The 60948-nt window shown below is 43.9% G+C and overlaps 1 protein-coding gene across 1 annotated transcript; it reads right to left on the bottom strand.

Annotated features, from left to right (window-relative positions):
- Positions 1-7080: 7080 nt before the first annotated feature.
- On the bottom strand, positions 7081-55680 carry SMS (spermine synthase). The gene is made up of 11 exons (XM_061178343.1): positions 55353-55680; positions 39222-39342; positions 35384-35474; positions 34740-34804; positions 29658-29833; positions 28512-28666; positions 27974-28063; positions 16285-16399; positions 15347-15426; positions 9004-9119; positions 7081-7591 (listed from the first exon to the last, which is right to left on the bottom strand). Exons 1-11 carry the CDS (start codon positions 55399-55401, stop codon positions 7552-7554), a joined length of 1098 nt encoding a protein of 365 aa, XP_061034326.1. The 5' UTR covers positions 55402-55680; the 3' UTR covers positions 7081-7551.
- Between the last annotated feature and the right edge of the window lie 5268 nt (positions 55681-60948).

The following is a 60948-nucleotide window of genomic DNA, read 5'->3' as shown; positions in this document are numbered from 1 at the left end:
TGTTTCCTAGAGGTTAGATTCAGGTACCTGTTGCCAGACCGGAGACCGCTGCTTGTGCTGAGAAGCCTCCTTGTGGACTCTCCTTGGGTTGGTTCGTTACCCTCTTTTCCCTACTTTGACTAACCTGTGTTGTGTGCTAATTGTGTACAATAAACCAAGTGATTCGTGAATTGAAAAAAAAAAAAAAAGATCAGCTTCAGGTAATGCATTCTTAGCCTAATGCTGCATAGGTAATGACGGACCCTTCTCACAACACTGGAAGCATAGGATGTCCACCTGCCCCTTGTTGATTTTGATCACCCAGCCAAAGCGTTGTTCAGTTTCTCCACTAAAAAGTTATTTTCTCTAGCAACGTGTGGTAAGCTGAATAATCACCCCCTATGGATGTCAACATCCTAATCCAAGAAACTTATGTTACCTTATATCGCAAAAGGGACTTTGCAGCTGTGGTTGAGCTTCAACTGGGGAAGAGTATCGTGGATCATCCAGATGGGCCCAATGTAATCCCAGTAGGGCCTTACGACAGGGATGAAGCAGGAGTCAGAAAGAGAAGGTAATGTGACAACGGAAGCAGAGAGATTTGAAGGTGCTGTGCTGCTGACTTTGAGACTGAAGGGCCCAGAAGCCAGAGAACGCAGGTGGCCTCCAGAAACTAGAAAAGGCAGGAAACGGATTCTCCCCTAGAGCCTCCAGAGGGAACCAGCCCTGCCAGTGCCCAGATCCGAGCCCTGTAAGACTCATTTCAGACTTCTGACCTGAAACATTTGTGTTATTTCAAGGAACTAAGTTCTCAGTAGTTTGTTCAAGTGGTAATAGGAAACTGATACACAACTCATAAGCAATCTGTGGGAGACACTTTAAAGCCACATAAATATGCTCCTTGTCAAAATTTTCCCGCAGATTTGACATCAGGGGATGATTCTTGCCTAATTCAGTCTTCATGATGATGATTACACAATGCTGTTTTTCAACTCCAGCACTCCCTCCCCCTTAACTAGCTGACACCCAGCTTTCTATAGTAAGTGTCTCATCTATATTTGTGTCCTCCACTTACTTGTATATTTTCCATATACCCTGACTTCCAATTTTTTCTGATGGTTTATAATTTATCATTCTGCTTAATTATTTTAAGGCATAAACACTTCTGGATTTATCCAGTGGGAGCCAAGGGTCAGGCTCAAACTAAGCGCAAGTGGCCAGGATCAGGGTCTCGTGGCCTTGCTGCCTGGTCTCCACCGAAACTCGAGCGACAGTCCCCTGTAGGCTGACCCAGACCGAAGTGGAGGCCTGGAGTAAGAATTTCATCCAATGGGTAGGGAGTCACCAAGGGCAGAGACGTTCAAGGGTGATAAACGGTGGAGTGCAAACAAACAGGAAAGGAAGACTCACAGCAATGGCTGACACCCAAACGGCCGCAGATCCTACACGTCGTTCCGGTTTTCTGGTCTGAGTGCTTGCTCTACACCTTTCTGAGTTTCTGCTCCTCTTCAGTCTTTGGGGGCACCAAGAAGGAAACCAAAAGACGCAAGCCCTGGTGAAAGGACCCTTCACCAACACAGCGCTTTCACCCGCACTGAGACTGCACCCTGCTAGGGCAGGCTGGACGTTCTTCCTCCTTCAGCACGTGAAGGTGGGCGGACTTCTCCCTTTACCATCACGGGCTGCTTTTCTTCTTGAACATGCCCAACCCTCTGTCAACTTCTTCACACCAGCCTTTTCTTGTACGTTCCACTTGGAAAATGCAATTCTAAGAGTTCCCTTTTACTCTGCACTTTAACTTCATGCACAAAACATTAGACAAGCTGAGCAAGAGGTACCCGGTGACGGCCTTGGAGCTTATATTCTAGCCGTCTGTCAACTGCCCCCACCATGCTTCAGTTAAATGCCTCCAACCCTTACCTGGCAGGGTCAGAAACCACACTCAGGCGTGTTCTTTCCACCAGGACTCACCGTCTCCTCAGACATTAAACATTTAAATGTATGCGGACAATAGATAAGGGCTGACGACTGTTGAATAAGACTGAGGAGAAAAAACGGAATCACTGAGTGTGAAGGGACCACGCAATGAACGCACAGGATATGTTGACAGAAGCTCCCCCTTAGCCCTGGGAGGAAGGACAGAGGGGTAATTTCATGTATCAAATTTAACTCAGACAACTGAAAGCAGGCAAAGGCAGAGTTGTCTAGAAAGTAGAGGACACGGAATGTCGTCCAAGGAGCATTTCCATCTCTCTGAAACGAACTTAGAGCTGTCAGAATCACTTACTGAGAACCTAAGTCACCAACATAATCATCAACCGATATGTAAGACTATTTTAGCCCTAAAACAAGAAAAAAGGATTGCCTAATAGGCAGAACCAGGAATGATCTCTAACAAGTCAACTCCAGTGTCAAAGCCCATATCTACAGAGAACTGCCCCTTGCCCATCTTTACAATCTTGGGCCTTCATCTCTAGGCCCCACGGGGTAGGGCAACCCCCCCCCAGTCCTCTCTCTGGATATTGGAGGGCTATCAAAACAGATCTGGCTTGTTAAGCTTACTTTACCCGGGAGAACCCCTGACTCATTTATTCTGTTACGTTCCCTGCAAAGTTGCCCAAAGAGGGACCCATTCATCTGAATCACTCATTGAAATGACCCCCACGTGACTGGTCATTGCCCCGGGACGTGGTCTGCATTAATGAACCGTGGCTGGGACCCCTAGATACAGGAGATAAGCATACCTGTCTAGTCACATTTATCATCTGATTTCCCAGGGAAATCACATCCAAGAGTATTCAAATAGCCTTCCAAAAGCACTGGGCTGTTTCTTCCCGTGTTCTACTTCTCATTTTTGAAATAATGAGTAAAGCAGAAATCAGTGGAATGACTGCACTAGGTAATTGAGATTTTAAATGGTTCTGGCCGAGGAGAACTGATCTGCCAGTACTGATTTGACGTTGTGACAGCAGGGTGAAGGGACCCAGCTACCCTTCCCCACCACCTAAATACAATGAAACAATGGAAGCAAAAACTGTGGGTCAGGGGTTCTTAACCTGGCATCTATGGACAGAATTCTTTGTGGCTCTGAACTTGGATGGGAAAACCTTTCTATCTTTATTTTCACTAACCTCTAACTGAAATCTAGCATGTCCTTTAAGCATGAGCATAGGTCACAATCCATGTTAGCACAGACAGTACCTATGACTTTGTCAACAAGAGAAGTCAGATGCGTTCTTAGCACATTTCAGTTGCTGCAGATCTTCTATTTATGCTCATTATGCTTCAAAATTACAATATTTGACCCACAACTAGATCCAGCTATGTAACAAGTTATTAAAGCACAAATATTAAATCAGACGTGTTTGAAAAACATTGTAACCTGTCTCCTTGTAATCATATCTACTTTATGTATTAGAAAACATGCTTCTGAGGAGGGGCTCACAGGTTTCACCAAGTTGCCAGAGTTCACGGTACCAAAAAGGTTGAGAAAGAACCCCTAATGTGAGCTTTCTGACAGCAAATTCAGAAGGCTGGAACCTAAATTCAGACTGCTACTAGCCACAGGACCCTTGGGCATATTTCAAATTTTGACTGTTGGCCTACTCAGTGATAATCATAATTCACAAAGCTATTTTAAAAGCAAGAGAATGTAAAGGAAAGTTGTGTATTAACCCAAAGCACAGCACCGTAAAAGATTATGTGGTACAAAGACACTCAGCAACAGGGTGATACAGAAGGTTAAGTGTTATTTCAAGGCCACGTAGCAGCTCCAATCAAATAATGCTGCCAAGCTGGCCTCGAGAACAGTGCTACTCACAGTGCTGTTCCAAGACTGGGTAAGGAGCGTGCCCTGCGGTGGAGACCAACGTAATGCTTCGTTCACTGACGAAGACTTGCTGCGAACAAAACACTTCAGCTGAAGCAAACGAAACAATGTGCTTAGAACACAAAGAGCTGGTTGAAGCACCACACTTTGAATAATACTGCTCTAGAGTCTTGGGTACAGGCCAACAATACATCACACACACACACAACCTTCACTCTCACCCTCGCCCTCACACACACACACACACACACACACACCCCCTTCACCCTCCACCCTATCCCAGAAGTCATGGGAACAGAATAAAACTGATCAATCTACTGAGACACATGTAAACTCTTATGTCAGCAGTAGTTAAGCAAGAAGGTGTCTAGTCAACGGCACAGGAAGGCGCAGCACAGTTTTCTGTCGCTTTAGTAGCAACACTGTCAGCCCAGCCTTCCTCCAGCCCAGGTGGATCAATCACCATTAATCACATTTTTAAAATATCCAATCACATTTTCAGGAGAGGGCAGCAATACTTTTTTTAATAAACGAGTTCTTGACATCTGCTGATGTGTTGACTAGAATTTAAACTACAGCCACATTTGTCTTGTCTTTAATTAAAAAGCAGCTATATATTACAGTATATTCTATTTTAGAATATAAAGGAGACTACAACAGTAAATAACACTACACCCATTAAAGTAACGTAACAGTGCTTGGATCTTATAACATTTCCTTAAAATGCAGCAAAAGTAGAGGTTGTTTTTAGTTATCGAGTTCAGTTTGCATGCTTTTCTTTTAACAGTTACAAAGATGTTCAAACAAACCAGGCATTCTTTCTCTACTAGAAAGTAATGATTGTGCTCAGAATTCACCATTATCACCCAGAATAAAAAATTTCTTTCCATTCCCTTCTTCCTCCCATACCACATCTCTTAGTCTCTCCTGAATGTGTCTTCCACAGCCTGGCCCAACCTGATCCATCTCATTCCTAACTCTCAGCTCTTGGCAGGACCTACCTGTGTGTCATGAAATTCATCAGCAGATTTAGCCTCAGCCTCAAGCTAGTCTTCAAGTATAAAGTTATGCCACATATTAACAATACCATAGCTAGACAGCAGATACACTTGCTTTCTTTTCTAAAATGGAAAACAAAAGAAAACCCTGGGACTTCCCTGGTGGCGCAGTGGTAAAGAATCCGCCTGCCAGTGCAGGCAACACGGGTTCGGTCCCTGGTCCGGGAAGATCCCACATGCCTCGGAGCAACTAAGCCCGTGTGCTACAACTACTAAGCCTGTGCTCTAGAGACCGTGAGCCACAACTACTGAAGCCCACGGCGCCTAGAGCCCGTGCTCTACAACAAGAGAAGCCACCGCAATGAGAAGCCCGCGCACCGCAACGAAGAGTAGCCCCTGCTCGCCGCAACTAGAGAAAGCCCATGCGCAGCAACAAAGACCCAACGCAGCCGTAAACAAAAAGTAATTAAAAAAAAGAAAACCCTCTAATTCTATTTACCCCAAACTGTGTTCTAACAGTAGTAGTATCATCATTTTTAATCTTACACAGTATACAGAGACTTTGAAAGCATTGTATAAGAGTCGGAGGGCGGGGGTTGAGTAGGATTCTTAGTGTCTATCTACCAATGCTGTTTTTAACCTCTATCACAAGAAAAATATTTGCTGAAAGCCAATCTAGTTCCCACGTGAGTCTAACTCCTTTATTATTTTTCCCCCATGCCAATCCAACAAAAAAGAAAAAGTGGACATATATTCATTTTTAAAGAATATCTGTTTCATACCATGAACCTATCTCAGGAGGAAGAATGCTCTCGGTTGACACTTATTGTCTCAAAACAGACACTGGATATTTCATTTTTAATGCTTTGCCTACTACAAATTCATCGTAAATGAACTCATTCCATTGATAAAGCATAAAACCTTTTAAAAAACAACAGGGGGACTTCCCTGGTGGCGCAGTGGTTAAGAATCCGCCTGCCAGTGCAGGGGACACGGGTTCAATCCCTGGTCCGGGGAGATCCCACATGCCGCGGAGCAACTAAGCCCATGCGCCATAACTACTGAGCCTGTGCTCTAGAGCCCGCGAGCCACAACTACTGAAGCCCACGTGCCCTAGAGCCCACGCACCGCAACTACTGAGCCCACACGCCACACTACTGAAGCCCACGCGCTCTAGGGCCCGTGTGCCACAACTACTGAGCCCGTGTGCCGCAACTACTGAAGCCCGCACGCCTAGAGCCTGTGCTCCGCAACGAGAAGCCACTGCAATGAGAAGCCCACGTGCCGCAACGAAAAGTAGCCCCCGCTCGCCGCAACTAGAGAAAGCCCGCAGGCAGCAACAGAGAGCCAGCACAGCAAAAAATAAATTTTAAAAATAAAAAAAATTTAAAAGTTTGAAAAAAAAAAGCAAAACAGGATAACCCAGGGCCTCCCTGGTGGCACAGTGGTTGAGAGTCTGCCTGCTAATGCAGGGGACACGGGTTCGAGCCCTGGTCTGGGAGGATCCCACATGCCGCGGAGCAACTGGGCCCGTGAGCCACAACTACTGAGCCTGCGCATCTGGAGCCTGTGCTCCGCAACAGGAGAGGCCACGATAGTGAGAGGCCCGTGCACCGCGGTGAAGAGTGGCCCCCACTTGCCACAACTAGAGAAAGCCCTAGCACAGAAACGAAGACCCAACATAGCAATCAATCAATCAATAAATCTTTAAAAAAAACAAAAAAAACAGGATAACCCAGTGATGTCCAACAATCCAGGTCAATATAACCTCACCTTTGATGTGGATTGTGACCCACAAGTACACTACCAAGCTGTTACACGTACTTCCTTAGGTGAGTTTAAGCTGCTCTTGTGGCTGTGGGCCTCTCCACAACTGTCATCTATCTATGCATCAAAAAACTCAGAAAACTTCACAGCAGCATTCCAAAGTGGTCTTTATTTTCACATCTAATATACCAATAAGAGTTGGAATAGAAAGAAGCTTCTGACTTTCAACTTTACAGTAAGGCCAAATCTTTTCCTATCCTTAGGTCAATTTTATAATGAAGAACTGGTGAATGTAATAGGTTGTGTGTCATTTACCACGGTGGTAAATGAAGTCATTACTGCTGTTCAAAAAAGGCCCTAAGGCCATCCTATTAGAAAGAGATAAATGGCACCGAGTGATATAACAGAACTAAAAAAAGACCAAGGAGACATCTTTGTTCTGTGAGATCAGAAGTGAGAAAGAGAAGACCTGGCTGAAATAAAACAACAGACACATGAAATTTCTCATTTGTAATTTTAATCGAAGCATTGCTATTCATTTTTTAAAGTCTTTCCTTATAAGCACCAAATTTTAATACCTGTGTCAATTTGGGGGGGAAAGAAACTCCCGTCAAGAGCTTCCCTCCAGAAGAAAACAATGATGTGCATTCCTCCAAACAACCAAATTCGAAGTCTACCAAAACAGAAACAAAAAAAGCCCACACAGAAAAACAAAAACAAAAATCACATTCTAGGGGTTCAGTGCATTTAGCAGCCTTCACTGTGCTGTCTAATCATCCTTCAGCTGACTTTCAAAAAAATAACACCCTAGCTCATCAAAATATACATTTTCCATTTGATTTTTAAATTAAAAAATAATTAAAAAAAGGAAACTTGAAGGAATTCACAATCAATTGCCTGACTCCTTTCGATGTCATGTACAGCATACGAAGGTCAGGAAGGCTATTTGCAGCACACATGATTAGGGGAAATTGATTTTCAAGGTTTAGCTTTCTTCCAAACAGTGTAAAATACCCACCTGGACAAGGAGTCAAGGAATAAGCACAGGTAATTCAAGGAAGAACAGGCATCACTTAAAATCTGTTTACTGGCCTACAAAGTGGAGGATGGATGAAAGCTTCAGAGCTTACAGCACTGTGGTAATGAGAATGAAGGCCTCTTTGAGAATGAAGGCCTCTTAAACAAGGGCACTTTGCAGCCAGGATGCCCACCACCTGTGACGTCGTGGTGGGGGGAGCAGCGGCGGGTGAGCAAAGAAAAGATTCAAGGGACACAAATATTCTCTCAGGTAACACTTCCGCTTCCAAGGACTCTAAAATGTTTTAGGGAATTAATACGAGAATGAGGAGGAGAGGAGAGACAAAGACAAGAGGGAGGTGAGAAGTGGGGTGGGGGGATGGGAGGATGAGAGAAAGGAGGGAGGTGGGAGAAGGAGAGGGAGCTAGGAAGAGAAGGGGGAAAAAGGTGGAAGGATGGAGAGGAAGAAGAACCAGAGGGGAACCAGAGGGGAGCCAGAGGGCAAAAGCCTTTTCTCCAGGTGTCATCAACTGCCTTCTAAAGTCTTTCAACGTATAAAGAAGAGCTGGCTATAACAAATGCTCGCCTGTTCGCCAGGGAGAGGTGTCAAAGCTCTCCACAGGCCAGGAGGAACCTGGCCGCCCCTCCTCCCTGGGGGGCTGTCATGGTCACAGAGCTCAGGCTAGCAGGCAGCCATGAAACCTGCTCTCACAGGAAGCTAGACCCCGCCACCTCCGGTAAGGTAGCTTTGTTCTGCAGACCACAGTCCGGTTTTTAGGAGGAAGAAATGCACTATAAATTTCCAATGACAATGCTTTCATTTGGCTTTTCTCTGGGTTCTTTTCTTATTTCCCTGGACTAACTTTACTAAGTGGAACTAATGGAGAACATCAACATTAACTTTGTGATGCCCACCATTATTTTTAGCTCTATCTCTACTGCAAATCAGAATCAAGTGAAGTGTAGAAACTAATATTAAAGTAGGGTAATTTTAACATAAAAGGACAGTGAGCTTCTTCAGTCAGCCTGCTCCAGCTGGGACCGTGTCTAGACTGGGGCTTCTGAAGCTTTAAAGTGCACATCAATCTCCTGGCAGGCTGGTCAAGACTGGTCACCGGGCCCCACCCTCCAATGTTTCTGATTGGGCAGCAGGCTGGGGCAGGGCTCGAGAAACTAGTTCCCAGGGGATGCCACAGGTCTGGGGACTGCCTGTGAGAACCAGTGGTGCCAGACCATTAAAACCACCTGAGAAGCTGTGTCAGGCCACACCCCAGCATCTGAGGGGGGCGGGGGGGGAACACCAGGGCCTTACATGTACTATACAACTAATTCTGTTTCTTTAAAATGTTAAACGGGCATGGTATTTACATGGAGGTTCTGATTTGGCAACACAATGATGTGGTCAAAGGATACAATTCCAAGTATGAAGGGACACAGACGATCTCCTTCGAGAATTCCACAGGACAATACAGGCGCCCCAGTTGTTCTTCATAGAGTGACAGGGCTTCCGTCAAATTGACACAGTTCCCCTAAATCAAAGAGAGAAAAGCAAACAATAGGATTCTTAAGTCCTACTGAGGGTCCCACTCATTTGAAGGTCTCTAATAAATGAGCAATTCTAGCTTTAGATACAAGTTCATCTCTGAAAATGAGATAAGGCTTCTGTACTTTCACAAATTGCACTGAGTTCTATTTATAGATCCATTAGCTCATTATCCTTCTACCTCATTTACCAAGCCATTTCAAATTATTCGAGTATGAAGCAACAGAAAGCAGGAGACCAATTTCTCATTAGTGACACAGTCATTGTATCAACACCATGCAATTAGCAAAGATTCATACACATAACCCATTCAAAATAAGTTTTCCCAATAGTCACCACTGTGTTGAGAATGAAGTATCAAAAAGATAATGTTCTTGATTTCCAGAATGGCTTAAACTACAACCCTCTTAAGAGTCTAAGATGTTGACACAAAACTATATTCACACCTCTGTGCTTTCCCCCAAAATCTGTGATTTAAGGCATAAGAGAACAAAAGTCTATTCAGGATGTATACACTAAGGATATTCCCCAGTTCTACTCTTTATCAAACATTTTCTCTTGACTTCATTGTTCTAATTTTTCTCCCTTTTTTGCCACCCCTTTTCTGTCTCCCCAGCAGGTAGGAGTGCTCAATGAAATATAGTGGAAGTCTGCTGGGAAAGATTTATTTTTTGAAATGTGTTCTTTTTTTTAATTGTTGAAGTATAGTTGATTTACAATATTGTGTTAGTTTCAGCTGTACAGCAAAGTGATTCAGTTATATGTACTATATATATTATATATATCTTTTCAGGTTATTTTCCATTATAGGTTATTACAAGATAATGAGTATAGCTCCCTCTGCTATACAGTAGGTCCTTGTTGTTTACCTATTTTATATATAGTAGTTTGTATCTATTAATCCCAAACTCCTAATTTATCCCTCCTCCTCCCCTTTCCCCTTTGGTAACTATAAGTTTGTTTTCTATGTCTGTGAGTCTGTTTCTGTTTTGTATATAGATTCATTTGTATTATTTTTTAGATTCCACATATAAGTGATATTTGATTCTGGACAATCAAGGATAAATACAGTGATCCGGCTCCTTCAACTTTCTTCCAGCCTCCAACTTAGATGGGATATGTGGAGCTGCAGCAGCCACTCTATGACCATTAAAAAAAAAAAAAAGGTGAAGAGAATCAGAGATGCTGGCCAAGACATAGGAGAGCTGCTGAATGGATACAGTACCTGCCTAATTCTAGAGCAGTGATTCTCAATCTTTAATGTATGTATGAATCATAGGGGGCCTTATTAAAATGCAGATTTTCATTCAGTAGATCTGGGGTAGGGTTTATCATTTGAGCACGATTTTCCCCCAAGGGCTTTTCATAATGGATTTAGAAAACAAGATGGGTATTTAATACCAACTATTTCCTCTTAACCTCTAAAATTCTTATATTTATTTATTTATTTATTTTATTTATTTGGTTGCGCAGGTCTTGGTTGCGGCAGGCGTGCTCCTTAGTTGCGGCACATGTACTCCTTAGTTGTGGCCAGCAGGCTCCTTAGTTGTGGCTCACCAGCGCCTTAGTTGCAGCACATGTACTCCTTAGTTGTGGCTGGCGGGCTCCTTAGTTGTGGCTCGAGGGCTCCTTAGTTGCGGTTTGCTGGCTCCTTAGTTGCAGCTCACAGGCTCCTTAGTTGCAGCATGCGAACTCTTAGTTGCGGCATGCATGTGGGATCTAGTTCCCTGACCAAGGATCAAACCCGGGCCCAATGCACTGGGAGCGTGTAGTTTTAACCACTGTGCCGCCAGGGAAGTCCCAACCTCTGAAGTTCTTAACATTTGGAAGACAACTGAATATATGTGCTGATCACATTCCTTCATAAGAACTCTGCTATCAATTTGCCTCAAAATAGCCAAGTATAATGTAAGACGAAAATTATTCACAAATAAAGCAGCCTGTGATATAAGCGTTCCTGAGGATGGCTTTCAAAACCAAAGAACCAGTCAGTCACGGGCAAGTGGGTAGACAGAACTATTCCAAGGGCTGGCCTGGGCGGTTTTAACCTAGCACATTCGCTCAGCACATCGTCATCCTTCAGTGCCAGCCTGTTTAGTAACCCATCACCTAGGGTCCTGCAGTGGGAACTGGCCAAAGTGCCCTTGGCCAGCATATAATTTGGTTTCAACATCAAGTTCACCATGAGAGTATATAAACACCACAAGTGTAATTTAAGATTCACAAATAGAAAACACTGCCCGGTTGTTTTTAGAACACCTCACTACCGGGGAAGCTATAGAATGGAAATGCCACCAAGGTTCACAGTTCAAGGTTTTCCTTGCCACCTTAAAAATGACACCACGTTCTCTCTTTATAGAGGGTATATGGGAAGTCCTCCTTACAAAGAATGTGGCAAAGAAATAGGATAGTTTCAATTTATGCTTCCCCAAAATTGTCAAAAAGCAGTTTAAAAAAGAAAAAAAAACCCACAGATACCTACCCAAAAAAAGTAATGTGATACATTTCACTTTTCTATATATTTAAATGGAACTACACTGTTCTTTTCTTAAGACACATGGGGGATGCATAATAACAATCTAATAGCAAAGAATTAAGAAGTTTCTCCTTGCCTCATGTTAGCTGTGGGTGACACTTGCTTTATTACTTTATAGATTTTAGTTCTGTTTGTACCTTTTAAACAGCTTGTGTGATTTCTGTAATATAAAAAGGTCTGGACTTCCCTGGTGGTCCAGTGGCTAAGACTCCGCGCTCCCAAAGCAGGGTGCCCAGGTTCGATCCCTGGTCAGAGAACTTGATCCCACATGCATGCCGCAACTAAGAGTTCGCATGCCGCAACTGAAAAGATCCCACATGCCGCAACTAAAAAAAAAGTCTGGAAGAATATCCTCCTTAATGACACCATTTTTATCTAGTTCAAAAGCAAGCAAAAACAATATGATGATTTAGGAGATCACACGTGTGTAAAACATCTATAAAGAAAGCACAAGAGTAACTGAAACAAAAAAATCACACTAAAAATGGGTTACTTCCAGAAGGCGGGAGGGGATTAGGGAGGAATGCAGATGAGTCAAGCGTACTGGTAACATCCACGACTAGGGGGGGACGGGGGAGTTAATATCTTTGTATCGTAACTAACATGAATGTCACACACATATTTTTGTACTTTGAAATAACCTACAGTTTTTTCTTTAATGGGGGGGGGGGGACCTGCCTCCTAGTCCCACAGAAGTAATTCTCCCCTGGATTCAAATTCCCCTGGCCTGCCAGAGGTGGATCGATGAATCCCCACACATTCCAGGACGCCTTCCCCAGCTCTGTGGCCCACAGACAAGGCTGTCTTCAACCAGCCACAGTGACACTAGTGACATCATGAACTTGCCATTGTGATGCAAGCAGTTTTAGGCAGGAACATTTAGCTTTTATCAGTCACCAAGTTAACAAGCCAAACAACATTGTTGTCCCATCTTTAACCTTACTCCATTTCTAAGCTACAGGCTCAGGGAAGGCGGGTGGGTGTGAATTAAAGGTATCTCCTGAGCATACCACGTGGTAGTTGAAGAAAGTATTACACTGTGGGAATGACATCAGTACATACTGAGTCAAACCACACTGCAGCTCTTGACTACTGCTTCTTCAAAGGCCTACGCCCCCCTGGTCCATATGACACATTCAACCACCCAACATACTGTGGGATTCCCGGGTATCATAAAGAGAGATCGCCTTGAGTTTCCAACTATAATGAATGCGGGGGTGGGAAGCATGTCCTAATACATCTTTTGGACAATTCTTAGAAACCAGCACAGCCTTGAGTATTTAAGGTGATTTTTAGTAAAAGTTGGTTGGCAAAGGCCAGGTTATCAAAGCCTGAATCATTAGTATTTAGGAATGGGCGGGGATGATCTGTCAAGTAAGCCTTTCTATTAGTTGTCCACAATGAGAAAGCAGTTCCCCAAGAAAGCAGTCTACCAGGTAAATGCAACAAAAGAAAACAGTCACGCTTTCTTCCTAACTGTACCTATTCTCTACTACAAACTGACTGGTTTGCAGTAGATCCAAATTGTTTTCAGTCACTTTTGATTAAAGATGCCAGAGCCTCACATTCTCCCCAACTTAAGCTCCATGAGACTTCTATTTGCAGAAACATAAAAAGAACCAAATTCTATCAATATATGCTCTGCTTGAGAAATATCCAACTCACTGAATTTGGGTTGCTTTTATAAGAATAAGACCACTTGGTTTGAGCAGGTTTCATTGTAGAGTTCCTGTAAAGCAGGGGTCAGAACCCTTTACAGGGTTCCTGTAAAGGGCCAGACAGAAAATATTTTAGGCTTTGCAGATCATATAGTTTTCACCAAAAGTGCTCCAAAGCTGCCGCTGTAGCAAAAGCAGCCATGGACGCTCTATAATGAATGGGCATGACTGTGTGCCAAGAAAACTGCAAAAACTAGCAGTAGATGAGATCTGGCCCGTGGTTTACGGACCCCTGGACCCCTGGCTTTTAAAAAGTCAATTCTAGAATGTGTTTTAAAAATCATTCTTAAGGATCAGGGTAAAAAAAAAGTCCATTCGTCGACAGCTGTCTGTTCCCTTGAAGCTTGCCAACACTTTCACCAAGTGCAAGGTCCAGGATTAATTACCCGTGCAGGGGGAGGAGGAAGAAAACAGGATGGAACGGAAACTAATTCAAGGTGTCTCTTAAGTTGCCAAGCTGTTTTCGGCACTATGAATCTCAGATCCCGTAAACTGTCTGGGGTCTGCTTAAAAATGCCTCCTCGGGAGAATAAAATTAGGACCTTTCTAGTAGCTCTTGACATTTAACTATAATAATGCTTTAAAAAAGTTGGGGGGAGGTGGAATTCTCCTGAAAATGCTGAAGAATTAATTACAGGGACCAGAGTACAATACTGTTTATCTTCTGCTTACGAATCAAGGGATTTTTGTACCAAGTAAAAAGACGGATCATCAATTAGCTGCTTTTGCTGTCATTTTCGAAATGTTAAGGACTTTAGTAGGTTATATATATATGTATTTTTTACACATCAAGAAATACTAACTTCAAACCTTTTAAAATTAAGAATCCTCTAGAAAATGAGGAAAATACAATTTGCTTCCACCTGGTGGCAGCAGCTCATACTACAGCCAGAGCAGTTTATGAAATTAGGTTGATGGCTTTTCCACTAAGAATCTCCTAGAGGATGAGGGGAAAAACCACGGTCTGTGTCTCCATCTAGTGGCAGCAACTCATACTACAGCCAAGCCAAAGCAGCTTATGAAATGCTCTCATGGCTTTTCCACTAAGAATTTCCTAGAGCAGCGGTCCCCAACCTTTTTGGCACCAGGGACCGGTTTTGTGGAAGACAATTTTTCCACGGAAGGGTGGGGGGGATGGTTCAGGCGGTAATGCGAGCAACTGGGAGCGGCAGATGAAGATTCGCTGGCTCACTCGCCACTCCCCTCCTGCTGTGCGGCCCGGTTCCTAACAGGCCACGGGCCGATACCGGCCCGTGGCCCAGGAGTTGGGGACCCCTGTCCTAGAGTTTGGGGGTGGGAGGAGAATCACAGTCTGTGTCTCCATCTGGTCGCAGCGGCTCATACTACAGCCAAAGTCCAAGTTTAATAAATCGGAAGGTTGTGGTAACAGGACACAACAGAACTCATTAATTCCCTAAAAATGACAGGCCAGCTATTTACAAACTTACTGCTTGAGAACATAATCCAATTATACTGGTCTGTCCTTGAAATTTTCTTCAGTACAATACGGCTTTATTTATCCACTTCTCTATTACATCTTCAACTACTTCCTTCCATATTGACAATGTTGGGGATGATAGAATTAAAATATTGCATAATTGCTCAATTGCTTTATGCCACATTACAAATATAACAACCTCAGAATAACAGTACTAATACCATCACCACCAACATGATTACTGAAAATACACAAAAGATTTTTGCATATACTTGTCCCAGTCTCCCCCACTCACCACTATTTTTAGTAGTTGTACTATCCCTACATCGTCAGAGCATACAGCCATTACATACTATATGCACTCCCTTTTAACCTTCATTTAGTCTTAATTTTACAAGTAACTAAATAGTTAGTACTACCATTAGTCTTTATGTCAATGTCTCCTTAAGTATTCTGGCTGTGTGAAGCACAAAACATAAAATTTGAGAGTTCTGGGAAAAAAACACTTAAGAAGTCTATACCTGTGTAAAATATTTCCCATCCTGTTTCAATACTTTCATTGAGAGGTCAAGAATCAGTCTGAGAAACTCCCATGTGGAATCTGGATGTAAAAAAAAAAATTAAGTTTTATAAATATGAGTTTACATACATCAGAAACAACATCTAAAGTCAAACATTCACATTAATATCAACAATACAAAAAATAAAAAAAAGAAATAGCCATGAGCTTCTTAAGACCCAATATTTGAGGGCTTATTCATGAATGACAGCATACTGTCACATATTTTGTGTCTTGGACACATGTGCACATACACGCATACACAAGCAAGATCAAAAGCAAATGTGCATGTACGTAGCAGTGTTCTCACCATACCCATAAAGATTTGACACAAAGGCAGTGGTTGAAATCTGAAAGACAACAGCTTTAAGTAAGGGGGAAAGCAGCAACATCTCAAGAGAGAAACTGCAAGGGTGAGGGTCAGCGAGGGTCATCAGGTGGTGATCCGAGTCTGGAAACTCAGCAGGAAGACAAGGTAATAGAAGAAACATGAACACTGAAATCCTAAGCTAGCAGTGATTTCGAGTTGTGGTCTGAGAAGGGGAACTGTCTCTGGTGTTGCTTAGAAAGGTCACCATATTGTCTCAGTACAGGTTAAAAAGATCACAGTATGTAAAAATAAGTTATCCAACAAGCTAATGTCTCAATGGTATGATTATGAGTCATTTTATTTCATGCTTATTTCAAACAACTGAATTAATTTTGCTCATTTAATGGCAAAACAGGATTTGACCAAAGCCAAATCTAGCCATCTTTCCACCTCTGGCCTCCGTTTAACTACCTTTAATAAATGAAGGAACTTCACTAGACAATCTCTTAAGATCCTTTCATTCTCACATGGTGCCAAGAAAAACGTTTCCATGAACATTATCTTGGTTAAAAAGAAAAAACAGAATCTACCTTCTTCCGGAGATGTGGAGATTGGAACAGCTGTCAAATCATTAATCACATAATCAAACTCTCTCCCTTCTTTGGCGTACCTCTTCAGTACTGGAATACAGTCTTCTATTAGAACCTTCCAGAGAGAACAGGAATAGATGCGGGTGAGCCAACACATATGGAAGTAGTTAAACGCTTGTAGAAGGAAAGGGGAGACGCATGCGGGGGCTGAGGGCCACAGCACCCTGCCGCACAAGCAAAAATGACTTCCACCCATACCTGCTAAGAGCTAAAATTCAGGACCTACTGCATGCTTTACAACTCCTCGCAGGTACTATTACCATCCCCATTTTACAAATAGAGACACAAATGAGAGAGGTCACAAAGCCTGCTCAAAGGCACCCAATAAGAAACAGACCCAAGAAGCACACCTAGATCTGAAAACCAAGTTCACACTTTTAACTCTAATCTATACTGCCTCTCCTACTACATGTATTTTCTTCTACTTTTAGCTTTTCTTTTGTACTAAGCACTGAATGACTTTGTTGTCTATTGATTTATTTTTTGCATCTTCCCTCTAATACCTCAAGTACTGATGGTAATAAAGCCATGTGATAAATGCCAGCTCTCACAATCACAGAGTTATTAACAAGCAGAGTATAGCAGGTAGGAGCTGGAATTCTCATACAGACCCTTTACAGTAAATACAGGAAATAAGTTTGGGGTTTGCCGTATCTTTGGAGTATTGAAACTATGTGCTTAGGGACCCACCTAGCTGTAGGCAAATTCCTGAACAAGAAAGGGGTTATTCTCCTTGTCTTTTCATTTTTCTACTTAGAAAAAACATGTTCGTGTTAAAAAAAAAAAAAAAAAAAATGACATGTAACAAGTCAGAAATCGAGCTTGCCGCAACTCCCTAAGATAAACTATTCCAGATCTTTTCCTATAAATGTTCTTACACATATCCTCAAAACCACAATTCTTGAAGAAACTGGATCTTCCTGTCCAGTTGTTACATAACTCGTTTCATTTAATGCATCAAGTGCAACCACGCAAAGATCTAGAAGGCACTAACACCTCAGCTGCCTCCAGCTACGTATCAGTCTTGTTTGATATGCTCAGTTTTCCCTTGTGCTCAGATGAAGTCTTGTGCACATTCACCCGCACATAAACACAAATGCTTGTTCTCGTTTGTATAACTAGGATTACACACATCGTTCTGAACTTGGCAACTTTCACCTAACACCATTCCAGGTAATGTTTTTTTAAAAATGTAACATACCACTAAAAATGCTATATATTCTTACCATCTTCAAGTCTTGGTCTCTACAAACACGGCCATAACAAACCTCCTGTATAGATGACTGTTGCCTGGATGCCCAAACATTGGGTTGCCAGAACAAAAGGCATGTATACTTTTATTTTTAATTCTGAAGGTAATTCTTGCTCCAAAAAGCACCTGTGTCCTTGCAGCCTTCCCAGTACTGGATGTTGTCCCTGTTGTTTCATTTTGTCGAGTCCCTTGCTAACTTTTCACAAGAACTTCACGCCACCAATAGGGGTAAGCAGCCTGTCATAAGTTTGCAGGCTATTTGACTTTCGTCTTCTGAAAAGTACCAATGAAAGCGAGTCTCCCTAAAGCCAAATTCCTCTGCCAACTTTATAATTAACCTCTCTATCCAAAACTTTATTCCCTTTCTTGTCCCACACCTGTTCCCAAGTCTGAGGAGTATCAAAAAAGGTGGGGGTGGGGGGGTGGGGGGGTGTTGAAACTGAGCAGGGCCCTGCGGGCCCTCCCGGGTACAAAACCTTTCTGTATCCCTACACCTAACAATCTGATACATAACTCTGGGATCTTCTGCAGGAACTAAGACCCCCACCCACGTGGAGGCTGGTAACTTCCGGCTGAGCACAAGCACTTGCAACCAGAAGACTGATGACTGAGAATCCAGTACCACCACCCACCGGGTTACCTCACCACCAACCAATCAGAAGAAAACTACACACCCCGCAGCCCTCCCCTCAAATTTGCCTTAAAAAACTCTTCCTTGAAAACCCATTAGAGCTTGAGCTGCCTGTTCTTGCTTGGCCCTTGCAATAAACCTTTCTTTGCTCCAAACGCTGAAGTTTCAGTTTGTTCGGCGTCACTGTGTATCAGGCACACGAATTTGGTTTCACCAGTTTTGATGAGCCAGCCAAGAGCCTGTGTCCCTGAACCCCAACAGCCACCAGAGCTCATTTCACTCAGAGGAACTTGGAGGGACTCTCCCTGGCGATGCCAGATGCCAGCCCTTTCGGCACAGGACTGTTTAGAACCAAGAAACATTCTGACCTACGGCCCACCTTAGGTATCGGTTTGGGGTGAGTCTCTCCAGCATGCGTGAGCTAGGAATTCTACTGGCTCCGTCTAGGTTCATTCCCTTTCAGGAAGTGAGCCACTCTGGGCTCATTGTGAGTCAATCTGATTCTCTTTTGGGAGTCAGACGAATCTGTTTGGAGGCCTCCATCAGGGAATGGGAAAGCAATTTTGAACTATACCTCATCTGATCTCTTGTCTATGCGACCGTATTTGTTTTTTATATCTGTGTATCAGTCAGTACTTGCATTGGCTGGTTGAGATATCTCTGGTAATGGAGCTCACACTGACACCAGGGTTATTCTTCCCTATTGCACTGGCTTTGCCTACAGCAAAGAAATCTTCCCTTCTAGTTACAAAAAACATGTTCATGTAAAAAAAAAAAAAAAAAAAAAAATCACATGTAACAAGTCAGAAATCGAGCTTGACACAATTCCCTAAGATAAAGGGACTAGGCTTGGTCATTTGGCTTCACCTCTGATAGGGCGCTGGTTGGCTATCTCCCTTGCTGGGGCTAGGGAACTGTGACCCTGAGAGATTGCTCTGCATTGCACTGGTGTGCTCTTTGCTTGGTATTTGACACCACCAGCCATGAATAACTGTGGATGACCACAGCTCTGCACCATCTTGTAGTCCCCTAGAGTACATTTTGCAGAACTGGGAGATCAGCTTTGCTCCCATGAATGAAAGAAAATGATATTTCATCCTAACACTGCCTGGCCTCAGTACGCCTTGGGATCTGGACAACAATGGCCCTCTAAATTATAACAGCATCTTTCAACTAGAACTGTTTTATAAAAGGGAAGTGAAATGGGGTGAAATTCCTTATGTATAGGCTTTTATGCTATGTTGTATCTAAGTGAGCCTTTTGGAACTGGTTTGGCTTTTATTTTGGGTGTGGGCATGAGTGTCTCGGTATACGAGTCCCAATCCTGTTCTCTCTTCCTGGTTTTAACCCTCATTAAGGGAGTCATGGTAACCTGAACGCTGATTCAAGTTCATCTGGAAGGGAAGCATGTGAATGTGCGTGAGTGATATGTATTACTGTCTATTACTGTTATTGATTTAAACCGAATTGGCTACTTTAAAACTGAAGGAAATCTCACCCTGAAAATGGCTAAGATGGGGCTCTTTTGACATTCCAAAACTGGTTTCTGTGTGTGCAGTTAGTAGAGGTTAGCTACTACCTTCGAGATGAAAATGATCTACCTGGGCTCTCAGAAACTTTAATCGTCTGTGACCCCTGAGACCGGGGTGGGGCGGGGAGGACGACGGGGACAGGGAAGGGGGCTTTTTAACGCAAACAGGAAAACTTTTACATCTGTGTCTATATAGGCATATGTATGTCTATGTGTACGTTATAAATATGTGTCTGTCTCCAAATGGCATTGCCAAGATTGGTTTGTGGATGAGTTCCATTTAACTGACCTAAAAGAAATTATGTGCTTATTTAAATTCTCAGAAATATAAAAAACTAGTTAGAGTAAATTTCAGGTTCATGTGATCTGGGAAATATTATTAAATTGATATTTGGTATTAAATCTAGCTTAAGCATGTTGGTTTAATATACACGTCTTTAGAGTCATCAGTATTAAGTATAATACTTTTATGGCATCTAGGGTTACTGCAAGTCAGTAAGTTCATATTGTTATAAAATTTGTCAACAAGAAAAACAACTTGATGAGACATTTGAGTAAATTAAATGTAAATTAGGTAAGTTTTCTAGGTGAAACTTTCTTTTCAAATGTTTAAAAAATAAGGGAAATATTTCAACATACAAGGAAAGTAGGATGTGTTTACAGTAAAAGAAGGTATGAAGAATGGAAGTGTGTTTTGTTAAAGGGAAAAAGGTAATTTTGTCCGAGAGCTGGTTGTTTCTGAATAGAAAAGAAAATAAAGGACAAAATAACATGGGTACAGAAAGTTTTAGAACGTTTGTGAAAAAGAAACACTTAGAAAAGTTTTGTACATGATCAGGATTGGCTAAGATTGGATTAAATTTAAGTAAATAAATTTTGTTATCAAGAATAGGCTGATGCAAGACTGGAGTTTGGTTTTTTGGTTTTCTCTCTCTGCTGGCAAAACAAAGTTTTCTTAGAATGCTAAGCTGCTTTCAATAACAGATTGTGAGTTTTTTTGCCTTTCTGAGGGATCTGACTGTAACTTTCTATATTTGCCTTTGAGATCTTTTATTGTCATTTTGGTTAGGTGAATGGGTATTGTTTCACAATGACCTATGATCTTATTTGACCAGGTGTTTTGAAACTTTTTAATATTTTTGACAAACGTCCCAAATACCAAACTCTAACTGAAGTTAGAGTTTCAAAGTTTTGACCTCCAGCTAACTTTAGGATGCTTCAGAAGAACCCTAAGGAATCTCAGAGATTAAATGAACTAGGATACTTCAGTATGTTAAATTACATGGGAAGCATTGTCAAATGAATGTTAAGCCTTATCAGGTTATACGGTATGGGCAAATGCTTTTATATTCTTAAAATTATATGAAACACAACATTATAAATCAACTATACTCCAATAAATTTTTTTTTAATTATATGGAATTTCTCAAAGTCTGGTGTGTCCTGATAAAATGTTACTCATAATTCTAGTTATTATAACCAAGTTTTTTGTCAATTACATTGGGATCAGGTGTTTAACTGTACCTTTTAAGTCTTGTCACTCAGACAGTTACTGTTTTACTGTTTTTGCAAAAGTGCTTCATCTTCACGAAGATTCATAGAAAGACTTTTTGACATGTCCAAGTCTCATAAATTTCAGATCATATCAATGAACTGGATAAGCAATTACAGAATCCTAACAGAAAAACCTGGTGGCTTCATAAACACTGTTAACAAAAAGGATTACTGAGTGAACTGGTGAATATGGTTATAATTTTTATGGTTTTTGTCTAAAATACTACTGGTTTTGATCTATGTTTTCCAGATATAAGGAAACACTTCCCCTCAAGCTAATTATGACTTACAGCAATGAAACAATGATTTTTTTTTCCTACCTGAGCCCTCCAAAAATTGGCAACTCAGATTTCCCAGCAACCTTATCAAGGTGAACAAGAAAGGTCACTACCTGAACAAGCGCAGGAGTCTCAAGATGTTTTGGAGACCTCTAGAAGAGAGGAATTCACCCAGATCTACAGACATGGCAGGCAGAATCTGTGGCAAGCCCTTGGCATAGCTTTCCTGGCCCTGAGGGGCCTTTTAAACATTCAGTCTGGGATTCCTTATGAAAAGTTCCAGCACAGCCAATTTAAAGGATCAATTACATGTATGTAAATAATCAGACCAAGTTTGTGAAAGTCTGACTTTAATAATTTGGCTAAAATATTTGGTAAAAAATGAGGGTAATTTTGGAGAAAGATTGTTTCAACAGATATTAAATTCTAGTTCTCTTGGGGTCTGTATTTATTGCCTAAGACTTACTTCCCAGATAGCTCCTTGTTATATAGTTGTAAAGTTTAATCAAATTATTAAAGACACTGAGTTTGTTTCTGAAGCTTATAACAGCAATCTATCTTGAGATGAAGATCAGATGTCCCATGACCTGTGTGTGACAAGGCCCTATCAAAATTGAAAGCTACTGTGTTAACCATATTGTTGCCCCCAATGTTCAGGATAGAAAGAAAACTTTCTAGTGAAGTTGTCAGGGTATAACTACTCATACATGACATATATCATTGCTAGCTTTAAGTCTACTGCTAAAAGCACATACACACTGCTTGTGTCACAATTCGGTATAATTAACAAAATGTGTAGCCTATGAAATGTTTCCCCATTAGCATACCTCTGAGCCTGTTGACAGTATCTGATTAGTTTTCCCCCAAAGTAGATACCTAGGCAAATTTATATAAACAAAAAGGAGGCCTAGCACAGAGGAACATGAGGGACCCAGGGGGAGGCAGCAACCACCCTGACATCGAGGGACAAGTACTTTGGTCTACTGAAAGATTTGCAATCAAAAGGGGAAATGATAGAAAAATCTTCACATATGGAAGTATGGGGGAGTCATTCTGGCTTCTACACGGTTTAACTTAAACTTTACTGACCAGAGTGGCCTGGTCACATGGTACATATGCTTTGGCCATTGAGGAGGGGAATGAATTTGTCAAGTCAAAATGGAAGAGCTGTGGTTCAGACATCCAAGGTAGAACTAGGTGGCCTTTGAGGACATGATTTTAGACACATCTGTCTTGTTGAGACCTTGAATTTTCTGAACTGTATCAGACTCTGGGATACCACCAGCCATTATCAAAGTAGTGCCCGCTGGCAGCTGCAACCTTATCTCAAGGTCTCCTCTTGTAACTATTAAATTTTTTAGACAACAAAATTGCTTTAGATCATACATTAGCAGAAAAAGGAGACATGTAATGGCCAATAGCTCCTTTCATGTATGTTAATATCACATCAAAAGTTATAACCTACTTAGGGGGAGACTTGTAACCAGTTAATCTAATTTTATCTAAGTGCCAGGTCCAGATTGGTTTTCAGGCTCATTCTCCTGAATTTCTCAGGGAATGATATCTATTTTCCAAAGTCTGTTTGGGTTGTCACTACTACTCCTAACTAGATCTGGCACACCGAAACAGTGGACTAAAGAACTGAGATCTTTTTTTTTTTCAAAGATTTTTTTTGATGTGGACCATTTTTAAAGTCTTTATTGAATTTGTTACAATATTGCTTCTGTTTTGTTTTGTTTTTTTGGCCATGAGGCATGTGGGATCCTAGCTCCCAGACCAGGGATCGAACCTCTACCCCCCTGCATTGGAAGGCGAAGTCTTAACCACTGGACCACCAGGGAAGTCCCAGGAACTGAGATCTTAATCATACAAGACTCTGATTCAAGACTTGGAACTTGGGAGTATTTCCAACTCAGTGTCCATTCCCCACAGTGAGGCAGGACTATGCCCCATTTTAGCAGGAAGTAGCCAGACAGGGCATCACCCCATTCCCTCAAAGATTTGGAGAAGGTTGAAACAGGGGTGGGGGATTAAAACTGAGTCATCTCCCCAGCCCCCAAAAGTGGACTCCCTAGGCGGAGTTTATGATTAACCTCTTTATCCAAAAGTTTATTCCCTTTCTTATCCCACACCTGTTCCCATCAAGACTGAGGAGTATCAAAGAAAAGGGGGAATTTAAAGTGAGTGGGGCACCGCAGGCCCCTCCCAGGTACAAGTCTTTCTGTGTCCCTATAGATAACAATCTGATACATAACTGAGTTCTTAACCAGGAACTAAAGCCCCCACCCAGGCAGAGGACAATAACTTCAGGCTGTGCACAAGCACATGGACCCAGCCTGGTTGAAACAAGATGGCTGATGACTGAGATTTCTGGACCACCACCCTGTTACCATCAACCAATCAGAGGAAGGTCACACACCCTGCAGCCCTTCCCCCAAATTTTGCCTGTGAAACCACTTCCCTAGACACCACCAGGGAGTTCGGGTCTTTATAACATGAGCTGCCTGTTCTTTGCTTGCCCTTTGCAATAAACTTTGCTCCAAATTCCATTTCAGTTGGTTTGGCCTCACTGTGCACTGGGCACTCGAACTTGGGGTCTACAACACCAGTTCATATCCTTTACACCTTTAGTTAATATTTTAAAATTTTAGTAGGGGCTCTTTGTATTATTAAAGGGATTAACTCCCTATCATGTTTGTTACCAGTATTTTCAGACCTTTGGCTTTGTTTATATAGTATGATGTTATTAGTTACTGGTTTCTTGTCTTTCATCATGAGGTTTCCCAACTCCAAGGTTAGATACTCTAAATTTCTCTAAATGTATTAGTTTTAGTATCTAGAGCTTAAGTCATCTGAAATTATTTTTTCTATGGCTTCTAGGGTTAACTTTGTTCTCATGCAGATGGACAGCCCATTATGTCAACATTTACTAAATCAACTAAATCTTTTCCCAAACTGAAAACACCTTAGTCCATATATTAGCTTTGTGTCTACACATACACCAAGGTGTGGTCAACTCTGTGCCATACTTCTATATTTGTCATCATCATACTTCCTATTTGCTTACTGTACTTCACAGTAAATTAATAAGAGGGCAAATCTCCCTTCACTGTGATCATTTTTAAATTTTTTCTTGGCTAGTCTTAGATAATTATGGTTTCAAGAGAACTTCAAAATCATTTGGTCTAATTCTAAAAACCCCCTTGGGGATTATGGTACTTTTTCATCTAAGAAATAACTTGTCTCTCCACATATTCACACTTCAGTTGCTTGTCTTTCAATAAGATCTTAACATAATTCTATCAGTCTCAAAATCATTCTTGTTAAATTTATTCCTAGTATTAACTGGTCATTATTTTGAAAAGGATTTCTGGCCCACACTCAATTTCCATTCAAACTTTTGCATTTAGAATAAGGAAAAAAGTTTTAGTCTGCCTTTATCCTATCACTACACCAAATTCTCATAAATTCAACTTGTTTTCTAGATGAGTTTTCTATATTTTGTGAGCATTCATATACTCTGCAAGTAATGTGATTCTGTCTATGTTTATAATGTTTTCATTTTCCTACCTTACTGCATTAAGGACTCAAAAACAAGCTTAAACAGAGCATCCTCTTCTAGTTCCTAGTTTTAGTGGAAACCGCTTATGTATTTTGCCATTTAATACAGTATCTTTACATTTCTGATCGTTTCTACTATGTTTAGGTAGTTTCCCTTCTCTTGCAATTTTCTTACCAAGTTTTTATTAAGACTGCTAAATATTCTCAAATGGTTTGTCACCTGTTAATACCAAATTATTTTATTATTTTTATAATGGATTGTGTTGATAATAGATTTATGGATTGTGTTGATAACAGATTTAAGATTCATATCTTTATACTTAACTAAATTTTTTTTTGGACATAATTGAAAATTCTTTAAACTGCTAGATTTACTGCTTGTAAATCTATTTTCTAAAAAAGGATAACATTAATTATGTTTTATAAATGATAAACAGTTGCAAGGACCTGGTATTTTTTTAATGGTAGTATTTTAATGGCTAAGGGGCTTGCGTACTGCTGTCCCATAGACCAGGAACCCCCACCCCTTTAGAGCTCCAGGAAAACTCTCAGCCTCAGAAGAATTTTTCAGACTCCCCCTGGTGGCTGTTCTGTTCCCGAAAGGGAACTCCACAGTACTGAAGGTTTAGGTTTGCGGTTCTTGTTATATTTTTTTCTTAATCCATAAGTCAACCTAAGGAGCCACCAGGGAGACATGAATTTGAAACATTCCTCTAAAGTTACCCTATAAATTGCCCTTTAAACTCTCTAAACTTACTGTCTTCATCTACAAAATAGAAACAGTAGCCGCTTGATACAGATGTGAGGATTAACACTTGAGGCAGAGGGTCTGGCTAACAATGCAAACATTTGCAAACAATGGTAATTTTTAGCTCATTGTGAAAAGTCTGTCATGCTCTGAAGAACCTAAATTCCCCCTCTTCTTTTTCATGTGTACAGCATTATATTTTGACTTCCGTGTATACTACAGTATGCTCACTGCCAAAAGCATAGTTTCTATCCATTACCATACAGTTTGATCCCCTTTATCCATTTCACTCTCCCTTACCCCTTCCCCTCTGGGAAGCACTACTCTGTTCTCTGTATCTATGTATTTTTATTTGGTTTGGTTTGTTCCTTTATTCAAAATTTTTTTATATTCCACATGAGTGAAATCAGTATTTTTACAGTATTTTTCTTTCTCCATCTGACTTTATGCTAAGTGGAACTAATACCCTCAAGGTTCATCCATGTTGTCACAAATGTCAAGATTTCATTCTTTTTTTATGGCTGAGTAGGATTCTATTGTGTATATATACACCACAGCTTCTTTATCCGTTCATCTGTTGATGGACAGTTAGGGTGCTTCCATATCTTGGCTATTGTAAATAATGCTGCAATAAACATGGAGGTGCACGTATCTTTTCGAATTAGTGTTACCCTGTTCTTCAAATAAACACTCAGGATTGGAACTGCTGCATCTTCCCTCCCTTTTTAAACTTTCCAACAGTGTAAGTAAAATATGTACTTTCTTTCCCTTTTGCCCATAAAACTATCACAACTGCATTTTAACATTGATATAATTTCTCTGTTTAAAAAATTAACACATGTACCATGAAATCAAATTTGGATACACACATATTAGAGAACATGGGTAGGTGTAGGTAATTTACATAACAAATGAAAGCATTCATCTATATGTTTATAAAACTAGAGGTACACATTTAAGATTCTGGTCAAACAAAAATATGCATTTGCTTAGTTTTCTTGCTCTACCAAATAATGTAGGTATGGGCACCTAACATATGAATCCTCAAAATACAATACAAAATGTATCCTACAAACTATAATGATCGGTCAACTTACAAGCACAGCAGAATTTAGGAACTTATTTGCTTAGCAAGAACCAATTATTCCTACATCAAACATCGTCTACACCCTCTAATTAAATACCTGAATTCCTTCTCAAAGACCCAGACACAGAGAGACTCAGGCTAAAGAGACAAAAGTCAAAAGTGGTGGTTGCCAGGTCATAAAAAGGTACATGGCATCTTTTATACAAGAATGAATTAATGTTATTAAATTCAAAGAATCTGGAGTTAGCAATTTCTTTCTTTCTTTCTTTTTTTTAAACTATATGTACACACCTTCCCTGAATACAAATGTATATAGAACTCACATAAAGAGAATAAAGGATAGCAGAACAGGCTACCTCAAAATACGGTGCTTTGGCATATTGAACATTTTGAGCTGTAGGCACTTGAAAAACAGCAAATGTAGGGAGAGGCCTTCTCTGAACTCCCCTTTATCTGCCTAAAGACAGATCCTCCAAAAGGAATTCAACTGTCATAGATCCCCTCGCCGAGGAATTCAACCAGGGAAGATGGCCTCTTATCACAGCAGATGAGGCTGACACCACACCCAGACAAACTCTGTCACATACTATCTCTTTTTCTACTCTTCTAAGGGCCCTGTTCATTTTTCCTAAGTCATTTACTCTCCCTTAAGACACCTACATTCCTCTGTCCCTATTAGGATCATATTTAAGCCTAAATTCTAAAGCTACCTCTGAGTTGCTCATTTTTCTGTGCATCTCCCATAAATACATGAGTTTAAAACATTTAATAACTTGTTTTTCCTCTTGTTACTCTTTTATTACGGGGGTCTCAGGCAAGTACTAGAAGGGTAGAGGGAAAATTTTTCCTCCCCTACAAGATGACCTATCATCTTGATTATTTATCTTCTTAACCAATTATACTTAAAGCTGTTTTCAGAAGGCACAGTTCTGATCAACATATTATCAGTTGACATAATAAAAAACATTATCTGGTAAATATAATTACCTGATAGCAGTCTCCTTTAAGATTGTCTAGGACATCACCACATGTTTTTCGCATGTATTTCTTACATCCGTCAATCACCATTTGGTCAATGTTCGAAATATGTTAAGGAGAAATTTCCCCTGGATTTGGATGTATCAAAGAATTCTGAAATACACTTTTTCAAAAGGTTAAGACGAACATAACATTTTTTTTAACACTAATTTGGGTATCATAAGTTTAAAAAATGATAAATGAGACAATGACTTCATTTGTGCACCAAGGACACTCAAAAGGAACTCAATTTTCTTCTAATGAAGAAGCCATTTCAGCAACTGCTAAACAGTAGACACAGTACAAAGGTTACTTGCTCTTGAATTCTCAACTCTGCTTCTTTGTTGGTGGCCATATAAAAAGGTACTGGTACTAAGTGGAAATGTTTGTTCAAGGTAGTCTTTATAACACATTTACCTCGTAACATTAACTTGAGTCTTAAGACAAAAAACGAGGAAGAAAACAAACAAAGCCCACTTAACTTGATCTCTTATACAACAAAGGATATCTCTACCATAGTGACCATCTTTGGTTTCAGTTTGACTATTTCACATAATATGCCCCCATCTCCGCCTCCTAGAATCAGTACATCTTTGCCAGTGTAATCTTCTTTGCCACTGCCCATGATGGCCCGGGTATACGCCAGATCACTTTCTGCCAAATCTAGGGAGAAGAAACATCCAAAATGGTGACTCTAACCAAAGCCATACACCACCTGACTTATCATACCAGAAAGTGCCAGAATCTACAAAATTCAGAATTTTTCATTTTCAATCTTTAAAAACAGCAGGATACAGAGGTGTTGTTTTTTGGGTTTTTTGGATTGTGGACTTTCATCAACCCTACTCATCTAACACCCAACATAAAATGTTCCCTACATAGATTATATACATATATACTTTAGTCAGTAGGAAGAAAATTCAGTCTTTAGCCTGTTCTGATATGATAATTAAAAAGCAATTGCATGTTTCCAGATAAAATATGAAGCAGAGTTGCTTCAAAAGAATATGAGAGGGAGAAAAGTAGACCAGAGTTCAGGGGAAACAAGATTGGCCAGGAGTTGATAATTGTTGGCGCTCAATGGTGAGTATATGTGGGTTCACCTTACTGTTCTGTCTACTTTGGTTTGAAATTTCCCATCTAAAAGACTTCTTAAAAAATAAGCAATATAAAATAGATAACCAGCAAGGACCTACTGTATAGCACAGGGAACTCTACTCAATATCTTGTAATAACCTATAATGGGAGAGAATATAAATAACGAAAATATATATTTATATATATATGTATAACTGAATCACTTTACTGTACACCTGAAACTAACAACATTGTAAATCAACTATACTTCAATAAAAATTTTTTTTAAAAAAAGGCAATTACATTTTCTTTTGAAATACAATCTAAATACTAATCACTAAGAAAACTAAGGAAAAAAGAGTAATAAGACAAAATTTTCATGGCTCTACTATAAAACATGAAAGCCCAGACAAGCCACAGGGTTAATCCAATGTAAATATTCATCTCAAAAAAAAAAACAACCCAGCAGGGCCATGGACAAATCTGGACAAATCCACAACGGTGGTATCTGTCAGGAAAACACAATCTAACACATTGTCACTTTGTCATGCGATTGGGGTAGGGACGGAATACTTACTAACATCCCCACTGAGGATGAGAATATTTCCAAATTGTTTTGAGTGTAAAATTTTAATGTTCTGGTAAGGTGAGTCTTCATCATACACCACTTCATCTATGTCGTACTCAACCAGGCGGCCATCTGCAGTGGGCCAGTATCTGTCAATGGCCCCTCCTCGAACTATGGGTGGTAATCTGGAAAAAAAGGAAAACAGGAATGAGCCTTAAAAGAAAGGCTGCTTAGGTGAGGCTGCCTTAAAAGAGGACCTGGGAACAAGCATGCACAGAAGCCACATGACCCCAGGCAGACTCCTAAATAGTACACAACCAATCTAAAACTTGCGCTTTGAGGTTTATACAAACATGGCCACTACCAAATTTCAACACTGTTGTACATTAAGAATTTACTTTTTAAAAAACCTTTCTGGCATACTTTAAATTTTCCCTAAAAAAAGTTGGAGAAAATGGCCATTGCAGACATCATCCTTCACCCCCAAATACTCCAGCAGGAATCTGTTAAGACTGCCTACATAGCTACTTTGTCACTACCACATCCATTCAAGTCCACATGGATGGAATACCAGCACCTAGTAAGGAATCCATGTTCAAGTATCCCCAACTGTCAATTATCTCCTTCAGAGCTATTCTACTTTTGAATGAAGAATCATATACTGTATTTTGCTGTTGTCCTTTTTTACCCTCATTTAATCGAAAATAGTCCGTTGCAGGAATAAACACAGACAGAGAATGGACTTGAGGACATGGGGAGGGGGAAGGGTAAGCTGAGATGAAGTGAGAGGGTGGCATGGACATATATACACTACCAAATGTAAAATAGATAGCTAGTGGGAAGCAGCTGCATAGCACAGGGAGATCAGCTCGGTGCTTTGTGACCACCTAGAGGGATGGGATAGGGCGGGTGGGAGGGAGACGCAAGAGGGAGGAGATATGGGGATATATGTATATGTATATGTATAGCTGATTCACTTTGTTATACAGCAGAAACTAACACACCATTGTAAAGCAATTATACTCCAATAAAGATGTTAAAAAAGAAGGTAGTCTGTTGGCGTCATCACCCCTTCCCCATGTGTTTCATGACATTCACATCACAGCAAAGTCCAGACCAGGTGTTCTGCAGGAAATCCCTCAAGTGGGTTTGCCTGAAGATCTCTTCAACAGAGTCAAGTTGGCATATTATGCAAGCATCACATCAGGGGCACGAGGTGTGTTCCTGTCCTATTATTGGTGATGCTAAGTGTGACCACATGGTTAAAGCGGATGCCCACGAGATCCCTCCACTTGCAAAGGTACCTTTTTTCCCTTTGAAATTACTAAGCAGGGTGTGGAGCGGTCCTGTGAAACTGGGTCAAGGTCCTTATCTCTCAACACACCTTCACCAGTGGCTTTGGCATCTAGAAGATTCTTGCCTGAACCAATTATTACGAGAATAGCTGCAAACTAATGATTTTCTCATTCAGTTCTTTTTGTTAATACTGAGTATTTTAGATAGGGTGAATGTACTAGAAACTAACAGCAGAGGACACTACATGACAAGGAAAACCAGACCTGGAAAGGGGGCTTGGCAAATTAAGTGGAACACAAACAAGATGAGAACTCACTGCATACATAACACAACCGTGGGCAAGTCCTGTGTTCTCAAGTACAGTGGGGTTTGCAGTAAACAAGCCACAGGTACCTAAAATGCTGGGCTGGGCTACCTCTGACTCGCTCTGATAAGTCTTTGCTCTTCCGCTCACCTGTTTCCAAGAATACAGTCTGAACCTGTTACAGGTTAATGAGGCTTTCTATGAGGAAATACTAACATCTGCAAAAAGCACTGACTTTACAAAGCAAATTCCCATAAACTGTCATTTAATCCTAACTCCTCCTAATTTAACCACTTCTTCATCTTCCAGGAGAACAAACTCAGCTGTTGGAATTAGGCAGATCAGAGGTTTTTCTTGTAAAATGTGGCACCCCAAACAGGACAAACCCCGAGAGTAGGCAAACAGGACTTGGGGGAAGCCTCTTCCACCTCTGGCTGATGGGTGGTGGGTGGCATGAGGTGGGAGCATGAGCTACCTGTCACTGGATGAAAGTAACAAACAGCAACTCAAGGGCTTTCAGGGGAGGAAACCCATCCCTCGGGGTCAACAGCCAGCCAGCTACAGGCAATTACTGAACTATGCACAAACCCAATGAAACAATGTCCATTCTCAATTGTGTTAATGGTGCCTTGGGTGCAGGTAAGAGCTCTTTCCTCCACAGCAACACAGTGGTTTTTAAAGACATGCAAAGAAGCAAGGATCTTTAAGGATGGGGAAGCCATCCCCTTGATCATACCGAGCAGGACCCTGTGGGGCTCCTGGGCACAAAAGCCTTTCTGTGTCCCCCATTTCTTGATTACAGGAAACCGGGCTTCATTCAGCCTCCAAGACCTTCCCTGAGTGCCAATGGGCAGTTCAAACAGATGCTAATTAGGGAAGGGAGGGGATACAGAGACAAGGGAGGAACAGTCAAGAGAAACAATAGTGTAACTCTGGGGCAGGGTCCTGGTTCCCCCCAAGGGATACACACACTGTAACAGTATCTTTGAGCTGCTTTGCAGATACTGAAGCCCCCACCAGGTGGGAGAAGTTAACAGTTAATGACAGTATGCTGCCCACAAGCACGTAGACCCCAGACTGGTTGGAACCAGAAGGTAGATGATACTGACGCCCACTTACCTCCCCACTAGCCAATCAGAAGAATGTCCACGAGCTGATCACGCTCTCCTTGAACCATTACTATAAAACTCCTCACTACCCCCTCCAGGTCGGGACACGCAGTTCTGAGGGCATTAGTCCACTGCGGCCCCCTTTGCCTGGCAAAGCAATAAACCTATTCTTTTCTACTTCACCCAAAACTCTGTCTCCAAGATTTAATTCAGTGTTGGGGTACAGAGGCCGGATTTGGCTTCACTAACATGAAGCGCATCTCCCTGAAATGGGCTTTGGGAGATATTCTGGAGCCCTACATAACTCTCTTTTCAACCTTCACTACAGAAAATTGAAAATAGATGGTAGAGAGAAAGAATATGTCCTGGGCCTCAGACACCGTGTAAATTGCAAGAATTTTTCTTTTCAACAAAACATTACTGATGTAAGCTTGCTTTTCCTGTTCCTTTTCTTTTGAATAGTAGGATATGAAAATAAAGTTTCTAATAAATCCCATGGCTTCTTAATTCAGATTTAAATCATTGGCCACAGGGGAGCAATCATTTCAGATGTTACTGAGTCATTTGTTAGTGATTCAATCTCTAACAATGTCATTCCCCAGACAGAAAAGTGGCACCATTCTTGTCCTTTTGAGGCCAAAAACAAAGGGCCTACAACAAAGTATTCCCAACAACTTCCTGCCCCCTCCACCCTGATTTTATGAAAAGATGTAAAAACAGTGACAAGGAAAAACAAGGCCTGTGCTGTGTTTTGAACTGAAAATCGGAAGTATAACTGCATTCTCACTTCAAAAACTCCCATACCAAAACCACAAAGGAACCAGACTTCTCATGAGTGCGGAAGCCCATAAATGCATTCCATCTATTTGCTCACTCCTAGAAGTAATCCCAATAAAAACCAGACCAATTTAAAAAAAAAAAAAAAAAAAAATCAGGCATTTTGATGTTGGCCAATTCATTATCACCGAATTAAAGACACAGTGGGAACCCGTTCAATTCAGATGGACCAGGAAAGATTAGGAAAACTCTGTAAGCAGGAAAAGAGGGAAATTCCAGAAAAGAGTGTAGGTGTGGACAAGTTCTTTAAGGATGGGGAAGGGCCCGAAGACACTTAAGCTGAACTTGGGTGGGGTAAACAAGTCTGGGTGCTCCGACAGATTTCAATCAAGTGGCCGAGTTCTACACTGTGTCCTGCCCTCTTCACATGCAGTTTCCTGCTTTGTGTCCATGTTGGAGGTTAAACAACTTTCCAGTTATCTTACATCTGCCCTGGGGCTTTCCTCTAGGCTGATCAAATTTAGCAGGATGAGCCATTAAGTACTTAAACGTCCTTAAACAGCCAATAAGGATTCCCTCTTGTGGAAAGTGCCCTGAAATGGAGAAGTCTGTATTCTGGATGGTCACTTCCATCAGTGATGCCCCGACCTTACAAAAGTCTCTCTGTGTTTCTGCATCTATGTGTTTGCCTTTATGAGCAAGGGACAAGCCCACTTTTGAGGGCCTGGTAAGGAGCCACCCAGGCAGGGCAAGGCCGAACCGCTCAGAATTACCTGCTGTGCAGCCATGATTAATTCCCAGGACCTACCAGACTCTATCCCTCCCAACAAATGTCAAAACTATTACTTCTATCAAAGCTCTTTTAACATCTGACACCACTGACAAATACCTCTGTTCTGTCCAACAGAACATTTCTGTCACCACAGAAATGTTCTTTATCTGTGTTGTCCAATATGGCAGTCACTAGCTATTAGCTAGCGACATGAGGTGAGACTGAGGAACTGAACTCTTTTTTATTAACTTAGTTTTAAATAGTCACATGTGGCATAGTGGCTGCACTCCTCAAGAAAGGTTAATGGTCTTCGTTTTCATCTGAAAAGAACCCACCAGGGGCTGCTCAAGGTGGGTGGCCTCTGAAATTCTTAGTACCTTGCAATATCAATGTCATCTTACCTGAAAGCACTGAGGCAAACTTTCTATCATCCCATGCTGTCAAAATCTCTTAAAACTGCTTAATTCTACTCTGGGGCCCAGAACTCTGAGGAAAGACAAGACAATCTTTTCTCTTTACTGGACAGGGTCGAGGAGGAGTTTTCTAGCTCCCCTTTGAGGTGCCAGCTCCACCTGATTCTCTGCGTTATACAGTTCCAGCCCCTTGGAATCACTGTACACTCCCTTCTGCCTTTGTTCCACTTTGTCTAGCATCTCTCTCTCTCATATACAGTTAGTCTTCTGTTGTAAGGGCCCACTACCTCAGTCTACCAAGTGGCCAGAAGCAGGACTTTGATCTCTTCTACATCTTAGACACTGCTCAGGGATAACACCACCATTCTGATTATTTTATCGATTAACCAAATATAAAAGAACATTCAGGAGTGGACTTACCGCTTCACCCGCTCAGTACTGTCCTGACTCAATTCTTTCATTCTTTCTTCTACTTTGTTCAAAAGCTGCAATAAAAGAAAAGAAATGGGCTTATCGAATAAGCTGAGTGGAACAGCTAAATTCCAGAACAGACCAGGAGGTTGAGGCCGTGTTGACAGAGCTGTGACACTGGCAGATGCCCAGATACACTTGTCCTCCCCAACCCCTAAAGCAGCCTGCAGGCCTGGCCCAATTCCACACTCCCACGCCAACTAGCCCAACATAGTGCCAACCTCACTTCAGCCTAAGGTACCAACAAAATAATGGCAAAGGGAAAGGCTCAAGGATATTGCAGCTGTAACATCCTAGATAAAGGTTTACATTCCCTCCAGTGCAAAGTAAAATCATAACTCAGTACTCAAGCAGTCAAGGGAAAGATGACAGCCAGGTTCCTAAAAACTACTGAGGAACAACTATTTTTCTTCTAAAATCACTTATCTGAAGGGAGGCAAGTTTAAAATTAAGTGAATATTTAAGATAAAATAGAAATTTTATTGAAAAAAAATTAAGTGAAAGTCAGCAAATAGGTGAAAATAATTTTATCATTGAACTGAGCAGTTTTTGTGATCCTCAAATACTTGAGTAAATAAAAGTGGAAAACTGACACTGTCAACTTCTTTGCCTTGCGCATCACCGTCGTAACTCTGAAGGTCCAGCAACACCAATCCATGCGGGTAAATTCTCAAATTGGCAAAGCTACAGAGGAAAGCATAATTTTAAGGTTAGGAATTGTATCACAGCACTCAAAAGAAAAAAGACACCAACCCAGTTAAAAGGCAAAACCACTGCTCTTTTTTTCCCTAAATTACATAATTATCCCTGTTGCTTTCTCATTAGAGCCTCTTCATGGGGGCAGGGAAGCCGATCATTTAGGGAAGATTTTAGAGAGAGCCATCAAGTGCTAAGGTTTTCAAAACAGGTTCTTGGGTCCAGAAAGTGATTCAGCAGCAAGTTCTATGAATCTGATTTTTAAGAAGGTTCCTCAGCAGTGACTGACTCCTCCTTAAAAGGAAGGGAGGGTGGTGAAGAGCAAACTGGGTTCTCCCAATTACCCTCAGAGTTCAAAACAGAGCCGTGGTTTTTGTTTGTTTGTTTGAATAAATTTATTTATTTATTTACTTATGGCTGTGTTGGGTCTTCGTTGCTGTGCGCAGGCTTTCTCTAGTTGCGGCGAGCGGGGGCTACTCTTGATTGTGGTGCGCAGGCTTCTCATTACGGTGGCTTCTCTTGTTGCGGAGCACGGGCTCTAGGCACACAGGCTTTAGTAGTTGTGGCATGCGGGCTCAGTAGTTGTGGCTTACGGGCTCTAGAGCGCAGGCTCAGTAGTTGTGGCGCGCGGGCTTAGTTGCTCCGTGGCATGTGGGACCTTTCCGGACCAGGGCTCGAACCCGTGTCCCCTGCACTGGCAGGCGGATTCTTCACCACTGCGCCACCAGGAAGTCCCCAGAGCCGTGTTTTTCTGACTGCAAGCAGGTGGTGGCTAAATTCACTGAGCTCGGGGCCTGCAAGCCAGATCCAGCCCCTGGCATGTTTTGTAAAGCCTGCAGATTAAATATGTTTTTTTACATTTTTAAAGAGTTGCTTAAGAAAAAAGAGGGAGTATGTGACAGAGACCTTATGTAGCTCCTTACAGGAAAAGCTTTAACCTCTAATTTAGTGTATCTGACCAGCTTTTTTATGAAATAAAGAGTGTATCACACATGTGTAAGAATTATCTGAAGAAACTTTTCTTTCAATTAGACATGTATATTTGTACATATGCAGATGTGTATGTGCACATCTGATATAAAATCACTTCTTACTATAAGGTGTGGTTAAAGAAACGTTTGAATGATACTAAATAAGATGAAGAGTTCTGTTTGGAGAATACGGGCAGTGTGCTTGGATTAAAAAATAAATACAACTGTGGGACTTCCCTGGTGGTCAGTGGTTAAGAATCCGCCTTCCAATGCAGGGGACACAGGTTCAATCCCTGTTCAGGGAACTAAGATCCCACACGCTGCAGAGCAACTAAGCCCGTGCGCTCTAGAGCCTGCGCAGTACAACTAGACAGCCTGTGCTGCAACAAAAGATCCCGCGTGCTGCAATGAAGATCCTGCGTGCCGCAACTAAGACCCGATACAGCCAAATAAATAAAATAAATAGATATTAAAAAAAAAATACAACTAGTTAATTTTCACCTTCAGCCCTTAAATGGCCTCAAAATCAAGTTCAGGCCCAGGACACCACAAACTCATCTGCACCTGCACGAGCTGACCATCCCCACCCACCACCACCACCAGCCACACAAAGGAGAGGGGCCAGGGGTAAAGGAAGGAGAGAGAAATGCCACCTCTTAACCAGCTAGGTGGTTCTAGCAAAGAATCCCCTGCCAGAGAACCTAGGAACACAGAGAATGCCGAAAGGTAGAGTCAAACCTCACCGGATTAAAACCGGAAATAAAGAAAGAGGAAGAGTTGCAAGGGGGAGAAAATGGAGACCAAGAAAAAAGGTGACTGAGGACCAGGACCACACACAAAGGGGTCATTAACCAGAAGTCAGGCCAGAAGCCCGGCTGGGAGCTGCAGTCCCTACCCTGAGCCGACAGGTGCCTGGGCGTGGAAGAGAGGAGTGAGGTTTCACGACAGGCCGCATGGGGATGGGTCCCAGCTAACCAACTGAGAGGAGAGGAAGACCAGTGTGGAAAACAAGTTTTTAAACTAAGCATATTAGGGAATTCCCTAGTAGACTAATGGTTAGGACTCCGTGCTTCCACTGCAAGGGGCCAGGTTCCATCCCTGGTTGGGGAACTAAGATCCTGCAAGCTGTGCGGCATGGCCAAAAAAAAAAAAAGTAAACTAATAAGCATGTTAATTTTTCTCTTTTTTTTGCTTTCAGAACCAACTTCCAACAGCTCTCATTACTCAAAAACTCCCTTCCAGGAAGAATCCTAAGCCTTCTAGAAAACTGGGATTGGTGTCTAGGGCAGAAGATTCAAGAACTGAGGTAAAGGGGTTGGTCGCACCCAGCTGCAAAGGCCCTTAGGAGGTGGTAAGAGATGCAAGGCTTCACCTGGAGTGGAGGAGGAACCTACCGAGCTGGGAGAGAGGCAAGGTCTGATTGCTGTGTCCCCAAATGACGGACCACAGCTAGGACAGTGAGACATGGGGGCAGGGAGGATGGAAAAGAGAGGCTGGAGGGCGCAAGGCCAGCTGCAGACCTCCGCTTCTATGGGACTCACCATTAACTGGGCCAGAGCCCGAGGACGGAGGCAGTAGAGGGTTTGGGTCACCCTTGAGAAGAAATCATTTTAGATACGTTGGAGGTATCTGCTACAGGCATATATGGACGTTTGCTACATAGTCAGAAACAACAATCACCACCACAGGGGTGAACCATGTATCCTTATAAAGAAAATAATGGAAGCGGGGCTGAGCTCAAAAGTACAAGTTTCCCTCACCTCACAGCATTGTCTTCTGGGCCTCTGTAAGATTGGGGGCGGGGGGGGGTCTTCTTTTAATTAGAAAAACAAGGGAGAGAATATGGGACATTAATGAAGCCATGTGGAATTCTAGAACTTAGAGAACGGAATGAAAGCCATCAAAAATACCCAGAGTTCACATTTTAAAATTAATAGTGCAAATTACTAAGAATCTTAACGGTTTTACACACGAGACAGTCTAGAAGATACAAACCAAGACTTAGGGAAATGCAAAGAGCTCAATGCACCAGTGTCTTCTGTTATCAGTCATTTCCTTTCCCAGTCTTAGGTTGACTTTCATTTACATATTGATCAGGTAAAAAGTCTAGATCATCTATAAAGTCTTAAGGAGAAAAAAAAAACAAAAACAAAAACAGCGCCTGGATCCCTTCAGCTTCCTGTCAAGCTACTTGCAGACTTTCTCATCCTGAATTTGACTACGGTCTGTGTTAATTGATAACCACTTATTACAGTGCTTCGCACAGTGGGGTCAGCTGACCGGCAGCATTGACATCCCCTGGGAGCTTGTCAGAAATGCTATTTGGGGTGCTGCCCCAGACCTGCTGCAGCAGAAACTCTGGCAGTGAAGCACGGCCATCTGGATCACTGCCTGCCGGTCCACACTGCTTATGCTGCCCAAGGGTTCTGGGTCTTGGCCCCACAGAATCACCGGGGGGTGTTTGGAGAAACAGCGATGCCCAGTGGCCTCAATCTCTGGGGGGAGTGCCTGGGCATGGATTTTGTGAAGGCATTCCCAGGCAATTCTACTGTGCAGCTAGAGCTGAGAAGCACTGAATTCTAGCCCCCTCCTCAAAGATGCCAAAGGAGGAAAGAAAAAAACCAGGACACCACCCCACCACCGCCCTTTACACACACATCCACCCACACATACACAAACACACATCCCACCCCCCCCCACACACACACACACACACACTGCTGAAGTGCTCAGACCTGAAGAGGAGCGCTCAAGGCCGCCTCACCTGCCGTTTTTGTTTATGTAGGTCGCTAAATAGCCATGGTCCTGCCAGGTGTGCACCGACTCCGTCATCCCCCGCTCCTGGAAAATGGACTGGAGGCCTTTCAGAATGGTCTCACCATCAGCTGGAGAACAGGGGGAGAAGGCAAGATGGTCAGAGTGAAACATTCAGAAGCAAAGCCAGCGAGGCACAGTTTGATGAATGAACTTTTAAGAAAACCTGAACAGAGCTGCCAGCGTCGTTTATCGCCTTTGTCATGAACGTTCTGAACCCTACAAGGAGAGGCTTCAGATTACCAGGGAACAAAATAAGAATGGCAACACCAACCACAAAATAGCTGTGCCAAAAATGCAGACAGATATTCAGCAAACTAGAAATAGCCTAACAAAATATTCAGGCTAGCCAGAAACCAGAAATACAAACACAATAAAAGACATTCCACTTTAGCTTAAGTAAGTTAATGAGAATACAAAGTACTAGAAAAAGAATTCCATCCACTGTTGATGGGTATCATAAACGACTTCAAAACTTTTGGCTTTGTGTTCCAGGTGTTCTACAATAAGGATGGCTTGCTTTTATTATCGGAAAAAATAAATGGCGCCACTCAGTAACCTATCTCTAACTGGTAGAAACTGAACAACAATTCAATATGGTACAAGCTGCTAGGCATTGTGACCCCATCTCCCATCCCACCCCCTGCTACCAAAGTGGAGCTCAGGTCAAGGACTGAGGTCAAGGTTATAGAAATTGCATTAACCTCTGTAGGTTCACTTGAAGCCACAATCTTCAAGAACATCCATCATTATGATATTTAGGTAAAAACAAAATGCAATTTATTCTTATCTAGTTGTATCTGCAAAAGTACTCACTCCTTGAGAAGGGTAAGATAAAGAACCAAGATGAGACAAAAGGAATTACTCTGTACTGTCTCAGGAGCCCTCCACAGGCTGGTGCTTTTTCCACATGAAGGAAAAAAGTAGGGGCTGCAAAGCATCAAAACAAAGCATCCCTGTGACCTGAACCGAGGGCAAAAGAAAAAAAAAACAAGATCCACAGCTGACCACAGTGTGGTTTCACAAGAAAATTACACTAGAATTCCTTCCATAAACTAAGGAGTGCCAAAACAGACTGGAAGGATTTCCTCAATCTACGCAGGAGTCCATCTCCAATGACATCTGAACTATGCTCCCAACACCTTCCGGTGCACAATAAGAATGAAGGCCACAAACTGGGTTCAGAGGCCAAACTGGGCAGCACATGTGTCTTATTCTGGCCTACGCAGACATTTTTAAAAATGTAAATTGCCACTTAAAAAGCAGATGATTTCATCCACCCCAACTGTCGTGGGTGGAATAGTGGCCCCCAAAAGATATGTCCACACCCTAACCCCCAGAACTTGGGAGTGCGACCTGATTTGGAAAAGGGTTTTTGCAGATGTAGTTAATTTAAGGATCTAGCGATGGATCATCCTGGAGCATCCAGGTGGGTCCTAATTCCAGTTAAGTCCTTATTAGAGACTGAAGCCTAGAAGACACATGGGGGAGGGGGGAGGAGGGGGAGGGGAGGGGGAGGAGGGGGAGGGGAGGGGGAGGAGGAGGAGGGGAGGGGGAGGAGGAGGAGACGACGACGACAACAAAGGTAGAGACTGGCGTGAAAATGGCCACAAGCCGAGAACACGTGGAGCCAACAGAAGCTGGAAGAGGCAAGCAGACTCTCCCCTAGAGCCCTTAGAGGGAGTGAGTGTGGCCCTGCTGATACTCTGTTTTCAGACTCTAGCCTCCAAAACTGGGAGAGAACACGTTTCTGTAGTTTTAAGTCACCCAGTTTGCAGTACTTTGTTACAACAGCCCTGGCCGACTAATATACCCACTAAAAGTCCTATTTTAACTCTGCTTAACAAACAAAAGCAAATGGAGTAGCAAAAATGGCAGTGAAGGAGTGATTTTTTTAATCTTCTCAATCTCCAAACACAGAGCAATTAGGATAGCACAACCAAACCTCACAGACAACATTTAGAACAAAACTAAATGACAGACTGCATCCCCAAACAGCACACCAGGAGTAGGTAGAGACAAGCAGCCCCGGCCCAGAGACCTGGTGGGGTACCAGCAAGTGTGAGAGAAGCGAGCAGAGCGAAGGGACTGCAACCCCCCATAAAAATACCAACAGGGGTTCACCCAACAGCGAGCGCCCAGCAGGCCGCGGGGACCTGGCCACAATGAACTGAGGCCCCTTCAGGAAGAAGCCCCACATCGGGAAGGGACCACTGGAGCAGCGTCCACACCACCGCCCCACCCAGCACGAGCAGTGGCCTCCTGTCTCATTCGAGTCTCCCTCGTTCCCAGCAAAACTGTGCCTTTGGGAAACTCATTTGGCAAAGAATAATCTAGCTGGCTTTGCTATTCTGGAACTGGTTTCAGGAAATTAAAAGGGGGAGGTCTGAATTATATCCCCCAGAACTGTGGTTTTAAGACTGAATTCAGCCCCTGAAAAAAATTTCAATTTCAAACTTGATACAAAGAACTGACCTCGTTCCATTTGTGTTTGTCAACGAAGCCTGGTGGGGTCGGGCCACCGTGGAAGTGACTGAGCTGCGGGGCGGTGGAGACAAGTGCGCCCAGCAGTACTTGAATTGTGACTAGGAAAGCCACTATGCAATTATTCAATCCCTCCCTGGCCAGAACAGATGTTTTCTGTTTTGAAAGTGTATAAAACAAATCATCACTCCCGGTAAACGGCCTCAAGACCGGGTTCAGCTGGCACATCACAAAACAGGACACAAACCCCCCATGCTGGTGAAGAGGGCTGTGCAGGCAGGGCCACCCTGCAGATCACTGGCCAGGCTGTGCACCGAATGAGGGCCCTGGAGCTGAGCTGGAGCAAACTCTGTCCCCTGGGCAGGAAAAGGGGGTGTCTCTGTCTGATACACGCAAAGCCCTTGACTGCTGGCCAAGCCCAGCGTGGCGACCATCCCCTTTTTCTAACTGGCACAATTAACAGAAAGGCACTGAGTGGGCTAATGGAGGCCCTCCAGCCAGGTTTCAAACTGAAGGAAAACACATTACAAAAGAGATCCAGTTTAGTGTTCCCTTATTCCTATACTGTGGGCTTACGCCCCCAGTTCAGTAGAAACAGCCCGGGTCTGAATGATCCTGCTGGCTGTCGCCACCGCCCAGTCCCTGTGGCCAGAGTGTGCTGGCCCTGCCAGGGACATGGGGACCATGCCGTTTTGCCCACTGTTCACCTCACTTCATATTCACCTTCCTCCTGACCTGGGGGCTCCCCTGTCACCCAAGCTGCTCCCAGCCCTTGGAGAGGACTCCAGAAAGCAGAGCTGGAGCTGAAACAACTACCTAGCATCTCTTTTCCAGAACCAAGGTTTTAAGATGAAAACTGGAAACCAAAGAAATGAGATCCACTAGCCTTAACAAGGTAGCTTCCTTGGTCATCTTGATCTCAAGTGCTCAACAAATGTTTTGTGGGTAAATGAAAATTTCATCTAGCTAAATTAATCAGCCTTATTCCTGTATCTCTGCAGAGCTTCGGGAACACCTAGACCAGTGGTTTTCAATCCTAGCTGTGCATTATAACCACCTGGGGAGTTATAAAACTTCTGATGCCACATCCTAGACCAATTAAAGAAAAATCTGGGGGTGGAACCCAGGCAACACTTTTTTAAAGCTTCCTGGGAAATTCTAATGTGCAGCCACGTGTGAGAACCACTGATCTAAACCACTAGATAAAAAAAGAAAAATAAACCCCCACTAACTCCAAGCTAACTACACTCCAGTCACCAAAAGGTTATAGAAAATATTCAACACAACAGGAGGCCTGAAAAAAGTCCAAACTCCCTGCCAGCTATAGCCACAGGTAACTCATGACAGGCCCCCAGAAAATGCTCTGCAATTAATTATCCAATTTCAACCTTTATGCCTGTCTAGTAAGGAGCACGTAACACGACCAAACAAAATGGGCTTGCTCTATCAGGGTTCCTCAACGCGGGTTGAAAATACAGTGTAAATGACTTTTCTGTCCCTCACAGGACTTTTGATAATCCCAGCCATACCCACTAAATACAAGAAGAGCCCCCCCTTTGTTAAAATAAAAAAAAAAGACCCCACACCCCAATTTCCCAGGGGCAGAAGGGAGGCGGGCAATGCAGTCCCTTGAGAACTACTAGATGCTCTACACATGAGTGAGCAGGAGCCTGGGGTCAGAGCGCACCCAAATTTGGGAACACAAAATAGAGATGTCTAAGTGCCTATGAATCAGAAAATATGAAAATAGATTCAATGCTAAAAGAGATATAAGCACACTGCTTTCAAGTAGACATGGTAATCTAAACTAGGCTAATAAAATGTTGCTTGGCACAACTTCTTAGAAAACTGCCCAGGCAAGAATGATGTGCAACTAGTGAAGCACTCAGAGCCTTCCAAAGTGCTCAGAAACACAGAGACAAATGTGTCCTTTGTCCAATGGGCAACTCAGTGTCCTCGTTTCCAGACCACTGCCCACTTTGTGTGTGTTTATTCAACAATAACTTAAGAAGAATCAACTTGGAGGTCTATTGGAGGTCTAGTCCAAATTAAATATACCACTGTCAAAAGAAGACAAGGGAAGACAAGGTTTCATCTCCCTGCCTCATTTTGTCCCAGGGATCCATTTATAGGCCTCTCTTGGAGAATGAACCTCATTCCTCTGACCCTGCCCATCAGCTCCAGACAGCCGAATCCCAAATCTGTACATCCAGCTGCAACCTGCCTCTCACCCAAATGCTCACCACACTGTCCAGACTTCCCCACTCCTTCCCACCAATGGTTAATACCCCTGCCACGTAAGATCCCCCTTAACGGTCCCCTGAAGCTTCTCCCACAAGTCCCCCACCACAGCCTCTCTGCACCACTCAAACTCACTGGCCTCACTTACAGACCTCATTTCATCAAACATAAAATGGAGGCACCACTTCACAGGGTTCCTATAAGGAAGCCAGCACCAACGTTCGAGCCCTCCGTCCCTCACAGTCAGGCACTGCCATTTAATCATTATCCATAAGGTGGGCAGCCCTGTGGACATAAGTAGATTAGCTGTACCCCCCAACCTTACTAGCCCAAGTAGAAAAGAGAGTCCCGCCCAATAAAAACCTATGATACCAGGCGCCCTGCTTCAGTTAGATTCCCTCTTCTTCAGCTTCAAGAGGCTAAAATACTGTAACCTCCTTAACTAAGTGAATTCCATTAGAGAGGCTGCCCTCAGGAAATAAGCAATTCTCACACTTCCAGAAAAACTCTGGGACTCTCCACCCCATGACCGTGACTTGTGCCTTTAAGTCTTTTCCAACTTCAAACACTTCAACTAAGAAAACTCTGGACATAAAGTATGAGGGCTTTAAGCTACACAATGCCAAGTCTCTGCCGCTGCAGGGTCATCACCCTGCACCAGCTGCGGGCCAGAGCCACACTAGTCCCCTCTGCAAAATTAGGTGGCTGCATTCCTCTCTGCTCTCTCACATTTAAGCAGCACCTGGCTTATAAAATTAGAAGATGAATTTCTATTCTTGCTAAACGTTATCTTTATATGCGCTGGAAATGCCACACTTCACCATCAAGGACCACCCCCCCCAGTTGTACTGTCTCCTAGGTCTCTCTCTCCCACAAAGCTCGGGCAATTTAAGTTCCAACAGGTGGTTAATTATTCCCATGGTTGCACCATGCCCAAGTGGTGAGGCCCAAAACCCAGCCTCCTTCCATCCCACCTCCCACTCCCCAGACCCTGGAATTTCCAGAGCCCCCTGATGTGCCTCCTCCATGCACACTTCCCATTTACCATCTAGGTCAGAGGCCCCACCCCTCCTCCCGCCTTCCCCTCTCAGAGATCTGTGCTCAGTGGGAAGATGGCCCCGAAGCTGTTGGCAGATCCGTTTGCAGCTCCCTGCAAGGGGAAACATAAATGCAGGTATCCTTTCCCCAAAACCCCAGACTCTCATGTCACAGAACCTATGAGCCAGGCTTGGGTTGTGCAGTTTACCAGCTTTCTGGTCTTCTCGACAGACCCCTAAACCTAAAAGAGGAAGATAAGGAAAATGGACTCCAAATACAGTTTGAAATCATTCAAGTATCTGCTTTAAAAATCCTCTCAGATATTCTCATCTTCACAGTGGTGTGTTCACAGGACAGTATGCATTGGTCAAAACTCAGAACTGTACACTGGGGACTTCCCTGGTGGCGCAGTGGATAAGAATCCACCTCCCAATGCAGGGGACACGGGTTTGAGCCCTGGTCCGGGAAGATCCTACATGCCGCGGAGCAACCAAGCCTATGCGCCACAACTACTGAGCCTGCGCTCTAGAGCCCGCGAGCCACAACTACTGAAGCGCACGCACCTAGAGCCTGTGCTCCGCAACAAGAAAAGCCACCGCAATGAGAATCCCGCGCACCACAACGAAGAGTAGCCCCCGCTCGCCGCAACTAGAGAAAGCCCGCGCGCAGCAACAAAGACCCAACGCAGCCAAAAATAAATAAATAAATATTTAAAAAAAAAAAAAAAAAAGTACAACCAGCATCCTACTTAATGGTAATAGACTGAATGCTATCAGTAAGGAGGCAAGGATGTCTCAATAAGGCCTAGAGGTCAAGATGTGCCCAAGGTTACACATTTAAGGCTTGTAAGTGGTAGAGCTAAGAGCTAGGATCCAAACTCAAGCAGCCGGGCTCCAAAGATCCAGTGCTTTTAATCTTGACGCTGTGTTGCACCCCCCCCCCTTAGTTAAATATGGGACAATAAGCCATTTGTCCCAGACACCAAAACATCAACAGGTTATCTACTTGTGATAAGATGAGAGATCTGGGTTTCCCCCTTTCTATTTCCCTACACCCTGCAGGTAGTCTAAAATGAGCACATAACTTAAACAAAAACATGTAAAAAGACAAATGCATAAACCATTATTTGAACAGCTTCTGGAGTTTCTTCAAGCAAAGCCATATCCTTCATCAAAAGAAAAAAATATACATGGGAACTCTTAACAAACAAAAAACATTCACAAAATGCCTTTTTTTTTTTTTAAAGACCTATCATATTCCAAAGGGAATAAACTGATAGTAAGCTCTTTTTCTCTCCAACCTAGACAAACCCCACTTAGGAACACTTGGACTGACAGGCCCATGATCCCCTTCCTCACAACCCCAGACCAACTGGGCCACTTAGCTGCAGCATTAAACAGTTCAAAAATTCAGTGTTAAACCATTTATAAAACCTACACCACTACTGTTTCCCCAAGTGTGATCCATGGCACCGGTTCTAAGAAAAAGGGTCCCATAAGTAAGTCATAGGATGTAATGTACAGCATGGTGACTATAGTTTTAATACCGTACTGCATATGTGAAAGTTACTAAGAGTAAGTGTTAAAAGTTCTCATCACAGGAAAAAATAATTTTCAACCTATGTATGGTGACAGATGTTAACTAGACTTATTGTGGTGATCATTTCACAACATATACAAGTATCGAATTACGATGTTGTAATTAGTTGTAACCTGCAACTAATACAATATTATGTGTCAGTAACACCTCAATAAAAAAAAGAGAAAGGGCCCCATGTTGAACCCAGTTTGAGAAATCTTCTAATATTTTCTAGAAATTCAGAATGCCCATTATCCTATCGGTCTTGCTTGACCACTGTGATCTGCAGTCCTTCAGAAGAGACAATTTGGTGCTAAATGTAACAGTATCCTAGAAATTGCTCAGGATTCTCACAGGAGAAATTTCCATTCCAGGGAAAACAGTCATGCAACACAAACCCATGTAACTGTTATCTTAAAAATCAAAATGTCTTCATAAAATTCTGCTTTAGTAACTTAGAGAGGTCCTTTAAGTAGACCAACCTTCAAATCACATGCCAACCCTTTATTTTCTGCCTCTTCTTCTGCCAGCAGAACTTTCCTTATCTTTCAGTAAGTGAAATTCACACCTCTTTATAACAGATCATCTTTACCCACTGGCACAATTTCAAAGTATTCAGCGCTAAGTACTGCAATTAGTGTTAAGTGTTTTATGTATCATTTGACACTCTTCCAAACATTTTATTGGACATCCCACCCAACAACACAGTGTGTGGGATATTGGTATCACTGGTGCCTTCACGCAAAGGGCGAAATTAAGGTACATGGGAAACTACCCAGAGGGTCAAGTCAGCTCAGGAACCCAGAACATGCTCCTGGCTCTTACCAGCTCCTTTTGACTTTGCCGCTTAGCCCATGAATGCCTTTGATCACAAGTGTGGCCACTAACTCAGGGGCTCATTCCAGAACACAGGTGACATCATCAGTTTAACGAACTGCAGGCCCACCACAACTTTGGGCTCCAGAGTTGCCTTTTTCCTGGGGTCTGGAAAAATGCCCAGTCGTAAGGGTTTAAAAGAGCATTTGTGCAATGGTTTACATACTTGGCTGGCAGAATTCAACTGAGGAGGTTTCCTGACTTTTCAAAAGAACTGAGCCTGTAATTAAACTACCATGAAATGGTGGTTGGAGCCGCAGCACACACCAGCAGGCTTAGGTTACAACTGCAGTGAAATGGTGGATTAAAACGCGCAGAGCATGCGTGACTCCAAAAACTAAACTCAATAACAGCTTTCTTGAACACGTTTTTAAACAGAGGCCCAACCACAATCCAGTAACTTTCGAGCTAATCCTTACGTGCAAAGGGTTAGTATAACCACGGTGGTCTCAATTCAAATTACAAAGCCCGTAATGCCAAATCTTACCCAGGGTCCCAAGTCCAACACCAAAAGCTCTAACTTTTCAAAGCTATGAGAGACCACAGCACTTCAGTCTACCTCCCAAGAAGGTAGGGAAGGCCTTTGAATGCTGATTCAAATAGGGCCAATTTCATTATACAATTAAGAGGATACAAAGATTCCAGGACTTCCCTGGTGGTCCAGTGGTTAAGAATCAGCGCTTCCACTGCAGGGGGCACAGGTTTGATTCCCTGGTGGGGGAACTAAGATCCCACATGCCAGGCAGGGAGGCCAAAAAAAAAAAAAAAAAAAAAGAGGATACAAAGATTCCAAATTCGTAACTCCTCCACTGCAAAACAAAACTGGCTTTCCCCCACAAAAACAAAACAGACAAAACACCCACAAGACAAATCATCTACCAGTTGCTTATTAAATTGGAAAACACTCTTTTTAAGAAACATCACCTGCAGAGCTTCAGATTACTTGAAAAAATACCTCCCTTGTTAGCTGGGGTGATTGTTCCTAAATGCCTGGATTATGGAATCAATTTCTTAAACAGCTGTTATCCCTTCCAAAGCATTTAAAACAATAGAGAACTACCAAGTAGGAACTAGATGAGGCTTTTTGATATAAAGCACAAACTAATTTTACCATATACCACCCATAGTATAACTGCGGAACTATATTCTAAAAAACCATTAAGGTTTACACAATTTTTTAATGGCAAGCTCACAAAATGAATTCCCAGCAATGTGCAATTATTCAGCCTGGGGTCAAATAGAGCATGATCAGTGCAATTAAGAATCTTGCAGAGTTGGGGAAAAGGGAGTTTTTTTTTAAAATCCCAACAAAGCAAAGGGGCATGCCAAATGTAGGCAGACTCTAACAAGGGACCTCCCCCAAGCAGTCCAGAAAACATTTTCAAAGACAATTAAGGTATGAGAGAATACCTACGTCACACAAAAAAATACCTTCCCCAGAGCTGAAAATTCTGAGTCCAGGTTCTACTTGGAAGCACAAGGAGTGTGAGACTCAAGTGTGTGTTGGGTGAGGATGGAGAATCGGGTAGAAATGGACCTTCATGGACCTTGGAAGTGCTGATAAGCAGTTTCAACTTCATCTGTAGAGTAATGAGGACTCACAGGAGGGCTTTTAAATGGGAAAAGGGACAGGGATCTGTTGCGTTTCTGTTGACTGAGCCCTTCCCAAACAAGGGAGGGAGACAAGTAGGGAGACTGTGGCCAAGGACTGTAGCCAGGAAAAAGGTGAGCAAGGAATCTGAGAGGGCAGCAGGTAGAATCCATAGGACTTAATGACGTGGATGGGTGCCTCGAAGGTTTCTGATACACGGGGTTTTTTGTTTTTAATGAGGATCCTATTATACTGGTTCTCATATAATCAGCATCAGAATTGCTGGGAGGAAAGCTGGTTACAAATGTAAATTCCAGGTACTACCCTCCCCTCAAAGACTGTGATTCAAGTCAGTCTAGAGTGGGGCCCACGCATGCATTTTCCCATTCATCAGCCGCCCAAGGTTTCATCGTTAAAGCGGGTGTGGGTGTTCTCTATCACAGTGGTGGATAAAGTGTGAGGGGACAATCATAATGATGAGGGGGTAGGGAGAAAGCTTTTTCTACTCTTGAACAAAAGAACAAAAAAGCTAGATGCAATCAAAACTGGTTTAGGTTTTATGCTTATAGTTATAGCTATTTAAAATACACGAAGGTGGGCTTCCCTGGTGGCGCAGTGGTTGGGAATCCGCCTCCCAGTGCAGGGCACACGGGTTCAAACCCTGATCCAGGAAGATCCCACATGCCGCAGAGCAGCTGGGCCCGTGCGCCACAACTACTGAGCCTGCGCTCTAGATCCCGCGAGCCACAACTACTGAGCCCGCGAGCCACAACTACTGAGCCCACGTGCCACAACTACTGAAGCCAGAGCGCCTGGAGCCCGTGCTCCACAGCAAAATAGGCCACCGCAATGAGAGGCCTGCGCACCTCAACGAAGAGTGGCCCCTGCTCGCCGCAGCTGGAAAGGGCCCGCGCGCAGCAACGAAGACCCAATGCAGCCAAAATAAATAAATAAAATAAATTTAAAATACACGAAGACAGTGGGAGGGAGACGCAAGAGGGAGGGGATATGGGGATATATGTATACATATAGCTGATTCACTTTGTTATACAGCAGAAACTAACACAACATTGTAAAGCAATTATACTCCAATAAAGATGTTAAATTAATTAATTAATTAAGTACATGAAGACGATATGCTTCCGCCAGAAAGGGGCTCAATAAATACATGGAAGAGCGGGAGCTTGGTGGAGAGGTCCAAGATGGTTCAGGAAATGGGGGGGGGGGTCACCTGAAGCCACAGGCTTTGCTCGGTAGGAAGTGCTAACTGACCCCAGTGCAAACCTCAGGGGAAGGTAAGGCCCATCCTCCTTCCCTGCACCACGGACACTTCCAAAAAGAACCAGGGAAATTTTGCTGATGATTTGTCATCCAGATCACTGCAACAACCTGGTTAGAACTTACACCGGGGATTCTCTACCCCAGCACCACAGATATGTTGGCTTGTCAATGCTGTGCACTGTAAGATGTTTAAAACCACCCCTGGCCTACTAGATGCTGGTAGCACCTCCCAAGGTGAAGAGACAAAAAAGGTCTCCATATAGTGATAAATTGGGGGGGGGGGAGGGCGGGACACGCAGCCATTGCCTTAACTAAGAGGCTTCACGGTTGTGGAATTAACAAAGGACTTGGAATCAAATAGACAGGGCTTTGAATCACAGGTAGCCCACTTAAAAGGAGAAAAACTTCAATGGGCCTATTTATTCATCTTTAAAATGGGGATAAAACCCACCATAGGGCTGTTGTGAGGATTACATAAAATAATATGTTATGCGCTTAGGGCAATGCGTAGCCCAGGAGGCAATTAGTAAACACTGGCTTTTTTGTTTTCAAAAAGATGTTTTGAAGAAGTGGGGACATTTGCTTACAGCTTTGGCCTGAGTGGAAACCTCCTCCCAAAAGGAACAATATAGAGAAATGACAGTCCCAGTTCTCTCTCCAGCTCCTGGGGGGCCTGAACCTGGGGTCTATGGACTCCCAAGGGCCAGGAGACACAATTCAGGGGCTCTGTGAACATGGATGGCAAAAAGTATACATCCTTATTTTCACTAATTGAAACTTAGCATTTTTTTCAATTATGCTTGTAAAACCACACATTATCAACTACCTGGCCATTGTCACAACAGAAGCACAGCTTTTCCTGATCAAATGACAGCTGAAATACTGATTTCCTCGGCTCTACTCCGAAATTACGGAAATTTGGAAATTATGAGGCCTGCAGCTAGACTGTATTTTAATGTGTTATGAAAGAAGCACATATTACTATTTACTATGTCACATATTAGGGGTTTTATTTTGAGAATGTTATTTTAAATAAATGGGTTATTTTAGGCATTTAAAATTCTTATTCTGAGAAGCGCTCCACAGGCTTCCCCAATGAGGGCCAAAGGCACACAACTTAAGAACCCCTACCCTCAACATTTTTCGGCTAAGCCCATAATTCCCAAGCAGGCTTATGGTTTTTTTGTTGTTGTTTTGTTTTGGGGTTTTTTTTTTTTTGGCAGCGCTGTGCACTTGTGGGATCTCAGTTCCCCGACAAGGGACTGAACCTGGGCCATGGCAGTGAAAGCCCAGAATCCTAACCACTAGGCCACCAGGGAACTCCCGTGTCCTTAATTTACTAAATAAATTTCTGTTATAAAACTAATTTGTTAATTTGAATGACACAAGTCACTTTGTTTCCCTACATAAACTATAAATCAGTGATCCAAAGGACAGACACAACAGCATCAGTCACATTTCCTCACTCAGGACCCATCCTCTTAATTCTAAAGGTAAATGTGTGCCTTGTTTTCCCCTAGTGGACTTGAACTAGCTTTCCACCTTTATCATAACATCAATCAGGTCCATTTAACCAGTACTTCTCAAACATCTATGATGTATCAGAACTGTGTCCAGGATACAGACCCTGGAGGTCACCCTTCAAAGACACTCCCAGCCCGGGGAAGAAATGGACATGGAAAGGAAGACTGCAACCCTACCCTTCCAGGGTGGGCAGAGGTCGTGTGTACCTCACTCGGTCTACGCAGAACACTCGCTGGCTGCCTAGCATAAACAAACCACGTGTCCTCCACCTGCCCAGAGATGCTGAAGCTATACTAATGTGGGACATGTTTATTCTTGCTGGCCTCAGGCTGAGAAGTCACAAAATGTTTTCTGGGCTCAAGAGTCTGCACAGTCCAATACTTCACTTATGAGAGGATCAAAGGTGAGATTTTTTTTCAGCAGAAATTAAAATTTCCTGAGTTACCTCATCAGCCAGAACTAAACAGGCACCGCCAGGCCCAACCTATAATTGCCCTCAGTGGCCCAGTGGCTGCTGGGTACTAGCTGGCTTGCACTGGTAACCAAGTTATACAGAATCGCAACATAACATAACTAAGTGGTTCAAGTTTAATTCCATTAAAATCACATCATGGAACTGGAGCATGAGGAAGGATTACTGACAAATGAGAAAAAGAACATGATTCCAGGCTCCACAGGCATTTGACTCACCCTTGAGTCACATCCAGTACTCACATGCCAAGAGTAATGCCTTTTGACTCATTATTATCAATTAAAATAAATATTTTTGAAGACCTCACAGGTGGTAGACTTCTCACCAAGTGCCCCTTAATGAAAACCAAAAACAGATCCTAGTTTAGCCAGATCCCCTTATTCTACAAGGGTGGATACCTACAGACAGCAAGGGCGACATGCCTCCCCCCAAAATCAAGTGATGGGGGGAATACAATAAGAATCAGGGTCCTCTTACTCCCAAAACAGTTCTGTAGGGACTCAAAATCTAATACAGATGCATACATACATGTCCCCTTAGGATCTCTTTCTAGAATGTTCACCTTGTCATCAAAACTTTCTCATCTTTGAAAACAAAAAACAAAAAACTTTCTCATCTTGAAGATCAACAATCTGGGAATTAAGAGTAACTGGCTGGGGGACTTCCCTGGTGGTGCAGTGGTTAAGAATCCGCCTGCCCATGCAGGGGACATGGGTTCGATTCCTGGTCCGGGAGGATCCCACATGCCACCGTGCGCCACAACTACTGAAGCCCGCGCGCCCAGAGCCCGTGCTCCGCAACGAGAAGCCACCGCAATGAGAAGCCCGCGCACCGCAACAAAGAGTAGCCCCCGCTCGCCTCAACTAGAGAAAGCCCGCGCGCAGCAACGAAGACCCAACGCAGGCAAAAAAAAAAAAAAAAAAGAGTGACTGGGAATTCTCAATTTTTTTTTTTTTTACTTTCTCTTCACACGACTAAATTATTTAGATGCCACTTCCACACCTCGCCAACTTCGAGCCCGCCAGCTTCTCCTGCTCCCTTCCAAACTGCACGTCCATGGTTCTCTCTCCCTCCCTAGCCGGTGCCTGCCCAAAATGTTCAAGTTCTCTCACTTTTTCTTCATACAATTAAGGGAAGGTTTTCCCCGCTTCTACAACAGAATACAGAAGTCCATTGGGAGCAACCATTTCAACAGACAACACCTGAATTTAGCTGAAAGCTGTTTAAGGCTTCAGGCAAGGACACTCAGGCTGAGGGAAGGGCCAGAATCTTCCGGCCTCATCGTTACCCTCCTTAGAGCCTGGAAAACCCACACTCAATAAGCACAGGTGAGCGCTCACACAAGACTGCCACCAGAAACTCAACTCAGCAGCTGAGTGGCCTTGAACCACTATTTCTTCCTCAAGCCTCACCCTCCCAGTGAAACTGGCAGGCTAATTACTCAAGAAAACCTTTTAGCCGGCTCCAATCACCATTTTATCTCCTGATTCTCCCCAGCCGCCTCCCTTCCCTCCAGCCTCACATAAGAAAGGAGGGAACTAAGAAATGCTTTTTCTCCTAGTCACTTCCCCACCACCCAAATACGCTGATATTACTTCACAACCCTGTAGCGTTTTCCAGCAACTCCATTAACATTAAAAGCCCTGGGGGATGGGGGTGCCCAACGAAGTGCGCGCTACCCTTCCCCCTTTTTACCACAGGGAAGCAGCAGCTCAGACAGGTTGAGAAATAAAGCCAAAGTCACAAGCAGAGCCAATCAACACAGGACACAAAACTAGGTCTTGTCCAAATCCCTGAGGTCTTTTTTTTTTTCCTCATCTTATGCCTTCGAAAATCCTTTAAACTGGGGGAGAAAATGCAAAGTGAGTACTCAGAAGTTTAAAAAAAGGGGCAGGGGAGAAAGAAAGTGTGAAAGTAATGTTTTCAATGGTAACAGAAAAGGTGGCTCCAGCCAATTGGAGGAAGACCGTGAAAAAGCAAGACCTGGGTGAGACGCTCCAAGTAGGACAAACCGGAAGCGCAGATTCCAGTCTGCGGCACTCACAGGTTTAAAAGCCACCAGAGGGACTTCCCTGGCGGTCCATGGGTTAAGACTCCGCACTCCCAATGCAGGGGACACGGGTTCGATCCCTGGTCGGGGAACTAAGATCCCGCATGCCGCTGGGCCCGGCAAAAAAAAAAAAAAAAAAAATCCACCAGAAAAAAGACCAGCAGTCCTACCCCTCCCCCCCTCCGCCTTAGACGCACCCAGGAAAAAAGGATGCAAAATACCCTTCCTCTCCACAATTTCTGCAGTCGGTCCGGACTTTCCCAGCCCTCTGTTCTGGCCGGCTCGCAGCCTCCCGAGCCTCCCCGATTCGGAGACTTATAGTTCCCGCGCTGGGACTTCACCCCCCACCCCCCCCAATAATAATATAATCATCGTTTCCTTTTCCCGTGCCCCGTCCCTTTCCGGGGGATCTGTCTCCTACGCAGTCGGCTGAGAATTCTGCGAGCGCGGCGCGGTCCTGCCCCAGCCCCGGCTCGCACGAGGGGAGCCCCCACCCCCGGGGGAATTTACCCGCCTCGGGGAACGGCGAAAGGTCCCGCGGGCGGGCCCCTCGCACGCCCCCCGCCCCAGGGGGGGCCGCGGCCACCCGGACTCTTCCTCCTGTGCCCAGGGCGCGAGGGGACCCCCGGCGGGGGCAGCCGAGCCCGCGTAGGGCGCGGGTGGGCGACCCGGGCCCCGGAGGGCGGCCCGGTCGGGGTCGAGGAGGGAGCCGGCGCGGCCCCCCCGGGCCCCGCGCTGCCTCCGGGACGGAGCGCGGCGGGAGCAGGAGCGCGGCCTCCACGCGGGCGCCAGTGCAAGCGGCAGCCCGGGAGACGCCAGCGCCGGGGCCGGGGCCGCGCGGCCGTCCGCATTGTTCGGCCCGCGGCGCGCGCCCCGCCCGGTCCCGCCGGCCCCAACCCGCCCGGCGGCGGGAGCGACGGGGCAGGTGGCGGGCGCGCGCCCTCACCTTTGGCGCCGAGCATGAAGTCAAGGGTGCTGTGCCGTGCTGCTGCCATAGTGAGGCGAGGCCCTGGGCCATGCCTGGGGGGAGGCGGCCGGGGAGACTGAGGGGCCGCGCGGCGTGTCAGGCTGCGGCCGGCGGGGAGTGCGCCGCGCCGGGGAGGCCGAGAGTAGGAGGTAGGAGGGACCGCCGGGAGCCACCCGGGGCGCGGGGGCGGGGTCGGGCCCGCCTCCGGGAGGGAGGAAGCGAGGACGCCCGCAGCCCCGGACTCCGAGCGCCGGGTGTGAGGCCGCGCTAAGGCAATGGTGGAAACGTGGGCGCCGTGCTCCCCGGCGTGCGTCACCAATGGCCGCGCCCCGCGCTGAGGATCGGGCGGGCGCTCCCGCCATCCGTTAGGTCACCTTAGGTTTAAACCACGCAGCACGACTTCCGGGGGGCCCACCCCTGCACTTCCCCCAGACCGGCCCCCCGAGCCCAGGCCCCTCTGATTTCCTGGCCAAGCCAAGAAAATAAAATGCTGGGATCCACCCTGGAGTCTAAAAGTACTGCCGCCTTTTCCTTAACTCTTCAAATGCTACAATTTAATCTATTAGAATTGTCATTTCCATCATCTATAGCCAGGGCCGGCTCTGCGTTTCGGCACAAAACAGAAAGCTCTTGGGTATTCAAGTTAGTTGCCTACGTTTTTGCGAAAAATGGGAATGGGGAAGAAGCAAGTGAGAGGAAAACGTTGTTAATGTTGACTTGAGAAATTACAGCTTCTAGAGTTGCTCGTCCACCACTGATGTCTACATTCGTGGCAGTGAACCTTTTCGCTGTGAGCTTGTCTTTGACTTCGGGGTTGTAGCTGGTGATCAACAAGATGTGACAAAGGAGAGAACATCAGTGTCTGGGCACTAAAGCCCTCTTTATGACACTGACAGTATCACTGGGCAAATGCCTCCATCATCCCATCAGTCCTCTGTGCCTCTCTAGGCGTTCCCAGGCTCCTCAGGAATTGCTGTAATGGCTGGACAAAGTCTAGATCAGTGAACTCTTATACCTCCACAAGGGCAGGAGGAACCTAGATATTAAGCTTAATCTCTCCTGCAAACAGTCCCTAGTGGCTGTTTTGCTGAGTCCTTCACCTTTCCACAGGAACTGGGCAGTGTCTTCAGAAGTGTCCTTTAATAGACCATCCTGTTAAGAACCGGGGCCCCTTTTCAGCCCCCACATTAATTTCCTCCAGCCCAGGCCACCTGTTTGTTGCCCTGCATGTTTTCCTTTCTTCTGCGAATCCCAGGGTCCTCAATTTCCATAGCTCTTCGGCTATCTCAGCCTTCGGTCTCTATTCTTCAGACTGCAGCTCTTGCTTGCTTCCTGGGATGCTCTCCAGTTCTGGCCATTCCTCCGGAGTCAGGTCCCCGGGAACCCAGTTGTCCTTGTCTGCCACATTGCAGGGGCAGCAAGGCTCCACAGGCCTCCTCAGGCTCAGAACGGCCCTGCACTTGGTTTAACTTTCTGCTCTCGCTGTCTTGAAATTGTGAATAATTTTTGAACAAGGGGCCCCGTGTTTTCATTTTGTACTGGGCCTGCAAATTATGTAGCCGGTCCTGCTCAGCAGCTTGTGTCCTCCAGGGCAGGTGGCAGTGGCCAGCGATAGTGCCCCGCCTTGCTTCTGCAGGTGCAAAATAGACGGAGATAAAAGTCCCTGAGATACTCTGCCATTAACTAATCAGAAAGCCACAACAAAACCCTAACGCTTCACAATGTTAGCATAGCATCAGAGATAAATGGGCCTTGAAATGGAGCCGGCATTGTTGGGTAATTTTAAGCATGTTCACAGTGCCTGTATTACCTACCAATGACACAATCCTGGCGAGACTGTTACAGGTAGGACATGGACAGGAATCAAGGGCTTGAGGCCTTTTTAAATACCTCCAACTGGGCTGTGGGTACCTATTTGGATTCTGTAACATGTTCTCTTTGCCTGGGTTTTATAATCTAGGCCCCTGGCTTCAAGGCCTGTTAGAGGACGAATAACCACTTTGTTTGTGGGAACTGCTTGTGTTAGAGTTGACCAGTGTATCCTGTGCAACTGTTATCACATCAGAGAATTCAGCAACTTATCCTGCAACAAAAAAGCAGGAGAGACTTACCCAACGCCAGCCTGCATTTCCTCATCAACAAAATCCTGGCAATGGTGAAAATGTAGATATCATGGATTAATGTCCTCTTGCCTGCCCTCGTCTGCTCTTGGCCCAAAGGAGGCCTGAGACAGAGAAAAGCGGTACCTGGCATCCAGCAGGAGCTGGCCAGGTGCCCTCCTGTTGAACATAAACAATTCCCCAGAACCCTGACATCAGACAAGGCCACTCTGTGACCAGGATGCGACGGAACAAAAACAAGACCACTCCGTAATCATGTCAGAACACGGACAAAGCAGGAACTTGTCCAAACCACCAAAGTCACCCACCCAACGTCCCTGGGTCCTGGCTCCTAGAAGAGACTGCTGCTTCTTCACCAATCCCAGCCTTTGTCTGGTCTTCCCCGCTTCTCGGGTAAGATGACTAAGACGCCTGATCAGGACTCACCCCTGCTTCCTGACAGCATCCAATCCAGAGCGACGCCCGGCTTCCTTAAACGCTCCCCAAAGCACCAGACACAGGCCCCACTGCTACGTGTGGTCCTTCCTGACCCCCTCTCGCTGTGATGCCCCGCGGGTCCCCATGGTACACGGCTGTTCCACTGCAGGTGCTCCTGAGGGGTCGGGGGGAGTGGCTGGAGGGCGGTGAAAATAAGCTGAAGTCAATACTTAGAGCGGAAAAGTGACCTCTTAGCAAAATCCTACTCGATGTTAGATATTACTCTTATCCAAAACTCACATTCACATGGGCCCATCTGCTTATTGGCAGTCAGGCCAACTTGCACGTCTGCAACAGTTTTTAAAAACTCAGAGAAAGAGCCACACTGTCCTGCACAGTTAGCAACAATAACTACCTCCTGGGAAGAAGAGAATGGAAAACAGAAAAGATTTCTGTTAAAAAGGAGAAGACAGTGGCCGTGGTAGGGAAGTTGGGGTGCTATCTGGAAACTTCCCCAGCTGGAAGAATGTACAGGCCATTCTATTGGGCTGCAGTCCAAACCTCCCTTGTGAAGAGAGCTGGGGGAGAGGCAGGAACGAGCGCTACCCAGTAGCCGTTTGTTCTACTGTTTTGTTTTTTGCTTTTTCACCAGTTCACTTGGGACCCTAGGAGACATTCTGCCTCCCTGCCCCCTGTGTGCAGCTGTGGTGAAATCACTTCCTCTCTTAAAAAAAAAAAAAAAAAAAGAACTGGCCTTAGCTGTTAGGGTTACAATGTCTGACAGATATCTGGATCACTAGCCCACCATTTCTCAGATGAATGTGGGCCTGGCCTAGCTAGTTAAACACGATTTAAATTTCTGATTAAAAAGAGCGTGTAACCGAGAGGTGCCTGGAATCTTTGATACAATGATTCTCAACTTTGGCTGCACACTGGAATCACCTAGGGAGCTTTAAAAGCTATTGCTGCTGCCTGGGCCTGGACTCAGGTGCAGCTCAGGCGTTGGATTGTTAAAATAAATATATAAAAACCCAGGAGATTCCAGTGCAAAGTGAAGAGTGCCGCCGCCAAACCCCAAAGCAGTGTGAACCCCAATAGATAAAGCAATGAGGCTGGCTCTGATACAAGTAAATAAATACATTTTAAAAGCGAGAAAATAACAAGTGTTGGCGAGGATGTGGAGGGATTTCTGGTGGGAATGTCAAAGAGCGCAGCCACTGTGGAAAACAGTTTCCATGCAACCCAGCCATTCCCCTCTTGGGTGTATTGTATACCCAAGAGAATGGAAAACAGCTGTTCAAAAAAAAACTTGTACACAAATGTTTATGGCAGCACTATTTACAATGGCCAAAAGGTGGAAACAACCAAATTTCCATCAACAGATGAATGGATAAACAAAATATTTTCAGCCACAAAAAGGAATGAAGTACTGATACATGGCACAACCTAGGTGAACCTCGAAAACATTATGCTAAGTGGAAGAAGCTAGTCACAAAAGGACAAATACTGTATGATTCCACTAGAAATGTCCAGAATAGGTAAATCCATAGAGACAGAAATCGGGTTAGTGCTTGCCAGGGGCTGGGAGAAGGAGGGAAGTGAAGTGACTGCTTAATGGGTATAGGGTTTCCTATTGGGGGGGATGAAAATGTCTTGGAATTACATACAGTTACCCCAAATTGTAAATGTACTAAATGCCGGTGAATTTTTCACTGTAAAATGGCTACTTCCATGTTATGTACATTTTACTTCAATTAAAAAAAAAAAAAAAAAAAAGACATGTAGCCAAACCAAGTTTGTAAGGTAAAGCTGTATAGAAATTTTTATTAAGTGAACTTCATCACCTGTAGCAAATTCCAAGTAAATGCCTGATGGGGTGGACTTGAAGTGAGATGTTTGCAAAAAGGAGCAGAATTGAAGGCGGCTGCAAAACCAGCCTCATGGTTGTGGTTTTCCCAGAAAGAAGCATTCTTCAGCCTCGAATGCTAACTTATTTAATCCTTACAATAGCCCTAAGAGGTAGGTGCAATTATCCCCATTTTACAAATGGATTAACTGAGGCACAAAGAGGTTAGGTAGCTAGAAAGTGCTGGGGCCAGGACTCAAACCCAGGCAGGTGGCTCCAGAGTCTGGCTAGTCCCCCCTTCATGGTGCTGCCTCTGATTGCCCTGCCTGTTGCCTCAAAGTGTCCCCACTTTTCTTATAACTCCCCAAACCCGAGGTGTGTGAATCTGCCCGCCTCCCACCAGCAGGCACCCCCTCCCCATCACGGAGTGTGTGATTGGAGAGGGTGTCCTGCCCCCCTCCTCTCTGGAGCCATCGCCTATCTCCACCAATTTCTGGGCTGAATCCCTACCCAATCTCTTACTAGCTGTGTGACAGTGAATAGGTTCACCGACCTCTCTGTGCCTCTTTCCCCTCTCTGTAAAATGGAGCTAATAACAGTAGAGCTGTGTGAGGATTAAATGAATAACTATATGACAAGCGTAGAGGGCAGTATCGGACACATGACAAGTATTCAGTAAATGGCTGTGCCGATGAGGATGTTTGATGTTATTACTAAGGCACGCCCTACTCTGGGCACTGAGCTCCTTCAGGGCTCTTGACCTTTCATCCTTGGGTTCCCAGTGCTTAGCACTGTGCCTGGCACACAGCAGGCGCTCCATATCTGTGTCCTTTGAAATGAACTGAGGAATAGAGCATCATGCTCAACACCTCAAAGGAGCCCAAGCAGAGACCCAGTTCTCAGGAGTCCTATGTCGGGAAAGGGAGATGATGGTGACAGCCAACCCACTCTGTTCCCCACTCTGGACTTCCCCACTCTCCTCCCAGTCATTCAACTCATACAGTTGGCCCTCCGAATCCGTGGGTTCCGCATCTGTAGATTCAACCAACCTCAGATTGAAAATATTAAAAAAACAAATTCCAGAAAGTCCCTAAAAACAAAACTTAAATTTGCCTCTGTCTGGCAACTATTTACATAGCATATACATTGTATTTATAACTATTTACATAGTATTTACATTATATTAGGTATT

Source organism: Eubalaena glacialis, chromosome X (genome assembly GCF_028564815.1).
Source record: "Eubalaena glacialis isolate mEubGla1 chromosome X, mEubGla1.1.hap2.+ XY, whole genome shotgun sequence".
Classification (NCBI taxonomy): Eukaryota; Metazoa; Chordata; class Mammalia; order Artiodactyla; family Balaenidae; genus Eubalaena; species Eubalaena glacialis.
The sequence above is the reverse complement of the archived record's forward strand: the minus strand, read 5'-3'. Positions and strand labels throughout refer to the sequence as shown.

Coding starts and splice junctions, on each gene's coding strand:
- SMS (XM_061178343.1), bottom strand. CDS start 55,401: ATGGCAGCAGCACGGCACAGCACCCTTGACTTCATGCTCGGCGCCAAA. Junction 29,834..34,739: donor AGTACTGAGCGGGTGAAGCG/GTAAGTCCACTC, acceptor CTTTTTTTCCAG/ATTACCACCCATAGTTCGAG. Junction 28,064..28,511: donor AGATGGTCACTATGGTAGAG/ATATCCTTTGTT, acceptor CATATTTCGAAC/ATTGACCAAATGGTGATTGA.